At 36.2% G+C, this 72,089-nt stretch overlaps 1 pseudogene across 1 annotated transcript; it reads left to right on the top strand.

The window, feature by feature from the left end:
* The first annotated feature begins 20,038 nt into the window (after positions 1 to 20,038).
* Positions 20,039 to 32,627, top strand: LOC147361821 (17S U2 SnRNP complex component HTATSF1 pseudogene; annotated as a pseudogene). The gene is made up of 2 exons (XR_015137678.1): positions 20,039 to 20,781; positions 28,984 to 32,627. The product of XR_015137678.1 is annotated as a 17S U2 SnRNP complex component HTATSF1 pseudogene (transcript).
* Positions 32,628 to 72,089: the final 39,462 nt, after the last annotated feature.

Here is a 72,089-nt window from a genome sequence, read left to right as displayed (position 1 = left end):
GGAGACAAAAATCTGTGATATTCTGTAAATGAATTTTGATATTCAGAGACAAAATGTATTTATAATGATGTGCCAGAATCATTCAGAGAAGGAAACTACAAGTGTGAAATTAAAATTCAACCCTTTCTACCCAGGCAAAAACGGTTGAATCACTCCCTCACAGAACACTTCAGAACACAGTGGCTTTGTTCATGACAAAATGATGTTTATCTATACTGACTTTGCACATATGCATAGTCATTTCTATTTACTCAATGTTTTCCCTTCTGATGATGCAAATTTATTGAAAAAAAATCACATACATCTTAGTTATTTTTTTTAATTTCACCTAGGTGAAATCTTTGTTGTTTTGCTCTGAATCTCTTCCCATGAGATCCAGTTAAAAAGTACATTATTACCTAAATGTAAAATATTTTGCATTCAAAATAATACCTTTAAAAATTGTTTATTCCTTCTTAAATACTTTTCAATGTATCCTGTACTAAACTGTAAACCAGTTCCTTTTAATAAAATGTGTACTTAGTATCATCTGGCAGGACAATTTCTCAGTTGGACCTCTGATTCCTTATATGTTAAGCTCTGTCCAGCCCTGATAACTGCATATTTCCCCACTTTGAAATGCTTTTAATTTTCTTTTCACCAATTTATTTATACTCCCTATTTAATTTCACTTGAAGTTTTACTAATTCAGGCATCCCTTTATTGATTATACCAAACCCATCAACAGTCATTATACTTTACACTACTTGACTTTTGACAAATTAAAGCATTTGTGATTTTTTTTTTCCTTGCTAAACCATAGGCTCATTGAGATCAACCTGCCATTTGCTTTGTCTTTCTTTGAGGTTACAAAGTTACAAAAGCACTTAATATACAGTAAGGACAAATAACTATTCTCAACAATATGTGTGACCATTATAAATTCTTAATACATGACAGATAATTAATTGAAAACCATATAGATGAAATGAATGTAGTGTTTAAATATAGGTTCCTGTGTTCATGGAATTTTTCAGGCAAGAATATTGGAGTGGATTGCCACTTCCTATTTCAGGGACTCTTCCTGACCCAGGGATTGAATTCACGTCTGTTCCATCTCCTGCACTGGCAGATGGATTCATTACCACGCAACATAGTTGTTCAAATAACTTGGGATTCTGTAGCACTGGGTTGATTTACCCATATATTATCTACAATTTTTCATCAATAATGTAATATTTACCTCTTCCTTAATATTTTCCCCCAAAGTTTCAATCAAGCAATGTTTATAAAGTGTTTTTCCCAATATAAAGGTAAATTTTCAGTTAATTATTAGTTATTGTCATTGTATTCTAAAAAACAAAGATTTATTTTACAATAAGCAGAGAGGGAAGTAGCCCATATGTCATGAAAGTAACTGCATAGATAATAATATCAAAATCTGAAAAAAAATCAGTATTAAGGTTTAGCTTATGTTTAAGCAAAATGAGACCCCACTCCAGTACTCTTGCCTGGAAAATCCCATGGACAGAGGAGCCTAGTAGGCTGCAGTCCATGGGGTCGAGAAGAGTCGGACACACTTCACTTTCACTTTTCACTTTCATGCATTGGAGAAGGAAACGGCAACCCACTCCATTGTTCTTGCCTGGAGAATCCCAGGGACGGGGGAGCCTGGTGGGCTGCCGTCTATGGGGTCGCACAGAGTCAGACACGACTGAAGCGACTTAGCAGCAGCAGCAGCAGCAAGCAAATTGAGAAGATACTTGGAGCTGATTTTGTCTTGTATTTTTATTTTTGCTCTTTGTTTTTACTTCATTTTGTTTCTTTCCACTCCTTTTTCTCTCTTTCCCTGCTGTCTTGATTTCTTTTAAATCAGAAAAAATATATATCGATCCTGCAGGGTATCTAAGGAATAAATTATTTGAATTCAATGCATGGCATAGAGAGACCTCCAGCTGATACATGTTATTGCTCCAGGTGAAAAGCTTGATTACTCTCATAAAAAGAATGAAAGGACAATAATGAGGGAATCACTTTCACTGGCAGCCTATGGCTCCTGGGTTTGCATACATAATATAGTAAAAAAAAAAAAAAAGGCAAAAATATAGAGGAGGAATGTTTCAGAATGTGGGTTAGCTTGGAAAGAAACCAAGGTAAGCAGCAGAAGTAGAACAGAGCTGTCAGGTCAGCAGCTTGACCAGTTTGCATCTTTATTTCCCAGTGATATATAGAGTGATTATAAAGTATATGCTGTGTACACTGTACCCACCTTCTCTCTCCCTCACTTACTGTTTTTTAGCTAATTAACTTCTTAGATTTTCAAACATTAACCAGAAGTATCAAGTTGTTCAAGTACAAGTCACTTGCTCATAAGCAAGTATGGGTTCTTTGACTTACATATTAACTCCTCTTAAGTGGCTTAAGTCACTTAAATTCACATCATCAGCATGGATATAATGTGTGTGTGTGAGAGAGAGAGAGGTAGAGAGAGAGGGAGGGAGAGACAGAAGCTTAGTATCTTGGTTTAGCTGCTGCTGCTGCTGCTAAATCGCTTCAATTGTGTCCCACTTTGTGTGACCCCATAGACGGCAGCCCACCAGGCTCCCCCATCCTGGGATTCTCCAGGCAAGAACACTGGAGTGGGTTGCCATTTCCTCCTCCAAGGCATGAAAGTAAAAAGTGAAAGTGAAGTCACTCAGTCGTGTCCGACTCTTCGCGACCCCATGGACTGTAGCCTACCAGGCTCCTCCGTCCACGGGATCTTCCAGGCGAGAGTACTGGAATGGGGTGCCACATTGCCTTCTCCTTCCTTCTCCTAGTACCCAATATTTGGCACACTGGTGAAGAACCTCCTTGCCGATGCAGGAGATGTTTGATCCCTGGAGAATCCCATGGAAAGAGGAGCCTGACAGTCTACAGTCTAAAGGGCTGCACAGTGTCAGAAACAACTGAAGTGATTTAGCATATGTAAAATAGCTGCAAGTTCCATTTAGAAGGCATAATGTAAACATGTTTTCAATTAGAATTGCTTTTTAATGGAATAAACTGCTCCAATGTATTACAATAATAAAATAAATGCTACAAATATATTTACACCAAACAATCCCATTTTTTAAACAAGTTAATTGTCACAACTTTTTAAAAGCCTACTAAAAAGAGCAACCGATGGACAACTTTGTATAATTTTATATCCATACAAATATCAAATCTCTACATAAATTTAGCCTTCACCTCTGATAGAGAGGTAAACTTCAGAAAGATGCTAAAATTAATATTTCTCACTATGGAACTGAATACTAGCCACGGCAAACTCACTGAACCTCAACCAACTTGTATATTAGGAAATGAAACTGTCTAAGGCAGTTTTAGGTATTGATAAACAGGCACTGTTACTCTAGGATGAATTTATTGTTCACTAATCTTTTTCCCATTACCCACTGCACACATGTCTATTATGGCCGTTACTATAGTGTGTCTCAGTTATTTATGCATCGGTATCAGCAAATGTATGATGTGCTCCCCAAGGCTGGAGCTATCATCTGCTTCTGTATCTTCAGTACCTACTTCATTAAGTACCCAGTAGACAGTACTGTTCAGAGAAATAGCTTATGCAGATTAGTCAACTAAGAAATTGATTTAGTACATTTCAGGCGATAGACTTGAAGATTTAAAAGTAAGTAAGTGTTAGTCGCTCAGTCATGCCTGACTTTCTGCAGTCACATGGACTGCAGCCCACCAGGCTTCTCCTCCATGAGATTTTCCAGGCAAGGATACTGGAGTGGGTTGTGGCTTCCTTCTCCAGGGATCTTCCAACCCAGGGATTGAACCCGGGTCTCCTACACTGCAGGCAGATTCTTTACTGACTGAGCTACAAGGGAAGCCCCAAGATTTAAAAAAAAGATGGTCAGTTTAGGAAATCAGTCCTGAATATTCATTGGAAGGACTGATGCTGAAGCTGAAGCTCCAATACTTTGGCCACCTGATGTGAATAATTGACTCATTAGAAAGAGCCTGATACTGGGAAAGATTGAAGGCAGGAGTAGAAGGGGATAACAAAGGATGAGATGGTTGGATGGCATCACCGACTTGATGGATATGAGTTTGAGCAAGCTCTGGGAATTGATGATGGACAGGGAAGCCTGGTGTGCTACAGTCCATGGGCTCGCAAAGCATCAGACATGACTGAGCAACTGAACTGAACTGATAAGAGAATACTCCATGAGCACTTGCTTTCAGCACTTCCCTCATATTATTCCCTATTGGGAAACTCAGATATTAAAGAATAACTGTACCACACACCAACTGAGCTTACTTGATTCTGATGACAAGAAAGATGCACTGTGTAAAACATCTTTGTCAGCATGAGACTGTCTTTTCACAATTTGGCTGTATTAAGAGTTGTTTCTTTTGAAATGGAAATGAACTCATTATTTATCAACTCTTGTATAGTTCTACTTAATTCCAAAAGTTACATCAATGATAATTTCAACTACACTTTAAATTGTCCTTATGAAACCATTTTATTTTGTGTTCTTTAATTCTTTAACTTGAATAATACTTACTCATTTTTCTCTCATGCATAAGTTTGTTTCACTTCTGGAAGCAAAAGAGATATTCAGGTTGAGATTGTTTCCAGGCACCGAATATGCATAAACAGAGTACGTCAAGGCTGTATATTGTCACCCTGTTTATTTAACTTATATGCAGAGAACATCATGAGAAACGCTGGACTGGAAGAAACACAAGCTGGAATCAAGACTGCTGGGCGAAATATCAATAACCTCAGATATGCAGATGACACCACCTTTATGGCAGAAAGTGAAGAGGAACTAAAAAGCCTCTTGATGAAACTGAAAGTGGAGAGTGAAAAAGTTGGCTTAAAGCTCTACATTCAGAAAACAAAGATCATGGCATCCGGTCCCATCACTTCATGGGAAATAGATGGGGAAACAGTGGAAACAGTGTCAGACTTTATTTTTGGGGGCTCCAAAATCACTGCAGATGGTGACTGCAGCCATGAAATTAAAAGACGCTTACTCCTTGGAAGGAAAGTTATGACCAACCTAGATAGCATATTCAAAAGCAGAGACATTACTTTGTCAACAAAGGTTCATCTAGTCAAGGCTATGGTTTTTCCTGTGGTCATGTATGGATGTGAGAGTTGGACTGTGAAGAAGGCTGAGCGCCGAAGAATTGATGCTTTTGAACTGTGGTGTTGGAGAAGACTCTTGAGAGTCCCTTGGACTGCAAGGAGATCCAACCAGTCCATTCTGAAGGAGATCAGCCCTGGGATTTCTTTGGAAGGAATGGTGCTAAAGCTGAAACTCCAGTACTTTGGCCACCTCATGTGAAGAGTTGACTCATTGGAAAAGACTCTGATGCTGGGAGGGATTGCGGGCAGGAGGAGAAGGGGACGACAGAGGATGAGATGGCTGGATGGCATCATCTGACTCGATGGATGTGAGTCTCAGTGAACTCCGGGAGTTGGTGATGGACAGGGAGGCCTGGCATGCTGCAATTCATGGAGTCGCAAGGAGTCAGACACGACTGAGCGACTGATCTGATCTGATCTGATTGATTAGAATCAATGGATATCTAGTGAAGTTATCTAATTAAGTTTAAAACTTAGTAAGAAATATACATCATTTAAAAGGAGGGCATAGCAACCCACTCCGGTATTCTTGCCTGGGAATCCCCAAGGACAGAGGAGATTGGTGGGCTACAGTCCATGGGGTCGCAAAGAGTCGGACACAACAGGGACTAAGCACAGCACAGCACAACACACATAGGTCATTTAAATAACACATAGAACAGTGAAACATATGTGTTGCAACCCTGAAGTGATAGATTTAAAGGACTTAGAGTACCACTTCAGGCCAACATGTGATAAAAGGGATTAAATTTATTAATATCTTCCTGACTGATATGAACAAAAATCTGGACAAAATATATGATTTTGTGGCATTGTTCTCTGGTTAGCAAAGAGCAATGAAACAAACAAGGTGAGCCCTAAGATTGCACAGGCACCGACGCTCTGAGAGAATTTGCTGACCATAGCACAGGAGGCAGGACATTAGATGAGCCCAGCCAAGTACCAAATCAGATTAAATAAAGGTCTGGGGTGACTAAGGTTTATAAAGAAAGCAGAGTAATAAAAAGAAGATATTTGTACAAAGAGAGAAATCTGGAGATCCATATATGGTCGCCCTTCAGAATTCAGCAAATTACTTATACAATCATATGAAGAAATCACCCAAGACCAAGAGAAGAACATCTAAAATGATTAAAGAACCATCATATGCATTTGCAAACTATGAACAGCACTTATTCCTCTCAGCCAAAGTAGAGTGGTATATAATTCAAGGCTTATTGAGTAGAATATTTGGATTTACCCTAAATTATTTTCAGGTATTATCTAACAGTGCTTAATAGTAAGCTCCAGTGTGGGGAATTAACTGTTCCCATGCAACTTCCATGCAGGGGGACACAGGTTTGATCCCTGGTGGGGGAAGTTCCACATGCAATACATTGTTGCCAAAAATAAAAAAAAAGCATGAAGTCCAAATTTAAGTCTGAAGTTACAACTTTAAACTTTAACATATTTTATTGCTTTCTGTGATGTTTTATTTTAATGACCACGTAGATAAAGTAAATTATAGAGTTTATCCATAGGCTGAGTTTCAGTGGTGACTGAGGAAAAGGGAGGTAAGTGAATTCATATAATTGCAGCCAAATAACTATTGTTATGTTACCAATTTTAGTCTGAACATAGAGGGAAAAAACAGTATAATATTAATTTGTGGAAAAAAAGGTGTTGGAATCAATAAAAATATATGTTATGATTTTTGTGAAACTTAGTGGTACAATTTGATAAAGTGACTTGAAAAAAAGTGGCCTGATAACAGAGCTGACAAAGTAACCCAAAAGGAATAGTGTAAACAGTGAGGTATTTCAAAGCATATTGTTAAAGAGCATTTGATTTATTTGATGACAAGATTCATAGTGGAACTATGAAAGAACTGATGGAGTGAACAGAAGAAATAGTCATTAGTTAAGATGGCAGTTAGCAAAAGAACAGCTGATCCAATTACATGGTTGATGTTACATGGAAATAACCCATTTGTGGGTGAATTTTGAATGGAGATTATTGTGAATGGTTGGAACTTCTATAGAAGGCAAGGTTTATCTAATTGAATCACATGATGGAGTTCAGAGATTGTTGTAATGTACAACTAGTCCTCCAGGTACAATGTTGAAAATTTTTCTCTGGGTGTGTGTGTGCTCAGTCACAGTGACTCTGCAGCCCCATGGACTGTAGCCCACCAAACTCCTCTGCTCATGGAATTTTCCAGGCAATAAAATTTTTATCTTAATTTTATTATTTATTTTAATAATGTATATTATTTGTTAATACTATTAATATCCTATTGATATTAATATCACTTAAACAATTTATATTAATTATTAGTATATTGATTTTTCTTCCAACTGCAACTAATCTGACTTATTCCTCTCAGACTTTAAGGATAGCACATAGTGAACTCACTTGCAAATCTACAAACAATTCAAAAGTTGATAAAAACTTTCCAGATGAAATTCCTATGTGATCTGCCAGCATTCAGTGTGAAAAAGCATTAGTGTCATTTATAAGAAAAGTCTTTCAAGTCAATGACAGAACTAGGCCAGAAGCAATGAGGATAAATTAAGTGATAGAGGATGTTCAATGGTCATCTGAAACTATGGTATAAAAGCCACTAGCAGTTCTTTTCTCTTTCACATGGAGTAACAGAAAACAAAAATCTACCCTTCATTTTTTGAGGATGCAAAACTATTACATTTGTGCTTTTAGCCTATCGGAGTTGATGCAGACAAAAATGTGCTTCATATATTTTATTTGATACAAATAAAAGTCTCAAGTTATATTACAATCATTTGAACATAGTGAAAACTAATGCATAGAAAATGAAAACTTGAGATGGTATTCAATATGCTTAATTTTTTAATTGTTTTATTCTATTGAATAGTTCTAAACTTGGCATCTGAATGTATCCATTGTTTTAGATAGATAGAAACATAGATAAACAGATAAAGTATGTTGGATCTGACCCAACCCTGAAAAAGCCCACTTAATAACTCATTTATTTGCTTTATGTTTTCCATATATCTTACCCCTTTTCCTTAGGAAAATCCCCTTTTCAGGGAGCTCATTATATTGGGGTTATCCTATTCCTTATATCTTGTTCCCAACAAATTCTACTACCCTTACATAATTTCTCAAATGTAATTATGCAATTATGTCATCATTTTTCCTTAATTGTTGTAACTGCGAGTTAGATTTCCATCAGCTGGTCCTCTACTTCAGGTTCACAAAATTTTTATACTCTCTTTTTCCTTTATCAATTAGGCATCCATATCTGATATTCACTATATTTTAGCACCTTATCTCACATATTTTTATGCTTTTATGGCCCAATAGCCTACATTTACTTTAGTACCAGAGTATTTTCAGGAAATTTGAGTCATAACTTGGATTGTAACACCAAGTCATTTGATTTTGATGATATCGGCTTGCTATCTTTGGTTATGAAGGTATCAATAAAATATTTTAAAACTAATAGTGGCTACCATTTTAGTAAGCTTGTACATGTTTTGTGATACATTTCCTAAATATTGCAACATAACAAAGAAAGGAAATGTTTTATTTTGAATTTTCACATATTAGGGATCACAAGCTCAGAGATATTAAATAATATAATATGCCTAAGTTTATATATATAGCAAGTAGTGGAAAGCAGAGTTGCACTCAGATTCATTACTTATAGTCTGTGCTTATTTCATGTCTTCATATTGCCTATGAAAATATTTTCAGAAAAGATCATGAAATGGGCACAAAACAATACAATATTGTAATAATAAGTAATTAGCCTCCAATTAAAATAAATAAATTTATATTAAAAATTGTTTTGATCGCTGATATTAAAAAAATTCATTTTGATTTTTGCTAATGGCTTTTCTAGCACACACTGTGAGTTTATATACTTTATTTATTTATTTATATACCTTTGTCTGTCTTAATTGTGAGCCAACCAAGAGTATTAGATAACCATCAAACAAAACTAAAAAAGAATTACTGAAACCATTTCATGGCATTATGCATTTTCTCTGTGTCCCATGTTTCTGGTGACTCCCCCTGCCACAGTTTTGCTGAGAGTAATTGCAGATAACATTGTACAAGTTTAAGGTGATTTGATACAAATTTATATTGTTAAATGATTACCACAACAGTATTAATTAAAGATCATCACCTCACTTAATTACATAATTTTATGTGTGTGTGGTAGGAATATTTAAGATTTACTCTCAGCAACTTTCAAGTATATAATACAGTATTATTAACTATAATCACCATGCTATTGATTAAGCCATAAATCTCATTTTTCTTATAACTGGAAATCTCTATTCTTTGACCAATATTTCCCCATTTCCTCCACCTTCCAGTCCCTGATAACCAGTCATCATTGACTCTCTTTCTATGAGTCTGGCTATTTTTAGGTTTCCTGTAAAAGAGAGATCACATACACTTCCTCTTTCTGACTGACAACACTGTCTAATGCCCTCAAGATTTATCTATGTTGCTGCAAATGACAGCATTTCTTTTGTTTTATGTCTGAATAATATTTTGAAGAACTTTTATAATATTTTTCATGGTGGTTGCACCAATTTACATTCCCACCAACAATGCACACATTTTTTTATTTCCTCTATATCCTTGCCCACACTTGCTGTAACTTTTCATTTTGATTATAGGCATTCTAATGGGTGTGATGCAAAATGACAGGCCATTTGGTTTGGATTTGTATTTCCCCGATGATTAGTGGCAGTGAGCATTTTTTCATGTACCTGTTGGCTACTTGTATATTTTCCTTAGAAAAAATGTCTGTTCATGTTCTCTGCTGGGGGTACTTTTTGAATGATGCCACCATCAAGTATGATTATCTGAGGTCTCATCAGTCAATTAAAAAGTCACTTTCTCCATTATCCTCTATATGTTTAAAATTAACAAAAGACAGTTGTGGGTTTATGCTGCTAAGTCGCTTCAGTTGTGTCCGACTCTGAGCGACCCCAGAGACGGCAGCCCACCAGGCTCCACCGTCCCTGGGATTTTCCAGGCAAGAACACTGGAGTGGGTTGCCATTTCCTTCTCCAATGCATGAAGTGAAAAGTGAAAGTGAAGTCGCTCAGTCGTGTCTGACTCTTCGCGACCCCATGAATTGCAGCCTACCAGGCTCCTCTGTCCATGGGATTTTCCAGGCAAGAGTACTGGAGTAGGGTGCCATCACCTTCTCCGCTGTTTATGATAGTAACAAGAAATATATGAGCTCCTTTATTTATTAGAATGTACATTAAACAGCACAGATAATCTCTAAAATGTTATACTATTGTAACAAATGGTCTGTCTATGCATCTTGTGGTTCACGCATCTATTTCAGTGAATCATTTCCTCAAACTTAAAATACTTGCTCTCTGACTTTTAGAATACATTTTTTTTTTTCAGGTGAATTAACGTTTTAAAATAAAACACTATTTACCTTGAGGAAAAGCCTAAATCAAATATTTTTATTTTATATATTCATCATGCAGATAGTAGGAATTTTTCTTGGTCCTGAAATTTCATAATTTACATATCTGAATGTCAGGACTTAGGATCAAGACTGGAAAACTTTTAAAAATAAGTTGGAATTAGAAAGGGAAGGAAAAGAAAAATTTGTGTATATTCTGCTGTACCATCCCCAAAACAACAAGAAAAAGTTATATTCAGTTGAGGTAATCTAAGAATTACTTACTGAATACTGGGTGCATGCCAACTGCGGCATGAAGTATACAAATACAAACATATAATTTGTATGTAGCTCAAGTTCTTCTGATATTAAAAAAATTCATTTTGATTTTTGCTAATGGCTTTTCTAGCACACATTGTGAGTTTATATAATTTATGTATAAATAAAAGGGACAAAGGCATGTAAACGATTAATTATAAACCAATCTGAGGTTATCTTTGTTAACTGAGTTAACAAAGTTTTATTAAAGCCTCAGTTCAGTTCAGTCACTCAGTCGTGTCCGACTCCTTGCGACCCCATGAATTGCAGCACGCCAGGCCTCCCTGTCTGCCTATCATCAACTCCCGGAGTTCACTCAGACTCACGTCCATCGAGTCAGTGATGCCATCCAGCCATCTCATCCTCTGTCGTCCCCTTCTCCTCCTGCCCCCAATCCCTCCCAGCATCAGAGTCTTTTCCAATGAGTCAACTCTTCGCATGAGGTGACCAAAGTACTGGAGTTTCAGCTTTAGCATCATTCCTTCCAAAGAACACCCAGGGCTGATCTCCTTCAGAATGGACTGGTTGGATCTCCAGTCCATTGGGTTGCAGTCCAAGGGACTCTCAAGAGTCTTCTCCAACACCACAGTTCAAAAGCATCAATTTAGGGAATTTATTACTTGGTCACATAGAAGTTATTGAGTCAAATAAACAATCAATTTTTTTTTTCATTTTTTCACAATTGGATCATGTAACTTTTTAAAAATCTGACCCAAAGTATTTACAATTAAAATGCCATATTCAGGGATGGTATAATTTTTTTTACTTTTCTTGATGTAATTCACCAGAGTTATCTTTTATATTCAGAATTTGAATCATTACAAATATAGGAAGCATCTATATATTCAGGTTTTTTTTTCTTTGTACATTCTCTCATATGAAATATTCTCTGAGTACCCAGGTTAATTAACTAATCACTGCATTGTCAGCTCTCTATTATGCACTCTGCTGTATCCTATCACTGACTTGTTCTGGGTTAAGATTTATCTTGGGAATTGAAAGCCAAGGCTGGAACAAGCTGAACAGAGTGTTCTATTTCTGTATGAAATGATAGATGCTACTCTTGCCCAGAATGACAACACTTTGCACTGCTCCCAATCTGTAAATTGCTCCATTTGCTTGGCATAATAAGTATACTGATGCATTTAATTCTTTCTACCAGGGCCATGCTGTTCAGTTCCTTTCTGCTAGCCAAATATATCAGAAGTCATAAATTACTCATCAATAAGGAGACAATGTGATCTCTTTTATACGTAAAAGCAGTGTTACAGCCCTGCTGTTACCATTTTGAGTTATCATGTTTTTTAAGATTCAAGATTAGAAAAAGATTTGTGGTGATATTTTTACTTTTATCAATGACTTAGTCTTAGCCCAGCAAACATCCTGACAAAATAATTGTGTATAATTCGAGGTATGATCTGTGGAAATGCTTTATTGTTAACATAACTACCACTTCTTCTCAAAATGAGCTTTCATTTCTTTTTTTTTCATATACTACAAATAGTGTTTGTTTTAGATTCACATATTACAAAAATAAAATGACTTAAATATTATATTCAGCTGTGGCACCATATATGATTGTGTTTTCTCTTTTACACATTTCCTTTTTTTTTTCCTTTCTTTACTGAGTACAGATTGCTTTTATAGTTTCCCAAAGAGGAGCAGAGTTGGACCATAAAGAAGGCTGAGCACTGAAAAATTGATGCTTTCAAATTGTGCTGGGAAGATTCTTGACAGTCCCTTGGGCTACAAAGGGATCAAACCAGTCAATCCCAAAAGAAATCAACCCTGAATTTTCATTGGAAGGATTGATGCTGAAATTGTAGCTCCAGTACTCTGGCACCTGATGCAGAGCCAACTCATTGGAAATGACCTTGATGCTGAGAAAGACTGAAGGCAGGAGAAGAGGGTGACAGAGAATAAGGTGGTTCGATAGCATCACCAACTCAATGGATGTGAGTTTGAACAAACTTCGGGAGATAGTGAAAGACAGGGCAACCTGGCGTGCTGCAGTCCATGGGGTTGCTGAGAGCTGGACTAGACTTAGGGAGTGAACAACAACAAAAAAGGAGAATGCCTCAAGGGAACAAGGTTTGGAGTGTTTAGTACCAAGCATGATCAGTTTCCCTTTTAATCATATGACCTGAATCATATCCAATACTTATCTAAGTTACGAGTGCCGAACTATTTACCCACTGGATCAATCCAGTCCATTACTTCATTTTCAAAAATTAGTTTTATTAGAGCCATGCCCATCTATTTCTGTATTGTTACAGCTGCTTTAGTCTGCAGTGTGGTAACTAAAGTAGACTTTAGTTTAGTTGCCACAAAGACTTTACAGCTTGCTGTGTGTTTAGCTGCTCAGTTGTGTCCGACTCTGTGACTCCATGGCCTGTAGCCCACCAGACTCTTCTGTCCATGGGATTCTACAGGCAAGAATACTGGAGAGGAATGCCATGCCCTCCTCCAGGGGATCTTCCCAACCCAGGGATTGAACCCAGGTCTCCTGCATTGCAGGCAGATTCTTTACTGCCTGAGCCACCAGGGAAATATTTATTTCTATGGAATTTACTGAAAGAGTTTGTTGACATTGATCCAAGTAAGAGTCAGAAATTATCATTGTTCCTGGTGTTTTTTTATTATCATTTACTTTTAGAAATTCATTGAATTATTTCTACTCCTAAGGAATACTCATAGGGTTGTTGGGAAGAGCAAATGAATTAAATAAGTCAATATTTGCAAGTAGTTAAAATACCTGGGTCATAAGAAGGGCCTCATAAGTGTTTCATAAAAAATGCAAATTAATTTTGCATATACAGTAATTCAAAGAGTGCTAGATCTCTTAATGTGTATTTAACCAAATTGTGGATGCTAGCAGTGTTCAGAGATTCATTATTAAAATCAAACATAACCTTGACTATATCAGGCAAGTCATGGGAAAGCAGAAACTTGTTCTTTTTATTCTAAAGATAATTTATACATTTAAATAAAAGGATGAAAAACTTTTGACAGATTTTACAGGTACAAACATATCCTACAGCAAATAATGCATGTTTCTGTCAACTAATTGCTAGAAGACAATGATAGGTTACTTTTGGAGTTTTCTTCAGTAGATAGTTGAATATATTATATCAATAATTGGTTATTTGGGGAATATTAATGTTATTTACATCATGTTCAACCTAAGTGTTTATTTAATGTTAAAGTATTATGATGCTATGGTTACACACAAAAATAAATATTTCAGCCATAAGACGAAGGAATAGAAAAGTTTGTAAATAATTTTTTTCTTCAAGTGTCTCTTCCTGTTACTAAATTAAGAGGAGAGTATCTTTATTCACATAGTTTTATGGAAAGTAGTTTAGAAATGACTGTGTTTTGGTCTTTGGTGCTTATTTGTGTTAATGACAATACACATTTTAATCAATGAAAAATGATTTTTTGCATACTTTAGTTTCCTATAAACTGCTTTAAAAACACAATTAGGCGAAATTTACTTCTGTACTCATAAAAATCTCTGCTTTTTCTTGCAGTTTAGTGATATGGCATATTTAAGTGTACAAACCACTAAAATATCTATGCAACATTTTGTATAACCATTTATGAATTGGTTTTTTATAGCTTCTATAGCATTTAGAGAAATATAGATCAAAATAAAATATGTAAACATGATAAACATTTTCATGATGTAGCAGTGAATTTAAGGATAGCATAACATAAAGCAGTGGTTTTATATTTCCTTAAGGAGCAGTACCCTATTTTGAGGAAATTTTTTGGAATTCTAATAAACACAGGTATTAAAGCGGAGCTGAGTGCCGAAGAATTGATGCTTTTGAACTGTGGTGTTGGAGAAGACTCTTGAGAGTCCCTTGGACTGCAAGGAGATCCAGCCAGTCCATTCTGAAGGAAATCAGCCCTGGGATTTCTTTGGAAGGAATGATGCTAAAGCTGAAACTCCAGTACTTTGGGCACCTCATGTGAAGAGTTGACTCATTGGCAAAGACTCTGATGCTAGGAGGGATTGGGGGCAAGAGGAGAAGGGGACGACAGAGGATGAGATGGCTGGATGGCATCACTGACTCGATGGACGTAAGTCTCAGTGAACTCCGGGAGTTGGTGATGGACAGGGAGGCCTGGTGTGCTGTGATTCATGGGGTCAAAAAGAGTCGGACACAACTGAGCGACTGATCTGATCTGAAAGTGGAGATTCTATGGTTGAAATATGTGCTGGTGCCTAGTCTGTTGGCTATTGTCACAAAAATTTTGTAGAGCACACCATCTTAAAATTCAGCTATTTTAAGTTATAATCATTTATCTTCTCTCATTTGTCTGCAAATTTGCTATGATAAAATATCAGGCCAAATTTTATCAAAGATAGTCTCTAGAGAGAATGATCCTTTTCTTTGATGGGCTCCTTATATACTCGGATAAGTAAAGTTTTGTCAGGAAAAATAACAGTATATTATCAAGCAATTAAGAAAGCTTGAGTCTCAATGTTGGTATTAAATTAGATTTAATTTAATAACTTCACCTATATGGATAATGCATTCATTATTTTACTGCTGTTGCTGCTAAGTTGCTTCAGTCGTGTCCGACTCTGTGCGACCCCATAGATGGCAGCCCACCAGGCTCCTCTGTCCACGGGATTCTCCAGGCAAGAACACTGGAGTGGGTTGCCATTTCCTCCTCCAATGCATGAAAGTGAAAAGTCAAAGTGAAGTCGCTCAGTCGTGTCCGACTCTTAGCGACCCCATGGACTGCAGCCTACCAGGCTCCTCCATCCATGGGATTTTCCAGGCATGAGTACTGGAGTGGGGTGCCATTGCCTTCTCCACATTATTTTATTAGGAATGCATATTTTATAATTGGAATTATTTAAGTGAATTGTATTTATATTTAATATCAGTTAAATAAGTAATTGCATTGTTAAGAATAATACTTTAATATTAATTTCTGTAAATATAAGTTTTCATGAACTATTTTTGATAAGTAAAATTGATGGTACAGTAAAATGATTCAGTCACTATAATGAAAACAAGATTATATGAAGTAAACTTTAAAAAGAGTAGTCCCATTTGGATATAAAGCAGATTTGTCATTGAATGATTAGGTGTACTTGTACTTGAACAGAAATGGCTTTAATTTGCTATGATAACCCTGTGGCTATGTGTTGCCAAATAGTTTTAGAAATTTCATTTTTTTGAGTGACAAAACAATTACTATTGGATCTCTTGTTGATTGATGGAAAATATGACCTTACAAATGTTAAATAGAAAGTCTCAAAAAGGAGAGCTATCCTTCTTTGTTGATGAATTCTCTAAGGAAAATTGTGCTATTGTATAAAGAACCATTTTTTTTAGTCAAGAAACTGGGACATCTCTGACTAACTTTCCATCTGACCCCATTATAATTGCATTTTTGTGATGGGGATGGAAGTCTTCTTTTTTCCTTCCATCCACTGACCTAATTTAAGAGGAAAAGAAGTCACAGGGAAAGAATACTGCAAGCACAAACAACTATGAATAAATCTTATGTTTTGAAAAATCAAAGAAAATATAGGAAATTCAAATATTAGAAATACTCTTCAAACATGGCTTAATTGAATTATATAATCTTTTATAAATTTGCTCCTTTAAAACAATTTTATCTAAAAATGATTTTACTTATAGTATTATTTTTTAAATTACATAACCAAATATATGTGTTTGTAGATATGTGAATCCTTCTAATGCAATCATAATGCAATTATAATGATAAAATAAAAATCCTTATGGTGCAATTTCATTAAGCTATCAGTCAAAACTGGGATTAACCTTCTTTAAGAAATATGTAAGTTGAATATTTCTCATTGAGAAATGAGTAAGTCAGAAACAGTACTGATCCTATGGATTTACACAGAGGTTGACAATCCCTGGATCTACCTTAGACAAAAATAGCAGTCGCCTTTTCTTCCAGCTGGTGTATGAAGAATTTAGCTAAGCTGTTTCACCAGCATTGCTGCCTTGGCATCTGTTCTGTTTGGCCAAACTGCTTGGGGGACCATAAACTGACATTAGCTCTCTCATGCAAGCACATGCTTAGATAGCAGCCCAGTGGCAGAGTCACAAGCAACTATAAATCCCTGAGGGGACTTCCCCAACAGGCCTTGTGATCAACAAGCTCCCCAGTCTCCTAACACCTTCCCTTTATGTGTCATTAAATAAGACCTCCATGATGCTTACCCAAACTCCACTCCTATGGCTTGAATCTTCCATTCTGGCCCTAACCTGGGAATTCCAAACCACTTCACAGGAGAACCCTAATGAAAGCATGTGCCCCAGGTGCTGACTCTTGTCTGTTTGTACCTTGCTGTGACTACTCTGTGTGGCCCTGTAAGACCACTTCCTCTAGGACTTGTAATAAGCATCTCCATTTCAATTTTTCTTGTAGTCTGTTATTGAACCATGGGTCACCATCCAGCAATCTGTGCTCCACTTAAGAGGTGTTAATTTGACAGATTCATAACAAGGTGTGAATGAATATTGTGTACTGCTTGAATGAGAAATCAATTATAATGCAAACTAAATGAGAACCAAAGAATTCCATGATAAAACTATTAATAAGTATGAACATTAAAGGGAGCAATAAAAAGCATGCTTACCTCAGTAAGTACTGCAGTATTTTTAAACCCTCCTGTTGCCTTTAATTTGAAAATCTTATTTATTCCATGCTGGATTTCTATTTTGCCTTTCAGATATGCATTTGCATTCATTTCTAAGGTGAAATAAATTCCCCATTATAATACTACCTGAAAAATAGTTGTCTCCCTCAGTATAAATGCATAAAATGCACTGCTGACTTCTGATTTTAAAGGATAAGATTAAACATACTATACTCATTTTTATCACACTCTCCCAAAACTCCACTAAATGATTTTTTAAAGGTGTGAACCAGAAGCAAGCAAAAAAAGACAAAAAGGGAATAAATGGAAGAGAGAATTTTGGAGGTCAAAGAGCAAATGCTTAGATGGTCAGTCACTGCATTAGAAACCCAGGAAATGCTGCCATCTAAGCTAGCAGTTGGCAAAGTCAATGCACAACTGAGATTTACACTGAACAAGGATTTGCTGGGTCAGGTATTCAAGCAGAATCTTACACTAGATATGCTAAAGAACTCGATGTAGTATTTCCAGACAGTATCTGCCAAAATTAAGAATTAGGATAGACTTCTGGCTCCACTGAGAAACCTATATGCAAGTCAGGAAGTAACAGTTAGAACTGGACATGGAACAACAGACTGGTTCCAAATAGGAAAAGGAGTACATCAAGGCTGAATACTGTCACCCTGCTTATTTAATTTATATGCAGAGTACATCATGAGAAACGCTGGGCTGGAAGAAGCACAAGCTGGAATCAAGATTGCTGGGAGAAAGATCAATAACCTCAGATATGCATATGACACCACTCTTATGGCAGAAAGTGAAGAGGAACTGAAAAGCCTCTTGATGAAAGTGAAAGAGGAGAGTGAAAAAGTTGGCTTAAAGCTCAACATTCAGAAAATGAAGATCATGGTATCTGGTCCCATCACTTCATGGGAAATAGATAGGGAATCAGTGTCAGGCTTTATTTTGGGGGGCTCCAAAATCACTGCAGATGGTGATTGCAGCCATGAAATTAAAAGACGCTTACTCCTTGGAAGGAAAGTTATGACCAACCTAGATAGCATATTCAAAAGCAGAGATATTACTTTGCCAACAAAGGTTTGTCTAATCAAGGCTATAGTTTTTCCAGGTCATGTATGGATATGAGAGTTGGACTGTGAAGAAAGCTGAGTGCCGAAGAATTGATCCTTTTGAACTGTGGTGTTGGAGAAGACTCTTGAGAGTCCCTTGGACTGCAAGGAGATCCAACCAGTCCATCCTAAAGGAGACCAGTCCTGGGTGTTCTTTGGAAGGACTGATGATAAAGCTGAAACTCCAATACATTGGCCACTTCATGAGAAGAGTTGACTCATTGGAAAAGACCCTGATGCTGGGAGGGATTGGGGACAGGAGGAGAAGGGGACAACAGAGGATGAGATGGCTGGATGGCATCACCGACTCGATGCACATGAGTTTGGGTGAACTCTGGGAGTTGGTGACGTACACGGAGGCCTGGCGTGCTGCGATTCAAGGAGTCACAAAGAGTCGGACACAACTGAGTGACTGAACTGAACTGAGCTCTAAACAAGCAAAGATAAATCATAAAAGTAGAGATAAACATGGATTCCAGGAACAACAACCCAAACAACCAATGTGATAGCAACAATAAAGACAAAGGTTCCTTAAAAAAAAAATGTGTAAGGAGGGAAAAGAATGAAAGACCTTAGGATAGTTTGGAATAGAAAAGTAGCTGAGGTAGTTCCTGGGTTGGAAAGAACCCCTGGAGGAGGAAATGGCAACCCTCTCCAGTATTCTTGCATGGAGAATCGCAAATAGACAGAGGAGTCTCACAGTCCATGAGGTTGCAGAGTCGGACAGGACTGAGTTGACTGAACACACATACACACAGATGGCAATGTAACCTTAAGAGTTCAAATTGCAGAAAATTTTTGAAACTCAGTCATTTTCCTCATTTCTTTACTATCTTGAACTAACCACTGACAGGCCTATGGAATTTGTTGTAATAGCCTTGACCACCATGATTCTGCATTAGGTGTACAAATATCAAGGTAACATAAAATCACTGGTTGTTGATGTTAAGTGAAAGAAAACAGTGCAATCTGGCATTCTGGTCTTAAGGATTCAATTGTTTTACCCCATAACCTAGGAGTGAAAGTGAAAGTTGCTCAGTCTGTCCAACTTGCTGGGACCTCATGGACCGTATAGTCCATGGAATTCTCCAGGCCAGAATACTGGAGTGGGCAGCCTTTCCCTTCCCTGGGGCATCTTCCCAACCCAGGAATTGAAGCCAGGTCTCCCTCATTGTGGGCGGTTTCTTTACCAGCTGATCTACAAGGGAACCCCAAGAATACTAGAGTGGGTAGCCTCCCCCTTACTCCAACGGATCTTCCCGACCCAGGAATCCAATCAGGGTCTCCTGCATTGCAGGTGGATTCTTTACCAACTGAGCTATCAGGGAAGCCTGTTGTAAAGTCATGAGTTTCTTTGTTTCCAGTACAGCTTTTTCCTAAGAGCTAAAGTGAAACGCTTACCAGAAGGCTTACTCTGCGGAATGACGAACAGAGTGACCAGCACAGCTTCAATCATTATACAAAGTCTTTTTCATTTTTTCATTTGGTATCCTTTGAATTTCATGCAGAAGAGCAACCAGGGCTGTCATAGAAAACCTATTTCATTCAGAAACATTTGTGGATAAAATGCTGAATTTACAAGAGAGGATTATAAAAATTATTTTCTGTTTCTACAAGATGGTTTTCTTTTAAACATTTATAAAATACCATACCTCTCACTGTTACCTCTTGAGTCAGCCCCAAATAAGCCTCCTCGTGTGCTAGGTCTTTTGAGCCCTTAGCGGGTGATTGGAGTTCGGTTCAGAAGCAAAAGGAAGCTTTATTCTTTCATCAAGGAATCGAGAGGTACCAACTCCCACTCTAGAGCACAGCTCTCACTTACGTGCCAGTGGTCTGGCTGCTCTTTGGTGTTCCTGTCAGGGAAGACAGCGCAGAGTTCTCGCGAGTCAAGGGGTCAGGGCACAGCCGTGCTGCGCACGGAGCTTCAGGCTGACGTGAGGAGCGCAGAGCCCTTGCGCACAGCGTTGGGGTGGAGTCGGCATCGCCATCTTGAGCTGAAGTGTCTTGGGCCGCGTATCTCACCAGGCAGCTGGCCAAAGTGCCCTGTTGCTCGAAGTGATTCTTTGCTGGGAACACTAATCCCATGTGTTAGGTGTGAGGCCTCTGCTCACTGTCCGTGACAGGAAAATGAAACTAGACTAACCCAGAGGAAGAGGTAAGACCTTATCACCCACGTTCTCTCGTTTTTCCCTTGGACCCCAGGGGACTTTGTGGGTGCCAGAACGGGTGGGTTTTCACAGTATCCTGGGAAACATTTACATTTCCTAGAGGTTTAAAATTTTGAAAAAATAGGAGAAAGACTCTTACAATTTTGTTCCCTTAAGAAGCCCACTGCTGCTGCTGCTAAGTCGCTTCAGTCGAGTCCGACTCTGTGCGACCCCGTAGACGGCAGCCCACCAGGCTCCCCCTCCCTGGGATTCTCCAGGCAAGAACACTGGAGTGGGTTGCTATTTCCTTCTCTAATGCATGGAAGTGAAAAGTGAAAGTGAAGTCGCTCAGTCGTGTCTGACTCTTTGCTACCCCATGGACTGCAGCCTACCAGGCTTCTCCGTCCATGGGATTTTCCAGGCAAGAGTACTGGACTGGGGTGCCATTACCTTCTCCGGAATTGTTACTACATAATGTTAAAATAAATATGTAATATTAATACGCATTTGCATGCCTATATAGTGTTTTGCACTGGGTTTAAGGGTTTCCTAGGTGGCTCAGCTGTTAAAAAAAAAAAAAAAAAAACTGCCTGCCAATACAGGAGATATAGGAGATGCAGGTTCAATCCCTGGGTCAGGAAGATCCCCTGGAGGAGGAAATGGCAACCCACTCCAGTATTCTTGCCTGGGAAATCCATGGACAAGGGTGGCTGGATAGCTACAGTGGAGTAGGGTGGGGTGGGTGGGGGGCGGGAGGTGGGTCACAAAAGGATCAGACATGACTTAGCAACTAAACAATAATCACAAGAAACAAGTAAACATGTATTTCCATGATACCAAGATTTCCTGAGTGGTACAAGAGTCAGAAATATTTTTTATGTAATAAGTAATTATACAGTCTCCTAATTCATACTTTTAAGCATTAATATATAACTTTAAGATATTACTATGATCATAAATATGTTGCATGAATATTTCATGATAGGAGGGCTTGATATTTACCACCAAATTTATTTCAATTACAGTAGAACTTTATATTTGAGATGACCAGTTGAGTAATTTAATTGTTAGAGTGAGAATTACATTTCTAATATTATACAGGCTATAAATACCTGGATATGGCATTAAAGTAGGCTATGTTAATGACAAAAATAAAATAAAATATGCCTTTATATCATAAGAAGGTATTTTTTAAGTGAGCTACGTTGTTAGAAATTCCACAATGGCCTATCATAATATAGTTTACAATTTAGCATGTACCTAAACTGCATGAATGGAGAAGGCAATGGCAACCCACTCCAGTACTCTTGCTTGGAAAATCCCATGGACGGAGGAGCCTGGTAGGCTGCAGTCCATGGGGTTGCAAAGAGTCGGACACGACTGAACGACTTCACTTTCACTTTTCACTTTCATGAAACAGGTACAATTATTCCTTTGATCTATGTAGAAATATCTTCAGTCCTTATGAAATGATAAGCTTAAGTGAGCTTAAGTGAAAGTTGCTCAGTCTTGTCCGACTCTTTGCGACCCCATGGACTATGTAGTCCATGGAATTCTCCAGGCCAGAATACTGGAGTGGGTAGCCTTTCCCTTCTTCAGGGGATCTTCCCACCTAGGGATCGAACCCAGGTCTCCTGCATTGCAGGTGAATTCTTTACCAGCTGAGCCACAACGGAAGCAGAGAGTAAATTGATTCATTCAAAACATTTTATATTTAGCTACTGTAGAAGCAAATATTTTTATTCAGTGTATAATATACACATTGTTTGAAAAGTGAAGTGATTAGTATCATACAACATATAACACCATTTCTTTCAGATGTTAAAGAATCTGCCTCCAGTGAGGAAAACCTGGGTTAGATCCCTGGGTAGAGAAGATCCCCTTGAGAAGGGAATGGCAACCCACTTCAGTATTTCAGCCTGGAGGATTCCACGGACAGAGAGCCTCGTGGGCTCCATGGGATTGCAAACAGTTGTACCTGACTGAGCAACTAACATTTTCACTTTCTTTCATTTTCAATATCAGAATTTTTAAGAGTCTTAAGAAATGGAAGGTAATCAAACTCAAAAAAAGAACAAAAAATTAAAAATCTCACTTTTAAATAGAATTTGAAATAATTTGATATCACATAAAACAATGAATTCTAAATTCTACTTATTTGAAACATTTAATAAGTAAATATGAATAATAAATTATATTTATTTTATTTTTTTACTGTAAGAACAAATTTTTAAATGTTATTAAAGTCTCCCATTAATATATTTTATTACAACAAAGTGTGATCAATTAAAATGTATGCATTTTCAGCTATTTGCATCATATCTTATTAAATATGGACAAACATAAACATATATTGACATGTTAAAAAGTATATATAGTTGATCTTGGAATAGAAATGTGAATAAAATATAAAATGTGTGTGTATGAACTGAGCACCACAGATATTGACTGTATAAAAAGGGTAATAAACTAGGCAGAATCTCCTGCAGTCAAACTTATTGAAAAAAAATCCACATTATATAATGTCTTAAAATAGTTGGTGCTATTGAAACATTTCATTTTCATGAGAGTAATAAATTTTGAATATATTCAGTTGTTTCTATGAAAGTACACTGTCAGACTACTTTGTTTGAAAGTTGGAATATTTTATTATTCACTGGACACTATTTTCTTCTCTGGAGTTTGAAACATTAATTATTACATAAAGTGAGAATCAGATGCTTTCAAATATGAATATCTTTTCAAGCAGTCTAAAGTTTAGCATCTTAAAAAATGTTCATTAATACTTTTATTAGTAAATATACATTGATAAGATAAATAATCAAACACTTTATTTTGAGTCTAAATTGTAGATAAAAACATGCTATGCCTAAAATCAAGAACATTGTTTCATTTAACTCTATTATCAGAGACTGAAAATTTTTTAATGACAGTGCATGCATGCTAAGTCACTTTAGTCCTGTCCAGCTCTTTGCAACCCCAGGATCTGTAGCCTGCCAGGTTCCTCTGTCCATGGGGTTCTCCAGGCAAGGGTACTGGATTGGGTTGCCATTTCCTTCTCCAGGGGATCTTCCAGACTCAGGGATCAAACCCTCATCGTTTGTGTCTCATGCATTGTCAGGCAAGTTCTTTACAACTAGCACCACCTGGAAAGCCACTAATAACAGTAGGACTCTTTAATAAGTTTCTTCACATATTCCAGTTACTGCTGCTGCTAAGTTGCGTCAGTCGTGTCCGACTCTGTGCGACCCCATAGATGGCAGCCCACCAGGCTCCCCCGTCCCTGGGATTCTCCAGGCAAGAACAGTGGAATGGGTTGCCATTTCCTTCTCCAATGCATGAAGGGGAAAAGTGAAAGTGAAGTCGCTCAGTCGTTTCTGACTCTTAGCGACCCCATGGACTGCAGCCTACCAGGCTCCTACGCCCATGGGATTTTCCAGGCAGGAGTACTGGAGTGGGGTGCCATTGCCTTCTCCGGTCCCAGTTACTAACTGGAATCAAAGTAATGTGTAGAAACTTTATAGTTAAAGACAATTGATACAGGTACTAAGGAACAATGGAGAATTTACTTGAAATGTAAAAATTAATAAGAAGACTGACAGGCAAACTATGCAATGTTTAACATCTACACTAATGGTTTTAACCTTTTGAATATATTAAGTAGCTTTTCAAAATTTTATTTTAGTCCTCATATTTCCACTAAGAAATAATGATAATGTTGAAATATCATACTAAACTAACTTATTAACAATCTAGATATGAATATTTGACTAATCTGATGAATACACAGTTTACCCCTGTCTTTCTTGTGTTAATGCATTATACTGAAACAATTTTGTGATGATATTATGGTCTATCATATGGTTGGATGGCATCACCTACTCTATGGACATAAGTTTGATAGGCTCTAGGAGTTGGTGATGGACAGGGAAGCCTGGCGTGCTGCAATCCATAGGGTCACAAAGAGTCGGACACGACTGAGTGACTGAACTGAACTGAATATGGTCTATTATCTGACAATTTAGAATGTGATTAATATAAAAAATTTACATTTTATTTATTACATGTTTATCTCTATCTATAGACTTAGGAAATTTATTACTCAGCCATTAAAAAGAATACATTTGAATCAGTTCTAATGAGGTGGATGAAACTGGAGCCTATTATACAGAGTGAAGTAAGCCAGAAAGAAAAACACCAATACAGTATACTAACACATATATATGGAATTTAGAAAGATGGTAACAATAACCCTGTATACGAGACAGCAAAAGAGACACTGATGTATAGAACAGTCTTATGGACTCTGTGGGAGAGGGAGAGGGTGGGAAGATTTGGGAAAATGGCATTGAAACATATATAATATCATGTATGAAATGAGTCGCCAGTCCAGGTTCGATGCACGATACTGGATGCTTGGGGCTGGTGCACTGGGACGACCCAGAGGGATGGTATGGGGAGGGAGGAGGGTTCAGGATGGGGAACACATGTATACCTGTGGCAAATTCATTTCGATATTTGGCAAAACCAATACAATATTGTAAAGTTTAAAAATAAAATAAAAGTTAAAAAAATAAATAAAAAATTTAAAAAAAATAAAATAATATGTAGAAAAAAATAAAATAATGTATATATACTTGAAGAAGCATAATTTTGCAATTCATTTTCCTGTACACAAAAACAGTCAAAAGTGGATAAGAAGAGCATGATATCAGCTTCTATAATGCGACATATACTATCCCTTTGGATCTGAAGACCAGCTTGAATTTGGAACTAGGAAAAGGGATGGCATACATCCCCTCACTCACACACAAACACACACACAGCTGAGTGATAGAGTCTAGGAGATAAGTAACATCCTGCATCAAATAGCTCCTGTGAATCAATGGACACACCAAAGTTTCATTTTCCTGTTCCCTGCATGCTCTGAATTAAAGTCTATTCTGTTTCTGCCTAACATCATTAAGAATATGACTTCAAAGTTTCAAACTGTTTTCAAGTAATTTGAGTCCCAGAACAAACTAAAGAAAATTTAAAGGACTATAAAAATATTCACAACTCAACAAGAGAAAATTCAGTTTTTTGCATCTAATAAAATGTTCAGTTCAGTTGCTCAGTCGTGTCCGACTCTTTGCGACTCCATGAATTGCAGCACGCCAGGCCTCCCTGTCTATCACCAACTCCCGGAGTTCACTCAAACTCATGTCCAACGAGTCAGTGATGCCATCCAGCCATCTCATCCTCTGTTGTCCCCTTTTCCTCCTGCCCCCAATCCCTCCCAGCATCAGAGTCTTTTCCAGTGAGTCATCTCTTTGGATGAGGTGGCCAAAGTACTAGAGTTTCAGCTTTAGCATCAGTCCTTCCAAAGGAATCCCAGGGCTGATCTCCTTCAGACTGGACTGGTTGGATCTCCTTGTAGTCCAAGGGACTCTCAAGAGAGTTCTCCAACACCACAGTTCAAAAGTATCAATTCTTCGGTGCTCAGCTTTCTTCACAGTCCAACTCTCACATCCATACATGACCACTGGAAAAACCATAGCCTTAACTAGACAGACCTTTTTTGGCAAAGTAATGTCTCTGCTTTTCAATATGCTGTTACATGCATGCAAATAAGCTTGAAAATGTAACCCATAATGAGGATTTAAAAAATCAGTAGAAGTAGATCCAGAATTAACACAAAATAGAATTAATAAGTAAGGGTATTAAAAATTAATATAACTTTTAAATATGTTCACATTGGCAGAGAAGTATAGATTTATTACATGAAGTAGTGGAATAGATGTTTTCAGAATAACCAAATTGAAATTCTATGGATGAAAAATATAGCTTCTAAGATGACAAATGCACAGAAATTTATTGGCAGCAGATTAGATACCAATTAGTTAATGTGAAGACAAAATAAAATAATCAAATTTGGAACTGGGAATAAAAAATAGAATTGAAAAAATGTTCTATGTACTTTGGGAAATTTTAAGTAGACTGAAATACTTAAATATACTTAAATATTTCAAATATAATTTGAGTCCCTGAAGGATTGCAATGAGAAAGAAAGATAACAAGAAAAAAATTGAAATAACACTGTCTAAGAATTTTCCAAGTGGGAAGGAACTATAAATATATAGAACCAAGAATATTAATAAAACTCAAACACAAAAATGTTGAAGAAAACTATTACCCAGGTAATTCAAAATCAAATTGCTTAAATGAATGATGAAGAGAATATGTTAAAGGTAGCCAGAAAATAAAGACAAACTACATCAAAGGGAACAAAGATGAGTATCAAAGCAGAACTCTCCTCAGAAACAGTGCAAGGCAGAAAACACATTTAAAATGTTGATAGAAAACAAAAAACGGGCTACTTGTATCCTACACCCAGAGATAGTGTCTTTCAAATACAAAGGTAAAAGGAAAGCCTTCTTCAGCATACAAATCTTGAAAGCATTACTGAAGTGAACACCTGCACAACAAGGAAGGTTAGGAAGAGAAATGATACCAGATATCTGATGCAGATAAGTGTAGCAAAAGTCAGGAATATGTGGAAACACATAAACTATTTATTGTTCTTATTGTTTAAATGTCTTTAAAATGCAATTGAAAGGTAAGCAAAAGTAATACAGTGCACAGTGGAATTTGTAATATATCCAATACTGAAATGCATACACCAATGACACAGTAATACACATTACTAGTGCAAGATTCTTATTCTAGAGTTTAAGTAGTACAATTAATTGAAGGTAAACTAAAAAGTTTAAGATGTTGTGGTAGACAAAATTCCAAGATGGCATCCAAGTTTCCTATTCTTCATTGTATGTGCTCTATAAAATCTCTTCTTTCTGAGTATAGGCAGGACTGATCAGTATGATGGATAGTCTTCTCTTGAATGGGCTACATATGTGAAATTGGTTATTGAATAGCCATGCCCCTGAATGCAATACACTGTATAACTCCTCTGAGTAAACAGGAATAAGATTCTCCTTTGAAGAAGAAAGCTGCCATGTTGTAGGAAGGATTGTGGCTAGGACCAAAGTGTGGTCTCCAGATGCTGACAGAAACCTCAAGCTAGCAAGAAAGTAGAGCTTTAGAGCCAAATGTAACTGAATTCTGTGAAAAACCTAAATAAATTTGAAGAGGACCTAAGTTCCAGAGGAGAATTCAGTCTGGATAACACCATCTGGACCCTAAGAAGAGAACCTAGTTATACCACACCCAGATTTCTAGCCTCCAGAAAGTCCAAGATAATACACTGATGTGGTTTTAGGCAGTGAAGTTGGTAGTATATAGAATTCGGAAGCTGCCATAACGATTACCTCGCAGTGTCTTAAGTGGACCTGGAGGCAGGCAGAAGGTACATACTAAAAGAAATTTGAGAAGCAGAATAGACTAAATTGCCTTGTATATACTGTTGGTAGAAATATGAACTTTAAAGATGCTGTTGGTTAGGGATGAGAAGAAAATGAGCAATCCATTATTAGAGACTTGAGGAAGATAGGATCCTTGTGATGCAGTAGTGATGGTGACCTTAGTGAAAATATGTCCTATAATTATGTGGAATGCAGAACTTGTATACAATGGACTTAGATAATTAGTTGAGAGAGTTTTCAAGTTTAGTGTTAAAGATGCATGATTTATTACTGCTGCTTACAATAAAATGTGAGAGCAGAGAAATAAACTGATGGAATTACCATTAAACCAAATAGAACCTGGACTGGGTAATTGTGAAAAGTTTCAACCTCCCAGATGATGTTTTAAGGCAGAAATGGTGCTAAAAGGGACAGAGAGGGGAAAAAAAAAAGTTTGTTATTATGCTTTTTTTGCTACTATATAACATTAGTTTGAAACTTCAGAGTATTTAATCAAAGTGCCCCTTCAGGAGATTAAGGATGAAATTCACAGATGTTCTCAACCAAACCTGAGGGCTCTAGGAAGCTTCAGAATATTTTATCTAATGTGAAGAATCTCAATAAAATGCAAGCAAGACACACAAGGTTCTTGAGAAAATTGTATTGACAGAAACACTGTTGGCTTGAAGTGAAAGACAGAATATAAAATGCAAAAGCCTGGGCAGCGGATGGAGCGTGGGGGATAGGGAGCGGTGTGGCCGGCGAATAGCCCTGACATCCCGGGGGCTGCTGGGATGCCGCGGGGAGGCGCCGGGGGCAGTGGGGAGCAGGCTGAGTGTGGCCAACCTCCTTTTCTCTGTTCCCTTCCAGCATCAGCTCGGCCTCTTCGCTCAACCGGACCTTGCCTCTAGGCTAAGTGGGCAACATGAGTGGCAACAACTTGGATGTGAACGACAAGTTTGATGAGCAGTTGCGAGTGCAAGAATGGTACAGAGACACCAAGGACAACGGCACTGAGAAAGATCCCAGTGCAGAAACCGATTCTTTCAGACAGCAGCCGACTGACACCCCATACGAGTGGGACCTAGACAAGAAGGCTTGGTTCCCCAAGATCACTGAAGATTTCATTGCTACATATCAGGCCAATTACGGCTTTTCTAATGATGGTGCATCTAATTCTACTGCAAGTGTCCAAGATGTCAGTGCTAGGACTGCAGAAGAACCTCCACAAAGACAACCCCCTGATCCCAGTGATCTGAAAAAGAAGGGAGAAAAGAGAAAGACTGAATCAGGATGGTTTCATGTTGAAGATGACAGAAATACAAATGTTTATGTGTCTGGTTTGCCTCCAGACATTACAGCGGATGAATTTATACAGCTCATGTCGAAGTTCGGCATTATTATGAGAGATCCTCAAACGGGAGAATTTAAGGTCAAGCTTTATAAAGATGATCAAGGAAATCTTAAAGGAGATGGACTTTGCTGTTATTTGAAGAGAGAATCTGTGGATCTGGCATTAAAACTTTTGGATGAAGGTGAAATTAGAGGCTACAGATTACATGTGGAGGTGGCAAAATTTCAGTTAAAGGGAGAATATGATGCCTCAAAGAAGAAGAAGAAGTGCAAAGACTACAAGAAAAAGCTGTCTGTGCAACAAAAGCAGTTGGATTGGAGACCTGAGAGACAAGCTGGCTCATCCCGAATGCACCATGAGCGAGTTGTCATCATCAAAAACATGTTTCATCCAGTGGATTTTGAGGATGATCCACTGGTGTTGAATGAAATCAGAGAAGACCTTCGAGTAGAGTGTTCAAAGTTTGGACAAATTAGGAAGCTCCTTCTCTTTGATAGACACCCTGATGGTGTGGCCTCTGTGTCCTTTAGGAGTCCAGAGGAAGCTGATTATTGTATTCAAACCCTCAATGGAAGGTGGTTTGGTGGGCGTCAAATCACTGCCCAAGCGTGGGATGGAACTACAGATTGTCAGGTGGAGGAGACCATAAGAGAAAGGGAGGAAAGGCTGAGAGGATGGGAGGCTTTCCTCAATGCTCCTGAGGCCAACAGAGGCCTGCAGCGTTCAGATTCCATCCGTGCTCCAGAAAGGGCAGAGTCTTCTAGAGTTAGGCATTTTTCTGAGCATCCTGGCACATCTCAAACAAATGTTCAAGCAGCTGCAACTGAAATGGCATTTGAAGAACCTATAGATGAAAAGAAGTTTGAAAAAATGGAAGATGGGGGAGAAGTTGAAGAAGCTGCTTCTGAAAAAGATGCTAAAGAAAGTGGCCCTGAAAAAGAAGCTGAAGGTTCCCGAGAAGAATCTGAAGAGAGCTGCCTTGAAAGAGAGTCTAAGGCAGCCTGTCCCAAAAGAGAGCGTGAAGAAGACTTCCCAGAGAGAGAGTCTGGAGAAGGCAGCCCTGAGAAAGAGCATGAAGAAGGTAATCCTAACAAAGAGTCAAAAGAGACTGTCCCTGAAAAAGAATCCAAAAAGAAGAAACTCAAAACGGATCCTGACAAGAATGGCCATGAGAAGGAGTCTGAAGAAGAAGGCCCTGGCAAGGAGTCTGAGGGGGAGGCCAGCCCCCAAAAGGTGGCTTCTGAAGATGACGACTCAGAACAAGAGTCTAAAGACTGCTCAGAAAAGCAGTTTGAAAATGGCTCTGAAAAAGAGTTAGAAGAAAATGGCCTTGAGAAAGGTTTTGAGGAAGATGCCTCTGACAAGGAATTTAATGAAAACATTCTGGAAAAAGAGTTAGAAGAAAATGAGTCTGAAAAATCAGAATTCGAAGATGACAGCTCTGAAAAAGTGTTTGATGAAGAAGGCTCTGAGAAAGAGTTTGACGAAGAGTCAGATGAAAAGGAAGAAGAGGAGGATGCATATGGAAAGGTATTTGATGATGAATCAGAGGAGGAAGATGAAGAAGATGCAGACGAAAAGGAATTTGAAGATGCTGATGAAAAGGATGAAGAAGATGAAAAGGTCTTTGAAGATTCAGATGGAAAAGAAGATGAGGAAGATGGAGATGTAAAGGAAGATGAAGACATAGATGAAAAGGTGTTTGAAGATGATTCCAGTGAGAAGTTTTTTGATGACGATTCCAGTGACAAATTGTCTGACGAGAGAGGGACTGTGGGTGGTTTAGGGGATGTTAAGGAGGAAGGACCCTTGTCCACAGGCAGCAGCTTTGTTCTCGGTAGTAATGATGATGATGAAAACAACACTATTTAATCCCTTAAACTTGCTTTCTAGGGAGATTCCATCTCCATTTTGCCTCTGCTGCAGGGTAATTACTCATAGTGTTACATGAACGTGTGCATAGAAGTAGGATGCCATCTGATTAATGCAGTGAAGTGTTCATGGTTACCTGTACCTAATGATTTTAAATATGTGTTCATTTGACTATTCAGTTCAAACTCCATAGCATAATGCAAGTTAATGTACTCCTCCTCCTTTGTCAGATTTGTTAAGTGCATGCAGAATAATATTTTTTTAAGTATTCTGATTTAAGTTTGTGACACTCAAAAATAAAGTTGTTGATATGCAGAAACGGAAAAAAAAAATCAATGCAAAAGCCTGTCAGACACTCCAGTTTATTGAAAACACATTCTAACTTTACTTTTGCAAGTAAAGACAACATAGAGGATAGAAGCAAGAGCTAAGGAAATATTATTTCCAGGCTTTAAAACCTAATTAAGAAAGAGCCAATTTTCCACCATTTATTCAGACATCTTCAGGTAGATAACTTGTTTCTTCAGGTTCACAGTTCCACAGAGTGAGAACTTGTAATATATCAACTATACTATATCAATTTACAGCCTGGAGTTTACCCACATCTGTATCTGATTTAGATTTTGGACTTTGTACTGATGACATGATGAGATTTGGTTGCATACAAGGAGATTATAGGGGCTTTGGACTAATGCTGTACAGAATTCTACTTTTGAGAACTTTGGAAAGAGATGACAGTATTTTGTATTTTAGCGAGAGAATAACTGTGGGTCCACACATTAAGCTGTGGTACGCAGAATTCTAAGGTGGTCCCCAAGATTTCTAGCCCCTAATGTATGCACCTTGTTTAATATCCTTCTCTTGAGGGTGGGCAGGACCTATGAATATGATGGGACTGTGGCGCACTTCATTCCTTTACCTTGTGTAGCAAAGGTGATGAGATAGTTGTTCCCATGATTAAATGATGTTATATGACATCTTCATAGCAAACTGAAATGGGAGTCTTCTGCTGGCCTATAAGAAATAAGCTTCCTTGTGATAGGGCCATCTGGCTATGTAGTGAAGGCAGCTTTTGGTAGTTGAGAGAAACCCGGAATAACTGCTGGCAAGAAAATACCTCAGTTCTATAGGCTCTTGGAACTGAATTTTGCCAGTAATGTGAAAAAGCTTGGAAACACAAGATGGGAATGTAATCTACATGACAACTTGATTTCCTCCTATTGAGACCCCAAGAGGTCTCTGCATTATTTGCAGAAATGACAAGATAATAAATGTATGTATCAGTTCAGTTCTGTTGCTCAGTCGTGTCTGACTCTTTGCGACCCCATGAATTGCAGCACACCAGGCCTCCCTGTCCATCACCAACTCCCGGAGTTCACTCAAACTCAAGTCCATGGAGTCGGTGATGCCATCCAGCCATCTCATCCTCTGCCGTCCCCTTCTCCTCCTGCCCCCAATCCCTCCCAGCATCAGGGTCTTTTCCAATGAGTCAACTCTTCGCATGAGGTGGCCAAAGTATTGGAGTTTCAGCTTTAGCGTAAGTCCTTCCAAAAAACACCCAGGACTGATCTCCTTTAGAGTGGACTGGTTGGATCTCCTTGCAGTCCAAGGGACTCTGAAGAGTCTTCTCCAACACCACAGTTCAAAAGCGTCAATTCTTTGGCGCTCAGCTTTCTTCACAGTCCAACTCTCACATCCATACATGACTGCTAGAAAAACCATAGCCTTGACTAGACAGACCTTTGTTGGCAAAGTAATGTCTCTGCTTTTCAATATGCTATCTAGGTTGATCATAACTTTCTTTCCAAGGAGTAAGCGTCTTTTAATTTCATGGCTGCAGTCACCATCTGCAGTGATTTTGGAGCCCAAGTTTGACATTGTGACATTGTTTCCACTGTTTCCCCATCTATTTCCCATGAAGTGATGGGACCAGACGCTATGATCTAAGCTTTCTAAATATTGAGCTTTAAGCCAACATTTTCACTCTGCACTTTCATCAAGAGGCTTTTTAGTTCCTCTTCACTTTCTGCCATAAGGCTGGTGTCATCTGCATATCTGAGGTTATTGGTATTTCTCCCGGCAATCTTGATTCCAGCTTGTGCTTCCAGACTAGTGCTTCTTATGATGTACTCTGTATATAAGTTAAATAAGCAGGGTGACAATATACAGCCTTGACATACTCCTTTTCCTATTTGTAACCAGTCTGTTGTTCCATGTCCAGTTCTAACTGTTGCTTTCTGACCTGCATATAAGTTTCTCAAGAGGCAGGTCAGGTGGTCTGGTATTCCTATCTCTTTCAGAATTTTCCACAGTTTATTGTGATCCACACAGTCAAAGGCTTTGGCATAGTCAATAAAGCAGAAGTAGTGGTTTTATATATGTGTGTGTGTGTGTGTGTATATATATATATATATAAATGTGTGTATATATATAAGAACACTCTAAACTATGATTCTTTGTTATGCAGCAAACTAATAAGGATGTGTATTGTAACCTAACAACTAAAAACATTAAATGGAATTATGGATTGATTTCTCAGTCTCAGCACTGTTAATATACTGGACCAGATAAATCTTTATTGAGATGGGGCTGTCCTGAACCTTGTAGGGTGTACTGCAGCATTCCTTTACCTACCTATCTATGTATCTTACATCTATTTATGTTTGGCACTTTAGTTAAATGCTGTCTTTGAATAATCTATTTAACGTGGAGCTTTTATGATCCTTCTGTCATTATTCTATATGTTTTATCATGCTGGCAAACACAGAATATTTATCCTCTAATCTGTATTGGGACAAGAGATAATTAGAGTAGGTCTTCTTTTAGATCAGTTCCTCTCCTCTGTGTTATGCTATTCCTCATTCTCTGTAATTCTGAGATAATGTTACTAAGTTTTCAAGATACAGTCTGTTCAGTGAACCTCCTTTGAAAGTGAAAGTAGCTCAGTCATGTCCGACTCTTTGCGACCCCATGGACTATGCAGTCCATGGAATTTTCTAGGCCAGAATACTATATTGGGTAGCCTTTCCCTTCTCTTCCCCACCCAGAAATCAAACTGGGGTTTCCTGCATTGCTGGTGGATTCTTTACCAACTGAGCTACTAGGGAAGCCCTATGTTTCTATAAACTACAGAATCTGGAGCTACGTCCCTAAAGCACAAAGCCTCCATTATTCTGGTAAATATTTGCTAGCTATCTGCATTTGATGAGTCTATTTTTTCTGCTGCTTTTTATCCTTTTTTTGGGGGGGCGGCTAACTTTTGGTTTGGCTAACTTTTAAGATGGTTTGTTCACCCTAATTTTTCTCAGAAGTAACTCTTAAGCTCTGGATTTACTCTGCTATCTTGTACTTTCAGGCACATATATTTTGATGTTTCTATTGTGATGCCACTACATAACTGCTACAGTTTTCAATCTTGCATATTTTTACATTCTAATTTATTTACTGCTTATACAGTTTATATGTTTTCAGAGTTTATTATTCAACAGTTCTGTTCAAAAGTGGTTTTAATTTTCACATTTCCAATACTCAGATTCTAGTAGTTAACAGATCACTTATGTCTGAGATTTTTCCAAATTTCTAACTACATCTTTATTATTACTTTGAAAGCTGTGAACTAAACCTTAGACTATAAACATGAATTATGAGAAAAACCAAAGTATAAGATTATATTTTTGACCATTGTTTAGTGGGAAGTGTATCTAATCAATAGAAACATTTTTCACAAGAAAAAAAGTATAAAAATTCATTTTTAATAAGAATTGAAATGGTCATAATTTGTTTTTATAGGATTGTGTTTTGGGATAAATGAGAAAAAGCAAATATAACATGTCAAAATTCAAATATTCAATTTAGGGATGTATGTGTATGCTGCTGCTGCTGCTAAGTCGCTTCAGTCATGTCCGACTCTTTGCGACCCCATAGACGGCAGCCTCCCAGGCTTCCCCGTCCCTGGGATTCTCCAGGCAAGAACACTGGAGTGGGTTGCCATTTCCTTCTCCAGTGCGTGAAAGTGAAAAGTGAAAGTGAAGTCGCTCAGTCCTATCCAACTCTTTGCAACCCCATGGACTGCAGCCTACCAGGCTCCTCCATCCATGGGATTTTCCAGGCAAGAGTACTGGAGTGGGGTGCCATCATCTTCTCTGATGTATGTGTATATGTATACATATATATATGTGTGTGTGTGTGTGTGTGTATGGGGATATATATTTTAACCCCTTCTCTGTTGAAAATATTTAGAACATTAAAAACCATTTTAATTTAAATCGTGTGATTTGTAAGATATATATATGTATAAATATACTCATTGTATTATATATATGTGTGTGTGTAGATGTTTATATAAGCTGGATTGAGTTAGAAGGAAGAAGGTATTATGAAGTCTGCGGAAGGTATAGCATTAGTTCTATCAACAAATTCACAGGACAGAAGCCAAATATCAGGGCTTAAATTTTTTAAAGAAGAAAATGATTATGATTTTGATATATACAGTTTCAGTCTTAACCGCACACTAAGGAAATATTATCCACCCTCTACACACACACACACACACACACACACAGAGAGAGAGAGAGAGAGAGAGAGAGAGAGAGAGATGGAGTAATTGGAAAGAACCTTAAAAGTTTAAATAGCTTGCATCTCATCCACCTACTTCACACTGCAGTAGAATTTGGAGGGATTTCATTTTTAACGGCAAATGCATATTTTCATTTAGGTTTGAATTGCCTACTTACATTACCATAGCAAGAAAAGATATATATTTTTGTAAAAAAGACAAAACAAACATCTATGAAATACAATATTATAGCACTTTAATCCTAGTTATCATTGAAGTAGGTGTGTGTATGTATATATATATACATACACACACATTATTTCACAAATACATTTTTTAAACTCTCCCCAAAACTTGTTAGAATTAGCTCACATTGGCCTACTATCATCAGGCATTATAAAGAAAAATTTAGATATTTGAAAGTTTACAAAATGTTAATTGAAATAATAAAATTGTAATAATCATTCATTTAATTGGCCTTAAGCAGTTTAAAATTGGAAGCAATTATATAAGCTATAGAACTGAAATATAGTGTAAGCTTTGAAGTATGTGTTGGCATAATTATGTGGAACATCACATTTTTCTCCCATGTAGTGAACAGAAAGAGAATTGCCACAAAGGCAATAATTTTTCTTCAGTAAAATGATAACTTAAGGGTTAAAGAATCAGGAGAAATTCATCTCATATCCTGCAAGTAGAGGTATCAAATTAAAGTTTTAATGCCATTTAATTGACCTACACGTAAAATGACTTTCCACTCTAGGTAATGAACATAATTACAGAGTAGAGCTGAGACAAAATGCTTTGGGAAATCTAGTGGCTTGCTTATTTATCTATTTCTGGCTGTACTGGGTCTTCATTGTTGCATGGGGGCTTTCTCCAGTTGTGGTGCATGGTCTTCTCACTGTGGTGGCTTCTCTTGTTGCAGACCAAGAGCTCTAGGATGTGTGGACTTCAGTGCCGGGGTCCAGCCCTGGTGGATCCAGGGAATTCGAAGCGGGGACGGCGTCGGCGAGGATCAGGAAACAATTGCTTAATTAAACATTAATTAAGGATATAAAGAGTAATAGAATGAGGATAGCTCAGTGAGGAAATTCAGTGGAGAAAAGAGGCTGAATAATTCAGCCAGAAGGTAAGAGAAAGAACGACATGGTGAGACCAAGTTTCGGTGAACAAGGCCCGCACTTTATTTTCCAAAGTAGTTTTTATACCTTAAGTTATGCATAGAGGATAATGGGGGAAGGGGTAGAGTCATGCAGTAAGCCAGGCTTTCTTCCTGCAAACTTATCATATGCAAAAGTTTAGGTGATTTGCATCATCTTCTGGCCCGGAGGCCTTTTTCTCTAAAGGTGATTATTCTAAAGTCAGGCGCCAGCCTCCAAAAAGCATTAGATAAAGTTGCATTCCTACAGAGCAAAGGTGTGGTGGGCTATAACAAGAAAAAGAATTAACTCAAGGGTCCCAGGTTACAAACATTAAAGCTACTACTTACACCAATTATATTAATCAATACACTGCCAGGGACACAGCAGGTAAGGGATATGGAGACTTAGCAGCAAATATTGGCCCAACAAGTGAAAATCCCGTCACCAATACAATTTCTAATCAATCTTTTGACTGCTCAAAGGAATCTGTATTTAGACAGTTTAGAACATCTCATGCCTCTCACAGTTTGGAGGCTCTGAGCAATCACATGTGGCCGGAAAAACCTATTCAGGCAGGCTAGAGGACTTCCAAGGGAGTTTGTAGGTTGAAACACTGTCACACCCAGGAATTATTAACTGGAGCTGTAAGCTAACTCTTTTTTCAGAGAGGTAGTGGGGGACAGCCCCCCGTAAAGTCAGAGGTGTAGGTGAAAGCACAAAGCAGAAAGTAGGCAGACTCTGGTTTGGGGTGTAGATTGCTCGAGAATTTCCAGGGAGACTCCTGAGGCTTGATCCCGCCTTTGCATATGCCAAGCCTCCTTCCTCATGACCTTTGCCAGGGGCGGAGCTCGCTCCCTGCACTTCAGTACTTGAAGCATGAAGGCTCTTGAGTGTGCAGGCCTCAGTAGCTATGGCACATGGGCTCAGTTGCTCCAGGCCATGTGGAATCTTCCTGGACCAAGGCTCAAACCTGTGTCTGCTTCATTGGCAGGCAGATTCTTAACCACTAGACGCCCAGGGAAGTCCATATTTACTTTTAATATTAAATCACTTCCAGACATTGTATCATCATTAGCCCAACGGGTTCACTTTTCTACCTCCTTCCTCTGCCCAGTTTAGAGCAGAACTGTTCTTTCCTTCTTCATTGACCATGTTGCATTTTATCCATGTTCTTGATTTAGTATCAGTCACATTGTACTTTAAGGTCTTCTGACTTCTGAAAATAGTTTGTAAACTTTCTGAAATCAAGACTGTGTACTTAACTTCTATCTGTAACTTAATAATGAGAAACATACCAGCCTTATAATAGGGTCTTCACAAAAACATATTAAAATAATTGAATTTACTTAAGTCTCAATAATTTACTGGATTACACCTGGTCATGGTACTGAATATAAACATAATTAATGCTCAACCATTCAGGGAGCCCATATCCTTAATTATAAATGTGGGCTGTGACTGTAAAATGTAATGTAACAGAAGAACAAGATTAATTCACATTAACATACATACACTCACATTAATAGTCTCTCCTGGTTATTCATGGAATTGTCTTTATCTACAGTGTTTTCCTCTATTACTGCATAACAAAATTCCACCATCCTTTACAATCCCATAAATCATGAAATATTGAGACTTCCTATTGTATTTCTTATGTACATTCTTCCTCTCCACTTATTTTTTCAATAATATATCCTAGGATCTTACAAATAATACCATCTAAATTAACACTTGATTACTTTGGCCACTTCATATGAAGACTTGACTCATTGGAAAAGACTCTGATGCTGGGAGGGATTGGGGGCAGGAGGAGAAGGGGACGACAGAGGATGAGATGGCTGGATGGCATCACTGTCTCGATGGACGTGAGTCTGAGTGAACTCCGGGAGTTGGTGATGGACAGGGAGGCCTGACGTGCTGCGATTCACGGGGTCTCAAAGAGTCGGACACAACTGAGTGACTGAACTGATTCTTTAAATTTTCCAAAGACTGTTTGTATTTTTCCTTGCTTTCTCTTTCCAGCTTATTCTTGTATATTTCCAAACCTATTACAGATGCTGCTTATTCTATTAATACTTCTCGATCAAGTATGTAATGGACCTATCATGATATAGCATAGTAAAAACTATTTTAAAACTAGAATAATAAGAGTTATAGCTGGTTATAATTCTTAAATATTCTTACTTTTCCACCTACTTCAACCACTTGGAGTAACCATATTTTCTACTGTCTTTTAAATCTTTTTTTTTCCTGCCTCCAGCTGTTGTCTAGATAAATGATTAAGGCCAGAATTCAGCACACTAAGACTCAGAGATCAGTTCTCCTTTTGTTCCATTTGAAAGCTGAGAATTGTCTTTACATTTTTCTTTTTAAATTATGGTGAAAAAAATCAAAAGAAGGATCATACTTAGTGAAACATAGAAATTTTATGAAATTCAAATTTCAGTGTTTGTAGGTAAAGTCTTATTGGAACCCAAGCTATAGCTAATTTTTTGGCATAACAGCAGAGGTGAAAAGTTGTGGCTGAACAACTCACTGAAGATACACAGATGTCAAATAAGCATACATAAACATGTTCAGCATCACATGAGTCATTAGAGATTGCAAATTAAAACTATAAGGTCATACCACTATATACCTATTGGAGTAACCAAATTCCAAAACACTAACAGCACCAAATGTTGATAAGAATATGGAGCAACTAGCAGAGTGAAAACTCTCTATAAAGGCTGAGACAACCAGAAAGTTAAATATTATTCTAATGCAATGTCTGATAGATAATAGGCAAACATTTTGAATGACTGAATTAGCTTCTTCCTGATAGCAATTGTGAAATAATTTTGATACCCTACTTCTGCCCTGATGTTGTCCTTTAGAGCCCATCTTACCTTGTCTAATATAATAGTCCTTGTGCTTCTTCTATTTACTTATTCTTACTTTATTTATATCCTTTACTGAACTTGATGCACTTTATGGAAATGAACATATTCAGTAATGTTCAGATCCTTACCAATAGTGTGACATAAAATAGGCTCTCAATAAGTCTTCACTGAATAATTAAATCTATTTTAATTTTCCTGCTTATCCTAACTCTAAAATGAGCACATTTTATATAGTTTGTCCTCCATAGAACCAACACAGTGTTATAATTTTAAGAAGATATTCATTAAATGCTTGTCATTTGTTAAGCAGATAGTGGTTATTTAATTTCCTTTCATCCAGAAATATGTCATTTCCATACTTTCTAGTCAGCAAAGATCCTACTTGTTCTTCCATAGTATAATGACACCACCATTCTTGGATTTTCTTTTTACTAAAACCTTTAACAATTTTGGCTGTCCATGCAACATTTTCCTTTTTTAAAATTCCCCTGCTCAATTCAAGGTTATCAAACCTTATGAAACTTTTGTATATTCATGACTTGGAATCAAATATATCATGCTTGAATTATTACCACCTATTTTTCTGAAACTAATATAATATTGCAAAACAAATTTAGCTAAAGTAAAATTATACTAAATTTCCACTGCCCCAAAATTATTTAAGTCAAGGAATTCAGTCACCCATAACTTGCCTTTACATGTTGATCCATAATTAGATACCTCTATTTTTATACTTTATCCTTTTAATCTAGCAAACTCATTTTTTAAACCAAAAACATCTTAGTTGTAAAACACTCATATATTTTCTCAATCTGTACTCCTTTGGTGATTCAAAATACTAAATTAAAATATTTTATTCTAGTTAACAATGTTGTTCAGATCCTTTAGATATAATACATTAATTTTGAATGATTTTAAATAAAAGTTAGCCCAGAAATGACTTTTCTCCTGCTAACTATACCACCTTGAATCAAAAATTTCCCATTAGAACCCATTTGAAGATCAAGAGTTCATGATTTGGTAGGAAAGACAAAGCTCTCACTAATTATCAGACAATAAATGCAGAGGATAAGTGATATATAGTTGTTACTTTAGAGTGGTAAGTGCTTTAAAATTTTAAAAAGTAGGTGCTAGGGACTCACCTGGTGGTACAGTGGTTAAGACTTCATGCTTCCAATGTAGGGGACATGGAGGCTATCCCTGGTTGGAGAACTAAGATCCCATATGCCATGTAGTGCTGCCAAAAAAAAAGAAAAGTTGATGTTAAAATTAATTGACTTTTGCACAAGTCTTTGACATTTATTTTCAAGGTTACGTTCAAGTATTCTAAGGATAGGCTACAAGTTAAGCAAATTATAATTCTGTGCCCTAATATTAAGTTGTATTTGTTTTCATTCATCTGATTGATTAAAAAAAAATAATAAAAAATTTTCACCTATTTATCATGTAAAAAACATTTTCTACATTAGAGATTAACTGGCAAATATTTGTTTCCAAAATAATCATAGAAAGAAACATTTAACAAGAAAATATAAAAAATAAGAAATATCAAAATATATCTTAAATAGAATTGATTATTTTTACAGAAACCAATGTAGCAAAGACCTTTATTAGACAATCAACCAGTTTTTTTTTTCATTTTTTTTCAACCAGTTTTTAAAAAAATTTTTCACTTTATGACATCAACTAAGTAATCGTCAGATAAATTTAAAAATCTAAAATATTTCATACAACAGAGAAAATTAGTGTATTTTATCTTGAAACAAGACCTTTGACATATGCTGTCAGAGGACTAAATGAATGGTATATGTTTGACTATTTTTTCTTAAAAAAAAAAAAAAGATTTTATTTAACTTACAGAAAAGTAGCAAGAATCCCTACATACCCTTCCCCCAGATATCCCATACCACTTCGCCAAATGCCCCAGACATGGTCTTTGTAACTAAAGGACCTCATTTGGGATCATAAGTTGTATCCACTTGCCATAGCTCTCTCCCCACCTTGACATGGAACAGCTACTAAGTCTTTGCTTGAGTTTGATGCCCTTAACTTTCCTGAAGAAGATCAAGGAAACAGGACAGTCATTTTGTAGAATGTGCCTTAGCTTCAGTTCAGTTCAGTCGTTCAGTTGTGTCCAACTCTTTGCAACCCCATGAATTGCAGCACGCCAGGCCTCCCTGTCCATCACCAACTCCCAGAGTTCACACAAACCCATGTCCATTGAGTTGGTGATGCCATCCAGCCATCTCATCCTCTCTTGTCCCCTTCTCCTCCTGCCCCCAATCCCTCTCAGCACCAGGGTCTTTTCCAATGAGTCAACTCTTCGCATGAGGTGGCCAAAGTACTGGAGTTTCAGCTTTAGCATCAGTCCTTCCAAAGAAATCCCAGGACTGATCTCCTTTAGGATGGATTGGTTGGCTCTCCTTGCAGTCCAAGGGACTCTCAAGAGTCTTCTCCAATACCACAGTTCAAAAGCATCAATTCTTTGGCACTCAGCTTTCTTCACAGTCCAACTCTCACATCCATACATGACTATTGGAAAGACCATAGCCTTGACTAGACAGACCTTTGTTGGCAAAATAATGTCTCTGCTTTTTAATATGCTATCTATGTTGGTCATAACTTTCCTATCAAGGAGTAAGCGTCTTTTAATTTCATGGCTGCAGTCACTGTCTGCAGTGATTTTGGAGCCCACAAAAATAGGTTTGCCCATTCTTCCTCATGTGCAGATTTGGGATGTACACATTTGGGATATCACATTAGTAACATGCTCTTTTTATGGATGGTCTCCTGCTGGGTAGCACGTGATGTTTATTAGTCAAATTACAGATGATAACATTGATCTTTTGAGTAAGATGGTACCTGATAGGATTCTCCACCATAAATTTCCCATTTTTTTCTTTGTAATTAATATTTGTGTGGAGGTATTTAAAGAGTATGTAAATATACTGTTCCCTACCTCAGTTTCATCTGCTGTGCTTATCACACATTGGTGTTCCTTGGTCAAATAACTTTATTTTTTTCCTATTTTAATTTATGTTTTAATTGGAGGGACATGTTTGATTTTTAAAGCAAAATGACAACTCAGAAGAATACTCAAGTCAGGCAATCATCTTTGTATTTTGAGTGAACAAAGTTAATGGTGAGATATAAAAATCAGAAACTTGAAAATTTTCATACTTTAAACTGTGTTCTGTGTCACTGTTAGCCATTTTGAAAATATTGTGTTGAATATTTTGAAAGTCTGAAACCTCAGTGGAATTTTTCTGACAGAAGAGACAAAAGTCAACAAGAAAATGTCCACTTGTTTTCTGGGTGGTGATTGTCTGTCTTCTCTTGACACCGCCTTTGCCTGCAGCACATCCTTTCATCACTCTCTCTCTTGGTAAAGGAAATAAAACCAATTTCAGTAAAAGATATTGCATAGCACTTGTTAAAATATACATATCCAGTTCAGCATTGTATTTATGGAAGTGAATAAAATATTCCTGAAAAAAGCCTTTATTCTCTAGTTACTCACACAGATTTGAACATACTGTGTTTACAAATAAATGATATATATTGAAATAATATAATCTAAAACAGGTTACTAACCAATCTATTTATTAATTTGAAACTTATTTTCATACTTCTGAGTAATTTATGAATGCCCCTTTGATGCTATTATAATATTATATATTATATATTATATATTATAATATTATATATTTATAATAATATTAAATATTTATATATTTATAAAATATATTACTAATAAACAAATATTTGCTATTTTTTATGAACACACCACACTTTACACTTTGCCTATAGTTTTCCCTTCATTTAAAATGTCAAAATCTATCACTTCTGACAAATTCTGTGATTGCTATCTGTTTAATTTCCCCAAGAAGTCCTCATTAATTGAATTACAGTATATCTTGATGTGAGCATTCAAAATGAGAATTCTAATGTGAACATATTTCAAGGTTACCAATGTTGATAATGAAAAGACAGAATGAATTGTTCCTTTAATCCTAGTTTTCTTTTAGCAACTACTATTTCATATCTTTCCCAGCCAAAGTAATTTCTACGTATATCTAATGTTTTACATTCTAATCATTTGTTAAGTCAAGTTAGACTCAACTTTGCCTCCAGTAACTCACTAAATGCATTTTTTGGCATAATCACCAATGACTATCATATTGTCATTAATCTAATTAATTCCACATCTACCATAGTTTGCAATAGTATTTAATACTGTTGATCATTCCTTCCCTTTTGAGAAACAACCTTTCCATTTGCTTCTAGAGCATAATCACCTCCGGGTTCCTTCCTACTTTGTTGGCTGTTCATTCTCAATGTCTCTTGCTTCTCTGTCCTCCTTTACTAGACTTGTAAATATTAGATTGTGTCTAAGCTAAATGCCCATCCTCTTTGCTCTCTGAATGATGGGTAGGTGATCTGATTTGCTCCTAAAATGTTAATTATCACCTTTAATCCAATAATTCTAAATATGTAACTTTTGCTGAGACTTTGTCTCTGATTCAGAGCTGTATAATAAAGAGCCTTTTAGATGCCTTCAAATGAATATCTCACTGCTACCTCAACTTAATATATCCAAAACTGTATTCACAATCTTTTTTCTTCATTTAAAATGTTAAAACTTATCATTTCTGATAAACTATGTGCTTGATATCCTTCAAAGATTCATTTTCTTCAAGAAGTCCTCCTAAGTTAAATTATAGTATCTTAATGTGAACATTCAAAAATGGCAATTCTAATTAAACATATCTCAAGGCTATTAATGTTAATAAGACAAAACAAACAGCTTTCACCTCTTCCAGTGTTTTCTATTTCCGTAAATGTACCAGAATCAACCCAGTTCCACAAGGTTTACACGTGGTATTTACCATTCAGACTTGAAGGGTACCCTACTTTTTACCCTGCTTTCCCTTTTTTCTTTCTGACTACTTATCCAAATAAGTGAAAAATCACTTTGGATTCCTCCTCTAAATACTTCTTGTATCAATTTGCTTCTTAGCTAAGCTTGCCATCACTCTGGTCTAACAACACATCTCCTTACCTGGACTAGTGCTTCATTAACGTGTGCTAATGCTTCATTGCTTGCCTAGTTAATCTCATGTCTGCTAATCTCAGTAACTAAGGCAAAATTTTAAAATGATATCTGTTTTTGCCATCCTCCCATCAAACAGTTTCCATTGAACCTGGAAAAAAAGTACAAGAACAAAAACAAAAAACAAAACTTTAAATACAGTATACTAATAAACCAATGTGTGCATGCATGTGTGGAAACAAAACCAAATTTTTTTGAGATGAACAAAAAAGTCACACATTTTCCCTTTGTAAAAATCTCATGCAGTTTTTTTTCCCCTGAAATAACAATATTACTTTTATGTACTTTATTGTTCTTGTTTAGCTGCTATGTCCTGTCCAACTCTTTTGTGACCCCGTAGACATGACTTGGCAGCAGCAGCAGCAAACTGTAGCCTGCTAGGCTCCTCTGTCCATGGGATTTCCCTAGGAAGAATACTGGAGTAGGTTGCCATTTCCTTCTCAAAGGGGCTATTCTTATAGAACTCCCCCTTTTCTTCCTATTACTATGCAGTCTCAGCTTTAATAGGCCTCAGAGATGCATGGTATGAAAATAGAAGCAATCTTAAGGGTTAATACAACTATATACTGGAAGAAAGGTTGTTCAAAATAAATTGTCAATACATTACCTTAAAATATGTACTCTCTCATTCTATTAATGTCAAGGGGAACAAATGGCAACTGCCAAAACTGTTTTGCCCATTATCAAACTCAGAAATACCATTGGTTTTCCCAATTATGATTCTTAAAATTTTTAGCTGTTAAGGAAACCAGAAATCCTTGGACAGTTGCTGATTTTATGCCTTCAAGCAAGAAAAACCAAGATGGGTCAGAAATGTGCTGTTACTATTAGAACTAGAGATGTTTTGAAGAAAATACAAGGCAATTGTAAGATCAAGTAGAATGCTAAAGAAATTCTTTTCAGTAAGATGTAATTATGGGAACATCAAACAAGAATAGTGAAAGTGAAGTCAATCAGGACAAGTAAAGTAACTTAGAAGAACCTCATGGTTTCACAAAGATACTCTACAGAAAATTGTCAATATATAGACGTAAGGCAGTGATAATGCAGAGTTTGATTATAATCATATGTCTGTACTTTTTATTTTATTAAATAGTGAAATGCTATAGGTATTTTCATTTCCTTTGTAAAATATATGGTAGTTTATGCTTCAGTATGTTCTTCTTTTATTACATAAGTAAAAATAATTACATAAGATGTGTGAATAAGCCAATCAGTTTTGACTGGAACTTAACATACCCTGAAAGAAAGACAACTTTGCACACTGAACCCCTTATTTTATGCGATGAAATTTTCTAATAGCTCTACAAATTACAATAAATTATTAACAAAGAATATGTACATCTTAAAATAAAGTTTTATAGCTAGTTGGATAATAATCGGATTAAAGTATACCATTATGTTATAAAGTATTGTGATAAAGATACACAACCCTCTGGATGTCCTTGAACTGATAAGCAAGTACCTGTAAATAGAGCAAGATTTTACGAGGAATACATCGGATTTTGCATTGTCTGCTATTTTTGTTTTGTTTTACTTTATTTTTGATTTGTGGGAATCTAGGAACTGTGGTATTGGAGAAGACTCTTGAGAATCCCTTGGACTGCAAGGAGATCCAACCAGTCCATTCTGAAGGAGATCAGCCCTGGGATTTCTTTGGAAGGAATTGTGCTAAAGCTGAAACTCCAGTACTTTGGCCACCTCATGCGAAGAGTTGACTCATTGGAAAAGACTCTGATGCTGGGACGGACTGGGGGCAAGAGGAGAAGGGGACGACAGAGGATGAGATGGCTGGATGGCATCACTGACTTGATGGACGTGAGTCTCGGTGAACTCTGGGAGTTGGTGATGGATAGGGAGGCCTGGCGTGCTGCAATTCATGGGGTCGCAAAGAGTCGGACACGACTGAGCGACTGATCTGATCTGAGGACTAGGTATCAGTTCAGCTCAGTTCAGTTGCTCAGTCATGTCCGACTCGTTGTGACCCCATGAACTGCAGCACGCCAGGCCTCCTTGTCCATCACCAACTCCCGGAGTTCACTCAAACGTACGTCCATCAAGTTGGGGATGCCATCCAGCCATCTCATCCTCTGTCATCCCCTTCTCCTTCTGCCCCCAATCCCTCTGAGCATCAGGCTCTTTCCAGTGAGTCAACTCTTTGCATGAGGTGGCCAAAATACTGGAGTTTCAGCTTTAGCATCAGTCCTTCCAAAGAACACACAGGACTGATCTCCTTTAGAATGGACTGGTTGGATCTCCTTGCTGTCCAAGGGACTCTCAAGAGTCTTCTCCAACACCACAGTTCAAAAGCATCAATTCTTTGGAACTCAGCTTTCTTCACAGTCCAACTCTTACATCCATACATGACCACAGGAAAAACCAAAGCCTTGACTAGATGGACCTTTGTTCGCAAAGTAATGTCTCTGCTTTTGAATATGTTATCTAGGTTGGTCATAACTTTCCTTCCAAGGAGTAAGCATCTTTTAATTTCATGGCTGCAAATCAGAATCTGCAGTGATTTTGGAGCCCAGAAAAATAAAGTCTGACACTGTTTCCAATGTTTCTTCATCTATTTCCCATGAAGTGATAGGACCAGATGCCATGATCTTCATTTTCTGAATGTTTAGCTTTAAGCCAACTTTTTCACTCTCCTTTCACTTTCATCAAGAAGCTTTTTAGTTCCTCTTCACTTTCTGCCATAAGGGTGGTATCATCTGCATATCTGAGGTTATTGATATTTCTGCTGGCAATCTTGATTCCAGCCTGTGCTTCCTCCAGCCCAGTGTTTCTCATGATGTACTCTGCATATAGGTTAAATAAGCAGGGTGACAATAAACAGCTTTGATGTACTCCTTTTCCTATTTGGAACCAGTCTGTTATTCCATGTCCAGTTCTAACTGATGCTTCCTGACCTGCATATATGTTTCTCAAGAGGCAGCTCAGGTGGTCTGGTATTGTCATCTCTTTCAGAATTTTCCACAGTTGATTGTGATCCACACAGTCAAAGGATTTGATATAGTCAAGAAAGCATAAATAGATGTTTTTTCTGGAACTCTCTTGCTTTTTAGATGATCCAAAGGATGTTGGCAATTTGATCTCTGGTTCCTCTACCTTTTCTAAAACCAGCTTGAACATCAGGAAGTTCACGGTTCACGTATTGCTGAAGCCTAGCTTGGAGAATTTTGAGCATTACTTTACTAGCTTGTGAGATGAGTGCAATTTTGCGGTAGTTTGAGCCTTCTTTGGCATTGCCTTTCTTTGGGATTGGAATGAAAACTGACCTTTTCCAGTCCTGTGGCCACTGCTGAGTTTTCCAGATTTGTTGGCATATTGAGTGCAGCACTTTCACAGCATCATCTTTCAGGATTTGAAATAGCTCCACTGGAATTCCATCACCTCCACTAGCTTTGCTAGTAGTGATGCTTTATAAGGTGCACTTGACTTCACATTCCAGGATGTCTGGCTCTAGGTGAGTGATCACACTATCATGATTATCTTGATTGTGAAGATCTTTTTTGTACAATTCTTCTGTATATTCTTGCCACCTCTTCTTAATATCTTCTGCTTTTGTTAGGTCCATAATATTTCTATCCTTTATCGAGCCCTTCTTTTCATGAAATGTTCCCTTGGTATCTCTAATTTTCTTGAAGAGATCTCTAGTTTTTTCCATTCTGTTTTTTTCCTCTATTTCTTTGCACTGATTGCTAAAGAAGGTTTTCTTATCTCCTCTTGCTATTCTTTGGAACTCTGAATTCAGATGCTTTTATCTTTCATTTTCTCCTTTGCTTTTCGCTTTTCTTCTTTTCACAGCTATTTGTAAGGCCTCCCCAGACAGCCATTTTGCTTTTCTGCATTTCTTTTCCATGGTGATGGTCTTGATCCCTGTCTCCTGTACAATGTAACAAACCTCAGTCTATAGTTCATCAGGCACTCTATCTATCAGATCTAGTCCCTTAAATCTATTTCTCTCTTCCACTGTATAATCGTAAGGATTTAATTTAGGTCATACCTGTATGGTCTAGTGGTTTTCCCTACTTTCTTCAATTTAAGTCTGAATTTGGCAATAAGGAGTTCATGATCTGAGCCACAGTCAATTCCCAGTCTTGTTTTTGCTGACTGTATAGAACTTCTTCATCTTTGGCTGCAAAGAATATAATCAATCTGATTTCGGTGTTGACCATCTGGTGATGTCCATATGTAGAGTCTTCTCTTGTGTTGTTGGAAGAGGGTGTTTGCTATGACCAGTGAGTTCTCTTGGCAAAACTCTATTAGCCTTTACCCTGCTTCATTCCATATTCCAAGGTCAAATTTGCCTGTTACTTCAGGTGTTTCTTGACTTCCTACTTTTGCATTCCAGTCCCCTAAAATGAAAAGGAGATCTTTTTTGGGTGTTAGTTCTAAAAGGTCTTGTAGGTCTTCATAGAACCGTTCAGCTTCAGCTTCTTCAGTGTTACTGGCTGGGGCATAGACTTGGATTACTGTGATATTGAATGGTTTGCCTCGGAAACAAACAGAGATCATTCTGCCGTTTTTGAGGTTGCATCCAAGTACTGCATTTCAGACTTTTGTTGACCATGATGGCTACTCCATTTCTTCTAAGTGATTCCTGCCCAAAGTACTAGATATCATGGTCATCTGAGTTAAATTCATCCAATCCAGGCCATTTTATTTCACTGATTCCTAGAATGTTGACGTGCACTCTTGCCAAGTTTGACCACTTCCAATTTGACTTGATTCATGGACCTAACATTCCAGGTTCTTATGCAATATTGCTCTTTACAGCATCGGACCTTGCTTTTATCACCAGTCACATGCACAACTGGGTATTATTTTTGCTTTGGCTCCATCCCTTCATTCTTTCTGGAGTTATTTCTCCACTGATCTCCAGTAGCATATTGGGCACCTACCAACCTGGAGAGTTCCTCTTTCAGTATCCTATGCCTTTTCATACTATCCATGGGGTTCTCAAGGCAAGAATACTGAAGTGGTTTGCCATTCCCTTCTCCAGTGGACCACATTCTGTCATACCTCTCCACCATGACCTGCCCATCTTAGGTGGCCCCACAGGGCATGGCTTAGTTTCATTGAGTTAGACCAGGCTGTGGTCCATGTGATTAGATTGATGAGTTTTCTGTGAGTATGGTTTCAGTGTGTCTGCCCTCTGAGGCGCTCTCACAACACTTAGTGTGTTACTTGGGTTTCTCTTACAACAGCAAAACTAAAAGGTAAAAAAAAAAAAAAATTAAGGCAAAATTGGTATATTCATTCAGTTAGAATCAATAATTATTACACTCCATTAATAATATTGCAAGTTTACTATTTCATATTCATTGTAACATTGCATGTAGGTTTTGTGTTTAAAGATTTAGAACATTTAGTGGACCAAATATCTTAGATATAATTTTAATGAACTCTTTAGAAAATTTTAAGTATTCAAATAGATTTAAATATTGGAGAGACTTATGTTTCTTTATTGTGTAAGTGGGACACATATTTAGAAAATAATCAACTGTCAGTATTTAAAGAAGTTTATTCTTACATTTGACAAAGTATAGTATTTTTCTTTATACCTAGATTGGTTTCCCCTTTATTTTCTGGACTAAGTACTTCTCATCCTTCAAAATCCAGTTCAGCAACACCAGATCCTTCTTGAATCCCCCAAGAAACCAAGTTAACTCTTTTCCTCAATACTTTGATGGCACATTATATATGCTAATGGTTTATAACATCACACTATATTATAACTTGTGTTGTATCTTTCAACCTCCTGATAGACAATATCTTGAAACCAAAAGTGTTACTGCCTTATAATTACAAAGTATTAAAAAATGCCTGACTCATGTATGTGTTTTAAATATTTTTAAAAGAATATTTAAAACAAACATTTTAATATATTAATATATTGAATTATTTCAGGTTATATTGCTCACAGAAAACCATTTCAGTTTAAAGTTAAGAAACTCATTGTATTTTGGCTTTATTAAATAGTTTTCCTTTAAAATTTTTAATTGGAGGATCATTGTTTTAGAATGTTGTGTTTATTTCTGCCATACAACAATGTGAATCAACCATAAGTATGCATACATTCCCTCCCTCTTAAGATTCCCTCCCACCTCCCAACAGATTATCAGAGAGCACCAGTCTGAACTCCATGTGTTATACAGCAGCTTCCCAGTAGCTATGTTTTACACATGGTATTGTATATATTTCAATGCTGCTCTCTCAATTTGTCCCATCCTCTCCTTCCCCTGTTGTGTCACAGTTCCATTCTTTATATCTGCATCTCAATTCCTTCCCTGCAGATAAGTTCATCAGTACGATTTGTCTAGATACCATACATATACATTAATATACAATATTATTTTTATCTTTCTGATGTACTTCACTCTATAAGAGGCTCTAGATTTGTCCACCTCAGTTCAACTGACTCAAATTTGTTCCTTTTTATTGCTGAGTAATATTCCATTGTTTATATGTAACACATTTCTTTATCCATTCATCTGTTGATGGACATCTAGGTTGCTTTCATGTCCTGGTTATTATAAACAGTGCTGCCATGAACATTGTGGCACAGGTGTCTTTTTGAATTATGTTTTCTCAAGGTCTATGCCCAGTAGTACGATTGCTGGGTCATATGGTAGTCTTATTCCTGGTTTTAAAGGAATCTCCATAATGTTCTCCGTAGTGGCTATATCCATTTACATTCCCACAGGAGGGCAAGAGGGTTCCCTTTTCTACACATTCTCTTCAGCATGTATTGTTTGTAGATATTTTGATGATAGCCATTATGACTAGTGTGAGGTGATGCCCCATTGTAGTTTTGATTTGCATTTCTGTAATGATGAACAATATTGAGCATCTTTTCATGTGTTTGTTATTATGTCATCTTGGGTGAAATGTCTGTTTAGGTCTTCCACTCATTTTTGATTGGGTTGTTTGTTTTTCTGACTTTAAGCTGCATGAGCTGTTTGTATATTCTGAAGAGAAAGCATTTCCTCTAAGATCAGGGACAAGACAGGGGTGCCCACTCTCACCATCATTATTCAACATAGTTTTGGAAAGCCTAGCCACAACAGTCAGAGAGAAAAAAAAAAAAGAAATAAAAGGAATCCAGATTGGAAAATAAGAAATAAAACTCTCACTCTTTGCAGATGACATGATGCTATACATAGAAAACCCTAAAGATACCATAAGAAAATTATTAAAACTAATAAATGAATTTATTAATAGTAACATCACTAGATACAAAATTAATACACAGAAATCCCTTCCATTCCTATACACTAACAACAAAAAGTCAGAACGAGAAGGAAACAATCCCATTCACTATCTCAACAAAAATAATAAAATACCCATGAATAAATCTACCTAAGGAGGCAAAAGACACTGTATGTAAAGAACTATGACACTGATGAAATAAATAAAAAACAATATAAACAGATAGAGAGATATATCATGTTCTTGGATTGGAACAATCAATGTCATGAAAATGATCATACTACCCAAAACAATGTACAAATTTATTGCAATCCTTGTCAAATTACAAATGGCATTTTTCACAGAACTAGAACAACAAAATTAATGTACAATATGTATGGAAACACAAAAGACTCTTAACAGCCAAAGCAATCTTGAGAAAGAAAAAAGTAGCTGGAGAAATCAGCTTTCCTGATTTCAGACTATAATACAAAGTAACAGCAATTAACACAGTACTGTACTGGTACAAAAACAGAAGTATAGATCAATGGAACAAGAGAGAAAGCTCAAAGATAAACCCACACACCTATGGGCACCTTTTTTTGACAAAGAAGGCAAGAATATACAGTGGAGAAAAGACAGCCTGTTTAGTAAATGGTGGTGGGAAAACTGGACAGCTACATGTTAAAGAATGAAGTTAGAATACTTCCTAATTCACACACACCACACACAAAAAAAAAACACAGAATGGATTAAAGACCTAAATGTAAGGCCAGAAACTATAAACCTCTTAGAGGAAAACATCAGCACAACACTCTTTGACATAAATCACGGCAGGATTCTCCTTGACCCACCTTCAGAGTAATGGAAATAAAAACAAAAATAAACAAAAGAGAACTAGTTAAATTTAAAAGCTTTTGAATAGCAAAGAACACTATAAACAAGATGAAAAGACAATTCTCAGAATGAGAGAAAATAATTGCAAATGAACCAACTGACCATATATTTATTAATAATTTGTTTTGTAACTGTTAAAAGCCTAAATCAGATGAATAAAACAGGCCTTACGTTGTTTAGTCTCTAAGTTGTGTCTTACTCTTTTGCATCCCTGTGTCTGTAACCTGCCAGGCTCTCCTGTCCATGGGATTCTTGAGGCAAGAATACTGGAGTGGATTGCCATAAATGCTGTCAAATAGTTGTACTGTGACATTTAAGTCATTTATTAAATTCTGTTGTTAAAAAGATTATCCTAGGTAACCTAAATTTAGGATAATTCCTAGTTTTTTATCCATTTCTCATTTTTGTCATATCATATTTAAAGGATGACCCACATTCATATAAACCTAGACTATGAAATAGAGATTTTAAGCTATCCAGTGAAGACTATTCATAGGTGACGGTATTTCCATAACAACGTAATCACTTTGAATGTAATTCTGATAATACATTGTTTTTGTTTGTTTATTTGGTCATAGATGACCCTAGGCAGCTGAGAGTAACAATAACTCTTCCTACGCACTCTAGTCAATAATATCATTCCTTTTTGTGTAAGGGTGGTCTTCGCAGTAACGGCACATACTCTCAGGTTATTGGAGAGCTGCTTTGTAATTATATCTTATAAAGTAGACTGTAATTTTTATGTTCAATACCTTTATACCTCAATGAGTCCTAACCACTAATATACCATGAATGCATAAACAGAGCACAAAGCATTCATATTTCTGTTACTAAAACAGTTAAATGGCAAAATCACCTAGGTGATCGTTTTCACAATACAAACAATTTATTTAAGCAATTTGACTTAACCATAAACTATGATATAAAACAAACTATCAATTAAAATAATCAGCTTCTAAATTGTATAGTGTTCAGATATTGTTTTCTCACTTCAAGAAATACTTAAAATTTTGAATTATATTTTTTGCCTTCTAAATGCTTCTTTTTAGTGGCTTTTGCTCTCTTTGTCTCCATCTTCTCCCATTTCATGTATATATTTTACTGAGATAAACATTTGAGAAATGAAACAAAAATCTTTTCACTTACCATAGTTGATGAGGTTTGTCATCATTTTTGAAACTTCATTACAAATTCTCTTAACAGAAATAAATATATATCTACAATGTCCGTTTCTATAATGGAGATGAGATTTTTCTTATTATTCAAGATAATCTTTTTATAATATGTGAAATGACATCACAGATATTTCTTCTCTAAATTATATCAGTCAACAATACAATCTGTGTTTTTATGTCAGAAAAGAGTCAATTTAACTTAATGTAACATTATTTTAAAAGCTCATTGAGAGATCTATAATATGGAAACTACTAGCAATGTGAAAATATATTTGAAATATTTCAGAGAACCTCTTTAAGACAAATGATAATGAGTTTAATACTGGAAAGCAAGTTATAGCTTCTCAGTGGAGTGCTGGGTAAGAAAAGGAAGTGGCAACTGCAATGGACAAACAGAAAACACTTTCTGAAGACATAATGTGTACTAATATTTTAATATCTAAGACTGTTGAAAGAAAAATAGAAATGCTGAAGCTTAGACATAAGAAAATTGCAGGATATTTTACATAGAAACCGTATTTATTAAAAAATAAAACTAAAATAAAGCTAAAAAAACTAGAAAAAAATTTTTAAATCATATTGGGTATATATATATATACACACACACACACACACACATGTGTATGCACAAAGGAATGCTCATTAGATAGATAATACAATTATATATTCTAAGAATCAGTTTACATTTACAAGAATTAACTTCTTTTACTAAAATGTACAGTCTTAACAGAAAATTTGCAACAACTATTGTCCTATTTTAAGGATTCAAAGATGAATCTGGTCAAGTTCTTACACAGAAAAAGATGACTATTACAAGTGGATGCTTAATATCATATTTAAGAATTATTAAAATTCATTATTTTAAAAGATGCCACTGAACTGTAACTAAAATATTATGGTTATAGTCTAATAGATCTAATGGTGAAGAAAATTGGGGGAAATTTCATGTTTCATTTGCAATATCTCTTGACTAAGTAGGACTTCTCATTTGTCAGCTAATGAGAAAAAAAGGGTTTAGAAAGTGGAGTGAGGCCTGTAGAGGTAACCTTAAAGAATCAGTTATTTAAAATGTTCAGATAACATAGAGTACATGAAACACTGCAGAGCTGAAGTTGAATATTCAGGGATCAGACCATGAAAATTTTCGTATTTCATGCATGTGTGCTAAATTGCTTCAGTTGTGTCTGACTGTTTGTGACTCTGTGGGCTGTAGCCTGCCAGGGTCCTCTGTCTATGGGATTCTCCAGGCAAGAATACTGGAGTGGGTTGCCATGCCCTCCTCCAGGGAATCTTCCTAACCCAGGGATTGAACCCATGTCTCTCATTTCTCCTGCATTGGCAGGCAGGTTCTTTACCACTAGGCACCACCTAGGAAGTCCTTCATATTTCATATGCCACACCAAATAATACTATCATGTGGTCAAGGAGATGTCTGTCACAATTTCAAGCACAATCTGTGTATTGGATATTTTAGCCTGTGGAGGATTTATTTATGAGGCTTCCCAGAAACTTAGAAACATTTGGGAAAATCATGGAGGGAAAGAATTGTTGCAAAAGATATTTAATAAGAAGGATGGTCAACTTGGAATCAATTAAACATGGTAAATGAAAGAGAAGAAGAATTTAAGGATAACTATGATTGTACATTTGATCTCTCAAGATGGCCTGGAGAACTAAGTATATTATGAATTTATTTTTCCCCAAGACTTATGAGCAATGAATGAATAGGCACCTCAGGAAATTAATTTGAGTAAATTTATTTTATTTTCCATAATGCTCATTGGTTTTAACATTTTAAACCAGCAGAATAACTTGATTAAAAAAAGCTGTAGGTCACTTGTGGAATTCTCCTCATTGAAGCAGCATACAGGTAGACTGACTTTGTACCATGTATCTCTTTCTGGCCCATAATGTGAATCCCTTCACATGTATTTATATAATTTTGAGTCAAAATGTACAATAAGTGGATAGTTTGCACTGTTTTACACACATCCCACATACACTGTATTGTATATATTCCCATACATAAATATATATATACTTGCATATTATATGTGCGATATACATATATGTGTATATATATATACATATATGTATATGCTTATATCTATATATGTGTGCACATTATATGTGTGGTATACATATATGTATATGTATATATACACTTATATCCATATATGTGGATCCATATATCCAGACTTTAGTATGGATCAATTATTCTTCTATACACTAAGGCATGTATATATGTACATATATATGTATGTATATTTTAAATTTCATACTATATGTAATATATATTTATATTCATATTCTTGTACATTTAAACAAACATATAGTCTCTCTATTGGGTTAATTTACTTATAAGACACAATTACAAAAATTAGGTCATATGTTTATAGGCAGACTAAGATCAGTTCAGACTTTATTAGTATTGACTAACTACTCTTATATACACTAAAGCATGGCATCATCCCATTTCATTATTAAATATCTGGTATTGGATATATTTATAAATGTTAAGATATAATACTTGTACTCAGTGATTATTTATATGCCATCCATACTTTACCCTGCTTATTTAACTTATATGCAGAGTACATCATGAGACACGCTGGACTGGAAGAAGCACAAGCTGGAATCAAGATTGCCAGGAGAAATATCAATAACCTCAGATATACAGATGACACCACCCTATGGCAGAAAGTGAAGAGGAACTAAAAAGCCTCTTGATGAAGGTGAAAGAGGAGAGTGAAAAAGTTGGCTTAAAACTCAACATTCAGAAAATGAAGATCATGGCATCTGGTCCCATCACTTCACTGCAAATAGATGGGGAGACAGTGGAAACAGTGTCAGACTTTATTTTTTGGGGCTCCAAAATCACTGCAGATGGTGACTGCAGCCATGAAATTAAAACACGCCTACTCCTTGGAAGAAAAGTTATGACCAACCTAGATAGCATATTGAAAAGCATAGACATTACTTTGCCAACAAAAGTCCATCTAGTAAAGGCTATGGTTTTTTCAGTGGTCATGTATGGATGTGAGAGTTGGACTGTGAAGAAGGCTGAGTGCCGAAGAATTGATGCTTTTGAACTGTGGTGTTGGAGAAGACTCTTGAGAGTCCCTTGGACTGCAAGGAGATCCAGCCAGTCCATTCTGAAGATCAGCCCTGGGATTTCTTTGGAAGGAATGATGCCAAAGCTGAAACTCCAGTACTTCGGCCACCTCATGGGAAGAGTTGACTCATTGGAAAAGACTCTGATGCTGGGAGGGATTGGGGGCAGGAGGAGAAGGGGACAACAGAGGATGAAATGGCTGGATGGCATCACTGACTCGATGGAAGTGAGTCTGAATGAACTCCAGGAGTTGGTGATGGACAGGGAGGCCTGGAGTGCTGCGATTCATGGGGTTGCAAAGAGTCGGACACGACTGAGTGACTGAACTGAACTGAACTGATACTTTGGGTTAATAATTTTTGTTACACAAAATTTCTTTTTAGACAATACTGTTTCATTATTATCTATGTTATCTATTGTTAACTGTGATGCACATAATTGTAACAAATAAATTTTGTTAGGCATGATTTTATAAGGCCACATAGAAGAGTGAAAATTGAATTATTCTGTCAGATGAATCAAGCATCAGGTGATCTAGAGTCTACATGGAATTAATCAGAGCAAGAATCTTTTTACCACTTTGTGCCCATATTATCAGCCAACTCAATTGTGTCAAGCTTTTTGTTTTTCTTATCCATAATCTATGCCAACACTTTTAATTGTGCTCATGAATTCATTTTTTGAAGATAGTTTAAGCTTGAATTTTCAAGATATGATTGACAAATGTACTAAAAATAGTTGCAAACACTCATTAACCAGGAAAACTATTAACAAGTAAACATCTTGGCTGTTATCATTAGCCATTAAATGAAAAAAAGTGATAGTAAATTTCAAGGAATGTTTCTTGTGTGACTGCTAAGACTAAATCTACATGGAAAATAATACCTATCGCTTCCAAACATGAGCACACTAATCCTCAGTAAATTTAGTACGTGAGTAAGACATGCTACCTTGTTTTGAAATGAAGAAAACACTTGAGTAATTTGATGACCATAATCATTAAACCTATTTTATTTTTATGTTGTAATCTTGCTTTAAAATTCATCATTACAGGCTGTGGTGATTTCATGTTAAATAAAATTGAGCAGTGCAGCAATTGAGAACAGAACAATCAAAAAAGTAAAATAAACCTATTCAAATGTCAGAAGGCAGCTGTTGTTTTGTATCTACTTATGAAAAATGATGTATAATTTAGCATAAATATTTGAGAAAAAATTGAATGCCTTTCATATAGTGCTGCTTTTATGAGATATATTAGATTTATAATTCAATTAAATTCCAAGTAAAGGGTTTTATCTATTCACTAGTATTTAATAGTTGTGCTGTGCTCTGCTTGGTTGTTCTGTCAGGTCTGACTCTTTGTGACCCCATGGACTATAATCTGCCAGGCTCCTCTGCCCACAAGGATTCTCCAGGCAAGAATACTGGAGTGTGTTGTCATATGCCCTCCTCCAGGGGATCTTCCCAATCCAGGGATTGAACCCAGGTCTCCTACATTGCAGATGGGTTCTTTACCACATGAGCCACAGAGCAGCCCAAGAATACTGGAGTGGGTAGCCTATTCCTTCTCCAGGGGATCTTCCCAACCCAGGAATCCAACTGGGATATCCTGCATTGCAGGCGGATCCTTTACCAGCTAAGCTATCAGGGAGAGGTTCAAAATTATACTTTCTAATTAACATCCATTCTCCATTTTTTTGCTACCTCTTGAAAATTAAATGATCAATTTTATATATAGTTTTACAATAGACATTATAACTTTATTTCCTTAAGAAATTGTAGACTAAATATGTCTGATCACTCATTTTTAAAAATAATAATTTGATATGATTTACATATTGTTTAAAGTAAAAAATACTTACAAAGCTTATTTTAGATTAGTCTGTTACTCAGCTACATATCTGATAAACATAGTAAAAGGGTTGGTTTTGTATTCCAAATTTTAAAAGACATTTAAAAGACAGAGAAGCAAGTAATAGAAGACAAAGATTAGCCTGTACCATTGCCTGGACATACATTCATCCTTCTTAGTATACTATCAGTCACATTTTAGGAGGTGATTCTATAGTGAAAATTTATTTAAATGTTGGACTTAAAACAAGAATCACCTTAGCTTCAGTCCTGGAAATACTTAATTTTTTTTTTTTTTTAGTTGGAGTTTAACATAAGGATTTTAAAATTGATTTGAACCATTTACTTGACATATTTGATTTTAATCTAAGACAAAAACTATATGTATTTTCCCAAACTTCTCTTCAAGAGAAAGTATTTCTCACCTTTAGCGTTGTTTTTCATTGTTTATGTTAGTGAGTGCAAAGCGATTACATTTAAGTGTGGTATGTAGTAAGATCTTAAAATTACTAGCTGTTGATTTTGTGATATCACTGAGGATGCCTTTTTCAATATTATGTATTACAAAATGTACTATAACTAGAGATCTAATAAATATATATTTCCCTGCTTTAAAGTTCTCCAATCATCACAGATAATTTTACTAAACAGAGTGCAGATTTGAAAACAATTACTCCAGATATTTCAACATAGATACTTTAAGAAAATGTTTTAAAAGATATTGGAAGTCTAAAGAAGCAAAAAAAGAAATACTGAGGTAACGAGATACAAGGTTGAGATATTGTGAGATATCAGGCTATCTGTGTTTGCTCATTGGTCTTACCAAAAGAAAGAGGAAGTTTCTCTTATCTTCATGGCAAGAAATACTTTTAAAACTTCAATCAAGACACTCATAAAAATTAGGATCCTACCCTCTCTTAGACAGGAAAGAATACAGCAGTCTTCCTTAATAACTATATTTCAAGAGATGGCTCCCAGGTGCTTGAGAAAGATAGTCCTGGGTTATGAAACCGGCAAGGGACCTAAGAGATATTGGGTTGGCCAAAAAGTTTATTCAGGTTCTTCCTTAAGATGTTATGGAAAAACCAGAATGAACTTTTGACCAACCCGGTATTTAAGAAATTGTGATAGCTATAGATATTATTCATCCTTAAAAAAAAAAAAAAGAAAGAAAAGGAGATTTTGCCATTTGCAGCAACACAATGAACCTGAAAGACAGTATGCTAAGTCAAGCAAGGCAGACATAAAAAATAAAGAACTACAGGATCTCACATATTCAGAATTTAAAAATGCTGAATACATAGAAGCAGAGGGTGGAATCGTGGTTACCAAGATAGGGAGGTGGGGGGAATAAGGAGATGTTCGTCATCACAGTAAAAAGGGTAAAAAGTTATAATTTTGCAGGATGAATAACTCCAGAGACCTAAGGTACAACACAATGACTGCAGTTTATAATACCATATTATATCCTGGACATTTGCTAAGATAGATTTCCTGTGCTCTCATCACACATACACACACACAAAGATAAGATAATATGTTAATTAACTTGACTGTATGACTATAAGAATCATTTCCTTATGTGCATGTCTATCAAACCATCATGTGGTACATTTGAAATATATATATAGTTTTTATTTTAAAGAGAAAAAGAAACCAGGAAGAACAAAAAGGAAGCATGGCACAAGATCCTTGCCCTCAAGATATTTACTGTATAATCAGAGTGAAAGGAAGAACTTACTGATGGTCAAAGACACATGGACCATGGAATTAACTGTAAATTATAAAGTAGAAAATTAGAGTAATTTCAAGTGTGTTGTCTTTTCAATAGTAAACTGGATATTGCTGGAAAATAAAATAAAAAGATTTATATCCCCAAAGCAGCAGAGAATAAATTATAATTTTAAGTTTTCTATAGTAAATGCCCTTAAAAAAGGGAGAGGGACCTCTGTGGTTCAGGCCATCTGGACTTTGTAAGGGCAGGTGTGAGAGGGAAGTCAGGAGGCTAGAAAAGGAAAGAAGTCTGTCTGAAGTTTAGTTAAACTTGGGGAAACATTAAGGCCACTATGGTGAACATATGCTTTTTTCATTAAACATTTTATAGAGTGATAATGTAACATTAACTAACACAGCCAGTGTCATGTAAATCACGACTGATTGCCATTAGTTCCTTCTTCCTTCCTCTCTTTCTCTTCGTTACTAGTTGACCATCAAAAATACTAACTAAATTAAATACATTGATAGAGAGTGTGTTTGCTTGGGCTTGTAAAGTGATAGAGACAATATGTTACTTATTTTGAAAGGCTTTCAAGATACTTAACTGTGAATAATTATTGCTGACAGTATATTAATTTGAATAGAAATTCAGATAAATAACTTTTTAAGATACTTACCAAACTCCTATAAGGGAAAAATAACTATTTGGGTAAAATGATAGAAAATCTTTAAAATCAAATAGACTCTATAGAAATGATTATTTCTGTGATTTGAAAATTACCTCATTGGGTTTTAATAAGAAGATTATTTTTTTCAGTACAGAATTCATTATAGTCTTATATATACACACACAAAAAAGACTTTCAAAGTCTAAATACTTGAGCAACTTTTGCTTTTTCCATACAGTTCATAAAGGAAAAGTAAATTTCATTAATATTTTAGTTTAATTTTTGGCACATATATATACACCTTCATCACTGAATGAATGAATCAGAATATTGAAATGTCAAAGCACAAACACATCACACAAATAATTGTAAGTAATTCTGTGTTTTTTCAGACTAAAGTATGAGCATCCATTCTCAGCTTCTCCCAGCTGGATTAAAATCTCTTCTTAGCCCTATCTTACTCCAGCTCAGGAGGTTTTCACCTCAGGAGGCCACAAATACCTCCACAAAACTGTGAACTTCCAGAGAAGAACAGGACTTGAGGTTGTATTATGCATGGCTTTTACAGAGCTTTGTGAATCAACTGAAGTTCAGAAAGACTGTAGTGAAGAAAAATTTGGTATCAGAGACTGTAAAGTCAGAATGAGATCAGCCACAAAGGATAAGCCTGTTCCTTCTATTCAAGATCTAATCACAGCAGGGCATCCAAACTTAAGCCTGGATATTTTGGTTTGTGTTCTCAGGGTTGCAACACGGGGCTTTATATTACAGATATAATAGCTTAGACGTTCTCAGTGTAATTTTCTATTGATAAGTGGCTTGTGGAAAGTAATTTTCTGATAAAAGAAAAAAAAAAACTTCAAAATCTCTTATGCAGTCATAAGAACTAATGTTTTTTTTAATCAGAATGATACATCCAGGAATTGAGAGGACAAAGAGGAATAATGAGTCTAAGCAACCCCTCATATACAAGGCAAGATATTTAAGTATTTGCTCCCATGGTATGTGGCAAGCCATATACATGGTGGAATGCAGTTCTTTAAAACCATTGATTGGTTCTTTCTGGGTAACTGGGGGGTGGGGGAATGATTGTATTGAAGAAGATTAACTGTTAAAGTATACATTCATCCTGTGAACAAGCATAAGAGCCAGAGCATGGGATGGGTGTTCAGTGTTATTTTAGAGTCTATTGTCATTGTGTTTGTGTTCCTCCACATTTTTGAGTGTACAGATATTTTTTTATTCCCCACTCACTGGGTGATCTCCTCAAAGTTGCATCTTTCTAGAGTGGAACCCAGTTTTTTTGATCATTTGCTTCAGTGAGGATAGGTACTAAGCTAAGTTGTTAAGTTCACCTGTTTCTTTTTAGTAAATTTAGTTTCAGTTCAGTTTAGTTCAGTCACTCAGTCATGTTCAACTATTTGTGACCCCATGGAACACAGCACACCAGGCCTCCCTGTCCATCACCAACTCCCGGAGTTCACTCAGACTCACGTCCATCAAGTCAGTGATACCATCCAGCCATCTCATCCTCTGTCGTCCCCTTCTCCTCCTGCCTTCAATTCTTCCCAGCATCAGGGTCTTTTCAAATGAGTCAGTTCTTCGCATCAGGTTGCTAAAGTATTGGAGTTTCAGCTTCAACATCAGTCCTTCCAATGAACACCCAGGACTGATCTCCTTCAGGATGGACTGGTTGGATTTCTTTGCAGTCCAAGGGACTCTCGAGAGTCTTCTCCAACACCACAGTTCAAAAGCATCAATTCTTCGGTGCTCAGCTTTCTTTATAGTCCAACTCTCACATCCATACATGACTACTGGAAAATCCATAGCTTTGACTAAATGGACCTTTGTTGGCAAAGTAATGTCTCTGCTTTTTAATATGCTGTCTAGGTTGGTCATAACTTTCCTTCTAAGGAGTAAGCGTCTTTTAATTTCTTGGCTGCAGTCACCATCTCAGTGATTTTGGAGCTCCCAAAAATGAAGTCTGTATTATTTCCACTGTTTAGCAGCATATAAAAAACTTCTGTGATTGATTAAAAAAAGGTTATGACTGTTAAATAATCAAAATATTTGGAATCATAACATATGTCACATATTTTAATTAATTATATTTATATATGAATTTATAATATATCATAATATGGGCTTCCATGGTCACACAGACAGTAAAGAATCTACCTGCAATGCAGGAGACCTGGGTTCAATCCCTGGGTCAGGAAGATCCACTGGAGGAGGAAATGGCAACCCACTCCAGTAGTCTTGCCAGGAGAATTCCATGGACAGAGGAGCCTGGTGGCTCTAGTCCATGGGGTCGCAAAGAGTCAGACTCAACTGAGTGACTAACACACACGTATCATAGTATATGTGTATGAAAGTCACATAATGTGAGTAGCATTCCTTTCTCACAGGTTTTTGTTAAAAAATGAAGTAATCTTAAAAATCATTTAGAAATAAAAGCAGAATGGAGTATTTTGTTTTGGATTTTTGTTTTGTTAACACGTTGTGAAGCGAAGTCAAGTAGTGGTATGATGAGAATCCTCTGAAAATTTTTCTGTAGATATATTACAATATCACCAATATCCTAACAGGCTTTTTTGAATAAATTAAATATTAAGATTTATCTAAATTAGTAAATGATCTAGAAGAGTCAAAAAATGTTTAAATTAAGATCAAATTTGGAGGACTTACACATATTGATTTCATGAAATATTGTAAAGCTACAGTAATCAAGGTGGGTAGTATGGGCATAAGAATAAGATATCAGTGGAATGGACTATAAAAAGAGACTCTGACTTCTGTGGTCTATTAGTTTTCAAAAAGTCATGGAAGCAATTGCATGAAGAAAAGCACTGGAAATGTTTTGTGTAAATATATGAATATCTGCAACTTACCTCCCAAAGATTTTAGATATGTAGATCTAAGTTAAAGCTCCCAGATTTACATTTTTACTTTCCAGGAATACTCATTAAAAAAATAAAAATAAAAACTTTTTGGAGGAGGGGGAAGTCAGGGAGACAAACTAAGGTTTAGTCAAAATAATGACCTAGGTAAGTGGCATTGGGCAAAGAAAGTGGCATTGGGCGAGAAAATGGCCTGTCCAGTATATGAGATGCCTTGTGGGTTATTCCAACTATCTTCTATCTTTTATTCCATCCTAAGAACAGCTAAAACAGTCATAAATACAGATACGTTGTGAGCAGTTTTAGAACTTTCCATAGACTGACTGCACAAACTGCGCTTTGAGTTTGTGTTCTATCTTTTTATGTTCCTTAGGGTTGAGGTTAATCTTTCATCTTTCTGATTCCACATTCATCCCATTAGAGTTTATCTCTACGTATCAACTCCTGTCTAGATTCGTGCAATACTCTCCTTACACATCTAAGCCAAACCTTCCCCAAAGTGTTATGGATCCTGGTATTCTCCAGATGCTTCTAAGTCTTTTATTTCAGTCACAGGAAAACACAAAATGCTTACACTGAACCAGAAGACCCGACATGATCTGTCCCAACTGCCTACTCCCAAGACCCTCCCACACTGTTCTCCCTCCTTCAGCCATACTAGCCTTTCTGTTATTCCTCCGACTTCCACAACATGCTTCACTTGTTATTCCCCCTGGAATGTTCTCATAGATGTTAAGGAAGTTACTGATGCATGAAACACTTCAGTATTATTGTCTACTCAGATATGCTTTCCTGAACCACTCTGTCTAAAATAATCTCACCTAGAACTGGCTGCATGATTTGTGGAGCTCTGAGCAAAAATGTAATATGTGGCCCCTTGTTTAAAATGGTTAAGAATTTCAAGACAGTAAAAGCAGAGCATTAAGCCAAACACAGAGTCCTTCTGAATGCCTGGCCCTGGTAACTATACAGGTTAAATGGCCATGAAACTGATTGTGCCCTCACCTCATCCCAGTTTTTTTTTTAGACTCTAATTTTTTAACCTCTTATTTTAGTCTGATTCACATCCCCTAGTGGCATACGATGTATCGTTTATGTTATTTATTTATTACCAATTTATCTCCAGTTGTGACACCAAAAATATTATTTTTTCTATTGTCACATTCATAACACTTTAAGCAGTCCTACAAGTAATGGACAAACAGAAAATATTTGTAGATTGAATAAGTGAACCAACAAGACAAAACTTCTAAGTCACACATTTATATTGCTATTTTTTCCTATGCTATCATAATTGGGAAAATTCATGGTGGAGATTTTTTAATGATAAATTATAATTTAATGTAAGATAATAGTGTATCATTCTTCATAATTATAATTAAAACAATATTGTAATTAAGTATCTGAAAATTATTTTATTTTAAAGCTCTCATTTTAGATAGAAATCTGAAATTACACATTGTCATAAAAGATTTAAAATATCTTCTACTGACATTCAAATGTAAAGTTTCAGGCTAGGGTTTATTTTAACTTTAAAAATTCAAAAGATGTGAGTACCACAATAGAGTATAAAGTAACACATTCAATTCCCATCGGAATCCAATCTTACAGATCATAGCTGTAGGGCATTTTTATTAACTTTGCTTGAATACATCTCTTCTGTTGGTTTTAGTCTTTGTGAAAGTTTCTAATTTCATAAGAAAGTAAACCTTTTAGTATTAAAGTGAGTAGACTATATGATTTCTATCAATCCCTTAGGTAATATATTTCTCAAGTTTTTGAATAATTATGACCTTGAAGATGATGATAAACCAGACAGAATCTACAAGGATTTAAAACTTTTAGAGTTTTATACCCTTGGTCTGGCTGCGTGTCTCCATGACAAATCTGCTGTGGTTTGAATGAAGATTAAATATGTCCTACATTAGAGAGCATTGGCCCTGCTATTCTCATCCAAGTAACAATGAAATGATAGCATAATTTCAATTATTATGACTATTTTATCATGTGTCAATATAGAAATTTATATTATACAATTTATATTGGTAAAAGGTTATAAAATCATTAATTTTATGTGTATTAAGTCAATTAGAATGTTGTATATAGTCTAATATCTGTAGCAAACTTTTAAGGAGTAGACAGGTAGGAAAATGGTTAATTTACACATATATATGTGTATGTGTATATTAATATATGTATGAATATATGCATATATGTGCATCAGTCCAGCCACTCAGTTATGTCCAAATCTTCGACTCTATGGACTACAGCACGCCAGGCTTCCCTGTTCATTACCAACTCCCGAATCTTGCTCAAACTCATATCCTTTGAGTTGGTGATGCCATCTAACCATCCCATCTTCTGTCGTCTCCTTCTCCTCCTGCCTTCAATCTTTCCCAGCTTCAGGGTCTTTCCAATGAGTCAGCTCTTCACATCAGGTGTCCAAAGTGTTGGAGCTTCAGCATCAGTCCTTCCAATGAATATTCAGGATTGATTTTCTTTAAGATAGACTGGTTTGATCTCCTTGCTGTTCAAGGGACTCTCAAGAGTCTTCTCCAACACCACAGTTCAAAAGCATCAATTCTTCGGTGCTCAGCTTTCTTTATGGCCCAATTCTCATATCCATACATGACTACTGGAAAAACCAAAGCTTTGACTATATGGACGTTTGTTGGTAGAGTAATATCTCTGCTTTTTAATATTCTGTCTAGGTCGGTCATAGCTTTTCTTCAAAGGAGCAAACATCTTTTAATTTCATGGCTGCAGTCACCACTTGCAGTGATTTTGGAGCCCAAAAAAATATAGTCTGTCACTGTTTCCATTGATTCCCCATCTATTTACCATGAACTGATGGGACTGGATGCCATGATTTTAGTTTCTTGAGTGTTGAGTTTTAAGCCAAATTTTTCACTCTCCTCTTTCACTTTCATAAAAGGTTCTTCAGTTCTCCTTTGCTTTTTGACATAAGGGTGGTGTCATCTGCACACTGAGGTTAGTGAAGCAAATTTATATGCCTATGTATAGTATATCTATGTATATATATATGTATAGGTATATTATTTCTTCCCATTCTAAGAGCTGTCTTTTCACCTTGCTTATAGTTTCCTTCATTGTGCAAATGCTTTTAAGTTTAATTAGGTCCCATTTGCTTATTTTTTGTTTTTATTTCCATTACTCTGGGAGGTGGATCATAGAAGTTCTTGCTGTGATTTATGTTCGAGAGTGTTCTGCCTATGTTCCCTATGAGTTTTATAGTTTCTGGTCTTACATTTAGTTATGGTCTTTACATTTAGACCTTGAATCCACACCTGAGCTCAATATACAGACTTCTGGAGATGATACCACTCAACAGATAGATGTTTAACTTGTACCTTAAGAGAGTCAAACTGGGGTGTGCTTTTATGCTGGTGATACACTGTTTATGTTAACACGGGTATAAGTCTTTAGGTAAGCAACCTGTGTTGACTTTAACTTAAGATATTTCATGTCATTCTGTAGTCAGACTTTGATTTTGCTTAACAAGGAACTATCAGATCCTTTAAATACATATATGTATATATTCCTTTAAAAAATCTATTTTGAGTTTGTTTTTGTGTATGGTGTTGTAAAGTGTTCTAGTTTCATTCTTTTACACATGGTTGACCAGTTTTCTAAAATGTCAACATAATATCTTAATCTCTATTACTCTTGCCATAAAGAATTGATATACATGGTCCCCAAAGCTCTGAGTGTGATAAAAGAAGCATATGGTGCTGTATCATTGTTCCTTGGTCTTCTCATCCTCAGTTGTTCTGGGGGAAAAATAAAGTGTTTATTGTTGTTTGTTTTCCTAACACAGCTACCTATAATCATCTATTGATTTGCTTCTTCTTTATATTAATGTAACACTGGTCAGGGATTTTTTTCTTTGTATGACAGGCATACAAAATCTAGCTCTCTCATAAGGATGCACTGATGACTTTTGGAGGGTCTTAGGAAGGCTCCATGAACAGGTGCTAATGTAGGAATTGTGTCCAGAACTTAGCTACAATACTTACAGACATGCATGGTCACTTTCATTCCATTTGGAATTCAGGCTTTCCTGACCCAGTATATGAACCTCTTAGGCAAGATGACTGTAAACTAGTAAACCTACATTCATGTTCATATGACTCTGAGAAAAATTATATATTGCTCATCAGCCAAACATCTATAGTGCAAGCAGTTCACTAGGACTTTCTCTCTCAGCTAAGTTCTCTATCTTCCTGATTTGTCCACATTTCAGCATTTTTCAGACCAATGATAAACACCAGCACCTTGCTCACAGTTCCATTTTATACAGTTGCATCACAAAAACTGACAATAAATTCCTTCTTAATGGAGAGGCCAAAGCTAAAGAATCATTTCTATGGCATAATTTCTATATACATATAGTAAGACTTCTTTCTTACTGTCTGATTGATCCTATACTTTTTGATATCATACTAATAGTATTTCTTTAAACTCTGTCTGGAGAATTTAAAATGGAGAATTTAATCATTTGTTCTCAATACAGTGCTGTCACCACTATAATCTCTTTACTTTTAACCCAAAAGATAGATGTCTCAAGTGTTTTTATTTATATTCACTTGTTTAAAAACCTTGAAGTTTCACATACCTGGTGATTTCATTCAGAATTAAGCATAACAAATTCATAAAATATGGGAAAACTTAATGAAAATAAAAGTAATATATGTATACCCTCAAATTATACTTTTGTCATAAGCAACAACAAAGTACAATAGTTATATAGTAAATTACACAAAAAATCTTATTGAAAATCAAACCAGTAACATAATTTCTTAAACAAGAAACCCAAGTCCAATTCAAGACAAAGATACCTAACTGTAATCTTAAGTTTGGAGGGCAACCTGATAGATCCTCCTGTCAGCTGCACAAAGAGAAAAATTCTGTTCCTTAGACTCCTATTCATTAATTATCCTGCCCCTGCTACTTAGTTTTTTACTTAATTTTTAAAAATTTTATCTCTGATTACACATCCAGGGATATCATTGTGTTAGATAGTTAAAATAGGAAAAAGGAGTCTAGAATGGCAGTGGCTAAAAGACAAGGAAGGGAAAAGCCCACAAAAACAGAATAAAGGAAAGTCCAAGGACTGGAGTAGGACCTCAGGTAGAACAAAGCACTCCTGGCTAGCCGAATTTACATATGTCAGGCCCAAGGGGAGGAAAAAACATATTAAAAGAAGAGCCAAAGGGCTAGGGCTCTCTCTCTTCTCTTCAAGTCTTTTGGGTCAGCATGCCCTCAGCATGCCTCGAGGATGTATTTTCCTTTTATTTTCTAAATAAAACTGAGCCATAACACGGAGCTGTAACACAGAGCTGTAACACTGATCTGTCCAAGAGCTGTAACATGGTCTGTCCAAAAGCTGAGAGCTGTAACACACTCTATCTGAGAACTGAGACACATTCTCTCTGAGGGCTTTAACATCCGTCGCTTCAAATTTTTGCTGTTATGAGACAGAACCAAGGAAATTACACACTCCCCTGACAATTGTAATGTTACTTATCAGCTGAAAAATATATTAAGTTTAAGAAAAAATGTATCATTTTTAGAATATGGTTGTTATCACTGAGAGCTGAATCTTAGTAAGTCAATATGAAGTTAACTACTTACAAGTAATCAGATAAACTAAAAACAGTTGCTTAAATGGCTCTTTTATTTATAGGCTAAAGGTTTACACAAACTAAGTGCATTTAAAACTGTTGACAATTTAATAATATGTGATGATACAAAATTTACATAGACACATGGAAGCAAATAATTAAGCTTCTAAATATTTATGACATTGATTGATGATTTTCTATACATATAATCAGAGCACCCTGTCATTCACTATGTTTTTAATAAATATAATTAATTTCTCATGTATAGATTTTATAACTTGACCCATTTATTTACAACCATAGGTCCATACTGACTGAAGTAACACCTTGCTTCAAATTTGTGGCAGTAGGATTAAAATGTTTTGGCATTTTCACATATCTCCATTTGAAATGTTAGATCATAAGATTCCTAGACCTATTAAATTAAAATTTGAAAGCTCACTTTTCACAGAGTACAAGTTATATATCTGAAATTATAGTAGGCATTAAAACAATTACTTTTGAAAAGTTAAAAATTCAAATTAAAGATTATGTAAATGAAAATATTCACTAACTCAGCTCTTGCTTCACCTATTATTTTAGTGTGAAAATGCTATTCAATCACATTGGATTTGTTAATTATTAATAAACTGACTATATGCATTCATACATATGAATTTTAAGCTCATTCATTCTGTAAAAGTAATGTTAAAAATGATCACAGAAAGAAAACATAATCAATTATTACACATAATTTATAAATTATATTTTCTGTAGCCATTAAAGTATTCTCTTATTGTTTTGGGCCCCCGCCCCCAAGCATGGAAATAAAAAAAGGTCTTTCTAATTAGTCTTTAAGTAAGCAGAATCTAAACGGAATGTTCGTATTACTCCCTGAAGATTCTAATTAATTAGATCCTGCCCTCTAAGGGATTATTCCTATAATGCATGGGAAAAGAGACAAATAACAATAAAATTATAAAACTATACTAGACATAGGACAATTGAAGGGAATTCAATCCCCATTTAAAACTTATATTGAGAGTCTAATTGAATCAAGCCTTAAACAACACACTAGAGTCTATAATTATGTTTACAATGTTTTAGGTTTTGTCTGGACACATTTCTGGAAGGGCTTCTTTTATTATAATATGAAAGAAGAGACTTCATCTGGAAATTAAAATCAGAAGTTATTTTTTTGAAACATTATCTTGAATTAACATAAAATATAAATTCCATTGAGATGTTATTTAATTTTTTTGTCTATTAATAAGGGCAAATTAGAAGATATACTAATGAAATTTTAATTGGGCATTTTTGCTTGATCAGAAAAATTCAGACTAAAGGTTCATATAGCTATTGTTATTGGGATATATATCTCCTCCTGCTTTTAAATGTGATGATAATGATTACATTTGCTTTTATAAACAAAACCAAACAACCAACAAATATTTATAGTTAAAGTCAAGGACCTATTACACATGAAGAAAACAATGAGTTTAATGGAATGTCATTTTGAAATTAAATTTTATTATTTTTCTCTGTGAGCATAATATCACTAGGTGTAGAACAAAAGGAAGCATAAAAAAGATCGAGATATACTGTTAGCAATAGGCTGTGATTTTATACACTAACCAGAAAAATGAGTCTTTCCTACTACTGCAATGATATATGTCAAAAATTTAACACAAACTAAATTTTAATACAAAATCATGATAGAAATTAGACAATAATTTATAATTAATTAAAAAAATAATAAACCAACACTTATAGGAGGCAGAAAAATCAGTGTTCAGAGGGAAAATTGTAGCTGAAAATGCCTCTGTTAAAGAGGAAACAGGTTTTAAGTCAGTAACCAAAACTTCCACCTTAGGAAAATTGGGGGAAAAAAAAAAAAAAAAAACTAAATCCA

This window comes from Bos grunniens, chromosome 12 (assembly GCF_055505025.1).
Source record: "Bos grunniens cultivar Pamir isolate PY7600 chromosome 12, Bosgru_T2T1.0, whole genome shotgun sequence".
Lineage (NCBI taxonomy): Eukaryota > Metazoa > Chordata > Mammalia > Artiodactyla > Bovidae > Bos > Bos grunniens.
This window is presented reverse-complemented; position numbering and strand designations above follow the sequence as displayed.